General features: G+C 48.3%; 5 protein-coding genes across 5 annotated transcripts; 4 read left to right on the top strand and 1 right to left on the bottom strand.

Moving 5' to 3' along the window:
* Nucleotides 1–8,437: 8,437 nt before the first annotated feature.
* On the top strand, nucleotides 8,438–9,385 carry LOC142831073 (olfactory receptor 52E2-like). Its single transcript, XM_075940193.1, has one exon. The coding sequence runs from the start codon at nucleotides 8,438–8,440 to the stop codon at nucleotides 9,383–9,385; it is 948 nt and encodes a 315-aa protein (XP_075796308.1).
* An 8,289-nt stretch (nucleotides 9,386–17,674) lies between these two features.
* Nucleotides 17,675–26,786, bottom strand: LOC142831051 (olfactory receptor 52N2-like). Its single transcript, XM_075940016.2, has 3 exons — nucleotides 26,193–26,786; nucleotides 22,135–22,227; nucleotides 17,675–17,800 (listed from the first exon to the last, which is right to left on the bottom strand). Exons 1-3 carry the CDS (start codon nucleotides 26,784–26,786, stop codon nucleotides 17,675–17,677), a joined length of 813 nt encoding a protein of 270 aa, XP_075796131.2.
* A 13,902-nt stretch (nucleotides 26,787–40,688) lies between these two features.
* Nucleotides 40,689–41,627, top strand: LOC102454983 (olfactory receptor 52P1-like). The gene has a single exon (XM_006125924.2). It carries the CDS (start codon nucleotides 40,689–40,691, stop codon nucleotides 41,625–41,627), a length of 939 nt encoding a protein of 312 aa, XP_006125986.2.
* Nucleotides 41,628–53,742: 12,115 nt separating this feature from the next.
* LOC102447100 (olfactory receptor 52E2-like) lies at nucleotides 53,743–54,681 on the top strand. The gene has a single exon (XM_006127826.5). It carries the CDS (start codon nucleotides 53,743–53,745, stop codon nucleotides 54,679–54,681), a length of 939 nt encoding a protein of 312 aa, XP_006127888.5.
* Nucleotides 54,682–68,391: 13,710 nt separating this feature from the next.
* LOC102447353 (olfactory receptor 52N2-like) lies at nucleotides 68,392–69,363 on the top strand. Its single transcript, XM_006127827.3, has one exon. It carries the CDS (start codon nucleotides 68,425–68,427, stop codon nucleotides 69,361–69,363), a length of 939 nt encoding a protein of 312 aa, XP_006127889.1. The 5' UTR covers nucleotides 68,392–68,424.
* Nucleotides 69,364–70,671: the final 1,308 nt, after the last annotated feature.

Here is a 70,671-nt window from a genome sequence, read left to right as displayed (position 1 = left end):
GAGGAGACTAAGGAGGGATAGGAAAGAGGTCTATAAAATCATGACTGGTGTGGAAAAAGTGAATAAGGAAAAGTGATTTACTTATTCCCACAATATAAGAACGAGGGGTCACCAAATGAAATGAATAGGCAGCAGGGTCAAATAAAGAAACATTTTTCTTCAATCAGCGCACTGTCAACCTTTGGAACTCCTTGCCAGAGGATGTGGTGAAGACTAGGTCTTCAATAGGGTTCAAAAAAGAGCTAGATAGATTCATGGAAGTTAGGTCCATCAATGGCTATTAGCGCGATGGGTAGGAATGGTGTCCCTAGCCTGTTTGTCTGGAAATGAGTGACAGGAGAGGGATTGTGTGAGGATTACCTGTTGTGTTCCCTCCCTCTGGGGCTGTCAGCTGACAGTCAGGGCAGTGTGTGTGTGTGTGTGTGTGTGTGTTACTGAGAAAAGGTTTAACATCTGTGCCTTTACCGCTAAGACTGGGGTCCCGTCGCAGAGGGCAGCCAACAGACTGACAGACGCCCCAGAGTTTATAGGAAGAGCTTATTACATCTCAGATTTCAGCTGCTAGGATGCAGGATCCCTTCGCAGTGGGCAGTCTAGGGAAGACTGAGAGATGCCCCAATGGATCTGTCACCTGGGAGTGACACGATCCAAAACGCCCAAGCTCTCCCTATACCTGTCCCTTATGACCGGCTGAAGTTCTTTTAAATTGTGCTTGGTTCTGTTACAGCAACTGAAGGAGTCAGGTTAAAGCTTAAACAGTTACAGGTTTATTAAAGAAGCTTATAAATCATATGGTTACAATGGCTATTGCTCTATTTCTTAACTGCTAGCAAATATAGATCTTAAAAATGGTTACAAAGAAAATAAAGATAGAAAATAGAAATAATGGTACCAAGTGACAGCTTAATCTTTAAAGAGCTCTAAGTCTATGTGTACACTTAAGACAAAGGACACATCCAGGTACAATTTTTACCCCCTTCTGTGCCTCTCGACTCCAGCGGGTCAAGCCAGGCCCGGTCCCTCAATTCCTAAGAAAGACGAATACGAGGTGGGCGTCCCCGTGGAACCTCGGGAGGTCAAACACCTAACCCGACCAGCAGATAGATGGTAGATTGACATTCAGAGTAAATGTGCTGCTGGACCCATCTTTATACCCATAGGGACCCGTATCCTCTTTCTTATCTAAGATACCAAATTGTACTGGTCCGTTTCTGTGGTGCCAGTTCTTACAAGGAGTTTCAAGTTAATTTACACTTGCAAGAGAGATAACTAAATTCTGAGTACTGGACATTTTTTTACTGGGCGAGAGATTCCTCCCCCCGCAGACGGCTGTGTGTTCGTATCAATATGGGTTTGAGTCAAGGACACTCCTTGGCAGCCTCTTGGTCAGCAATTGGAGTATCTCTGTTTACAGCCATTCACGGTCACACAGCCTGGGCCTTCTGTTCAAGGCTTTTTACTGCTCTGTGTGCCCTGCATGCTCCAGGCAAGCAAAAATGCATGTTACAGGGGGGTTCCTGTCTGGCTACAGGGGCATCTGCCATTGGCCACTGTTGGTAGACAGGGTACTGGGCTAGATGGACCTTTGGTCTGACCCAGTACGGCCGTTCTTATGTTCTTATGTTCTTCCTTCAGTTGATGTGTCATACAAGGCCAAATTCTGAGCCCCCGGGCTGTGAATCACCCATGTCTCACTGAGGTAGAAAACCCATTGGTGTAAGAACCGAGTAAGGACCTCAGGACATAACTACGTGTTAACGCACAGACCCTGTCACCTCTTCCTCTTTGATTTACCTAAAACTCCATTAAAAACAACTGGTAGTCTTGTGCCGCCTGAGAAACTAACAAAAATATGAAGCATTATGCGCTTGGGTGCGCAAACCCCACTTCCTCAGTAGAAGATGAATAAATGAAACCGATTATTTTCTAACAGGGAATAAAAGTACCTGTCAATTGTAGGACCGGTGCTAGTGAGGCTAATTAAGTGGGTTGGAAAACACTAAACCGCTGCTGTTTGAAATGCCAAGGGGAGTATAAATGGGAGGAGGGTTGGTTGTTTGATCTGCTGAAAGCATGGAGGTTCTAGTACTCTGCAAAGGACCAATTATAAGAATTTTTCAACAAATACCTGACACCTTCTCTCCTCGCTTCTTTCAAGAAGGCATCTGAACGCGTATGCCTCACACTTTGAAAAAAAAAAATAATTCAGCTGGAAACAGACACCCTATGAGAGATTTGTCAGTCCAAACACCTAGGCTGTGTCTTCAGCGCAATGTTAGTTCGTGGTACCAGAGTATCCCGAAATAGCTATCTCGCGTCTTCACAGAAAGCCCGCTATTTCGGGCTTGCTATTCGGACGCTCCTGTAACCCTCATTCTCCGAGGAGTAAGGGACGTTTCGGAATAGCCCTTTATTTTGAAATTTGGTGCTGTGTAGACAGCGTTCAAATGACAAAATAATCTACTTTGAAATAATGTCGAAATAAGACACTCAATTTGCATAGCTCAAATTGTATCTTATTTCTAGTTACAGTGTAGACACCCCCTTGTAGCATGGCTAACTTAAAAGCAACTGAAAATGTGCTCTAATTGATGGTGTCAGACAGCCTTAAGTCAGGGTGGAGACAGTAGCACCAACTAGAAAGGCCAGTTCATTTGTGTATTCCATTCAGCTAACTCTTTGCACCAATAAAGTCAGTGGCAAGGAGTTCCACAGGGTAAATACGTACATGTACACAGTTTACTCTCATTGAGTTATATGTTCAGACTTTAATAAGTATCTGGCTGTTGCTTAATTTGTTTATAGCACAGGCCATATGATTTCATCCAATTATCATGTCCATAAGAATATAAGAACGGGCATAGTGGGTCAGACCAAAGGTCCATCTAGCCAGTATCCTGTCTTCCAACAGTGGCCAATGCCAGGTGCCCCAGAGGGACAGATCAGAATAGGAATCATCATGTGATCCATCCCCTGTCACCCATTCCCAGACCCTGACAAACAGAGGCTGGGGACACCATTCCTGTCCATCCTGGCTAATAGCCAATGATGGACCTAACCTCCAAGAATGTATCTAATTCTTTTTTTAACCTTGTTAGGCTATGTCTACACTGCAGCACTATTTCGGGATACTTCAGTATCCTGAAATAGCTATCCTGTATCTTAACAGCAAGCCCATTATTTCAAAATGTAACGGGCTCACTATTCCAACATCCCTGTAAACCTTATTCCATGAGGAGTAAGGGATGTTTTGGAATAGCGGGTTATTTTGAAATGCGGTGCTTTATAGACAGTGCCAAATTATGAAATAAGCTATTTTGAAATAAGATCAAAATAAGATACGCAATTTGAGTAGCTCCAATTGCATACCTCATTTTGACCTACAATGCAGTGTAGAGGCACCCTTAAAATCCTGGTCTTCAAAACCTCCTCTGGCAAGGAGTTCCACAGGGTGACTGCATATTGTGAGAAAAAATGCTTCCTTTTGTTTGTTTGCAACATGCTGTTTATTAATTTCGTTCGGTGACCCCGAGTTGTTGTGTTTTCCTTATTTACATTGTCCACACCACTCATAATTGTATACACCTCTCTCATGTTCCCCCTTAGTCATCTCTTTTCCAAGATAAAAAATCCCAGTCTTATTAATCTCTCCTCATATGTCGGACATTCCTTATCCCTCGTAATTTTGTTGCCCTTTTCTGAATCATTCCCAATTCCAAGATGTCTTTTTTTGAGATGAGGCAATGGCATCGGCACAGGGTACTGAAGAGATGGGTGTCACATTGATTGATACAGAAACAATAAGGTATTTTCTGTCTTATTATGTGTCACTTTCTTGACGATTCCCAACATTTTGTTTGCTTTTTTGATTGCCCCTGCACAGTAAGCGGATGCTTTCAGAGAACATACCCAAGATCTCTCTCTCTTGAGTTTAACAGTTAACTTAGACCCCGTTATTGTATAGGTAGAGTTGAGATTATTTTTGCCAATGTGCATTGCTTTCTGTTTTTCAACACTGAACTGTACTGAACTCCTCAACATGTGTTTGACTAAGACCTGGTCTGCAGTAGGATTTTATGGAACAGAATCATAGAGCCATAGGGTGAGAAGGGTCGACACGGGGCATCTAGTATAATCCCCCTGCCAACATGGAGGATTTGTTGGGTGTGAGCCATCCCACACATACAGCTCTCCAACCTCCATTGCAAACCTTCCAGCAAGTGAGCTTCCATGACCTTCTGGGCATCTGTTCTATGGTCCTCCTCCTCTTCCAGCTAGGAAGATTTTTCCTGAGATTTCACCTACCTCTGCTCTGTCCTTTTTTGAACCTATTGCCTCCTGACCCACCCACTGTGGCAAGAAGAACTTTGCTCCATCATTTTGATGGCAGCCTTTCTAGTATCCGCAGACCTCCCGCCCCAGACTCTCCTCCAAGCTAGACCTGCTCGGATTCTCCTGCCTTTACTCACACGGCTCATGTTCCATCCCTTGGATTGTCTTCCTGCCGAGAGGGCAGGGGGCTGGACTTGATCATAGAATCCCAGGGCTGGAAGAGACCTCAGGAGTCATCGAGTCCAGCCCCTGCCCAAAGCAGGACCAATCCCAACTCAATCGTCCCAGCCAGGGCTTTGTCAAGCCGAGACTTAAAAATCCGTAGGGATGGAAATTCCACCCCCTCCCTAGGTAACCCATCCCAGGGCTTCCCCAACCTCGTAGGGAAATAGTTTTTCCTAGACCTCCCCACTGCAACTTGAGACCATTGCTCCTTGTTCTGTCGTCTGCCACCACTGAGAACAGCCTCTCTCCATCCTCTTGATGGCTCTTGAGGTCCCTTCCTGTTCTAGTGTTCTATGATTCTATCTTTGTGTCTCACCTTGGGACCCTCTCCACTTTTGGTGCGTCTTTCCTATACATACTTTTGTAACCCACACTGGTCATGGTGCTCCAGCTGAGTCTTAGCCAGTCCCAAATAGATAAATGCTGTCACCTCCTGTGACTTCCATGCGAAGCCTCTGCTAATGCAACCCAACACTGCATTTTCTTTTCTTTTCTTTTCTTTTCTTTTCTTTTCTTTTCTTTTCTTTTCTTTTCTTTTCTTTTCTTTCTCCTTATCCCTAACCCTAACCCTAACCCTAACCCTAACCCTAACCTTCAAAAATCCACATGAAAAACATGAAAAACTTCCTTTTGTTTGTTTTAAACCTGCTACCTGTTAATTTATTTTGGTGACCCCTATTTCTTATGTCATGGGAACAACTACATAACTTTTCCTTATTTACTTTCTCCCCACCAGTCATGATTTTATAGACCTCTATCATATCCCCCCTTAGCCTCCTCTTTTCTAAGCTGGAAAGTCCCAGTCATTTTATTCTCTCTTCATCAGCCCTCAGAACTTCACATTGTATTGCTTGCTATCTATTTTTCCTTTTCCCCACTTCTTATATGTTCCTGTCCCTGAGTTGTGACCTCCAGTTTGCCACTGAACAGAGTTTTTAGCTAAACTTCTCTACTTGTTTTTACTGTGTAATCATGGCTTTTTAGCTATTCAATAAACTCTTCTTAAAACTCTCTCACATTGCTGTCCCGTTTTTATATTTAATTGTTTCTTCCCAATCAATTTTGCCAATAATTTGCCCCAGGGTTTGGGAATTGGCCCTTTTAAAGCATCAGGGGTATGTCGACCCTACGAGATAAGGATAAATTAAGCTACGCAACTTCAGCTACATTAATTGCATAGTTGAAGATGAAGCAGTTTAACTCAGCTTTTGCACTGTCCACACTGGAGGAAGTTGAAGAGACAACTCTCTCCTTTTGACTTCTGTTACCCCTCGTGGAAGCAGAACTAGCAGCGTCAACCGCAGTTTCGATCTTCTTTGTAGTGTAGCTGTACCCTAAAGCTATGTCTACACTGCAGGCTTCTTGCACGAGAACTGTTTTGCCCAAGAGTTCTTGCAAGAGCGCGTCCGCACTGCCATGTGCTTTTGCGCAAGAGCGTCCATGGCAGTGTGGATGCTCTTTTGCTCAAGACAGCTCTGATGGCCATTTTAGCCATACGGGTTTCTTGCGCAAGAAACCCCTGTTGCCTGTCCACACTGCATTCTTGTGCAAGAGCTCTTGGGCAAGAGGGCTTTTACCTCATGGGGAGAGGAATAACTCTTGCACAAAAAGCCCTCTGTTCAGACGCTTTACTGTAAATTTACTTGCGCAAGAATGCACCTGCTGTGTAGATCAGTGGTCCCCAACCTTTTGAGGTTGCCGGGCGCCAGGAGGTGTGGCCGTTCACCCACCGGGGGCCAGGGGGCGGGGCCCCACATAGCCACGTGCCCGGGGGTGGGGCGGGGCCCCCCCATATCCTTGTGTCCGGGGCCGGGGCCACCTCTAAGGGCCGCGTGCCTGGGGCCAGTGTCCCCCCCCAAGCACTGCACGCCCGGGGCCGGCGCCCCCCCCTCCAAGCACTGCACGCCCGGGGCTGGCACCCCCCCTCCAAGCGCCACGCGTCCGGGGCCGGCGCTGCCCCCTCTCCCAAGTGCCACACGCCCGGGGCCGGCACCTCCTCCAAGCGCCGCACGCCAAGAGCGCAGACGGCCAATTCACAGTGCTCCTGGGGCCGGCGCTCACCGTGCACCATGCGCCTGGGGCCAGCTCCGGCACTGTGCATGCGCCACGTGCCCAGGGCCAGGCCAGCCCCGAGCACTTGGCGGGCGCACGCGAATGCCCCCGCGGGCGCCACGGCGCCCAAGGGCACCGTGTTGGGGACCACTGGTATAGATGCTCTACAAGTGTTTGAGCAAGAAAGGCTGTTCTTGCTCAAAAAGCCTGCAGTGTAGATGTAGCCTAAGGCTGTGTCTACACTGGCAAGTTATTCCGGAAAATCAGCCACTTTTCCGGAAAAACTTGCCAGCTGTCTACACTGGCCGCTTGAATTTCTGGAAAAGAACTGACGATGTAATGTAAAATCATCAGTGCTTTTGCGGAAAAACTATTCTGCTCCCATTAGGGCAAAAGTCTTTTTCCAGAAAACTGTTCCGGAAAAGGGCCAGTGTAGACATCACAGTAGTATTTTCTGCAAAAAAGCCCCAATCGTGAAAATGACGATCGGGGCTTTTTTGCGGGAAAGCGCGTCTACATTGGCCATGGACACTTTTCCGGAACAAGTGCTTTTCCGGAAAAGCATCCTGCCAATCTAGACGCGCTTTTCTGAAAATGCTTTTAACGGAAAACTTTTCCGTTAAAAGCATTTCCGGAAAATCATGCCAGTATAGATGGAGCCTAAGTGTTTATAAATGTTACTAGTTGGGACTTGTTCTCTGTCCATCTGAATGTAATCAGTTCCGCCACATCTAGACTACAGAGCGTTTCTGAGATACCGGAGGTATCCCAGAAAAGCCATGCTGCAACTAAGGAACACGTCCGCTTTTTTGGAAAATGTTTCGAAAAAGCAGACGCGCTCTTTCACTATCACTGTAAACCTCATTTTACAAGGAAGGGATGTGTCAAAAGAGCACTTTTTGCCAAAATTTAGTGCCACAGAGACGCGCCAAATTTCAGAAAAGCATCTTTTGACAGTAAAGCGGAGAAAGATAGGCAATTTGCAAATTGTGTTTCTTGTTCCGACTTACTTCTGCAGTGTAGACCTAGCCTTCGATTCTTTATTTTCCTTTCCTATGTCATATGCCCCTTCCTTTGTCTTTTCTCTACACTAACATTCTCCACTTTTCATGCTGCCCTTCTATGGCAGCATCTCCCTTTCTCATAGCATGTCTCAATAATCCTCCTCCTATCTGCCCTAGCCTTTATAAGGACTGGACGACCAAGCCTGAGCAAAGGTCCAGTGCAGGTCATTCTCCATCCCACTCCTTAGAGATCCAAATGTTGACTTTGTGATGGCTACTGCTGTGAAGGAGCAGGTGTTTCCTGGGAGCTGCTCTCTGGGACACCCAGGTCTTTACCTGGAAGTGTGGTATAGTTGGGATGTTTCCCCTGGGGCATATTTTGTGCAACGTTTGTGGGTTGTTGGTTTTTTTGGAGTCTAAGATTGTGGGCAACCAGGTTAAAGGGTTCTCAAACCTGGAGTATTGCATTAAAGAATAATGCTCTAGAACCAGTATCCTCCCTTGAGTTTCCTGCTGGTGCCTATTAAGGTCTCCCAAACCAACAGATATGGAATTAGGGTTAGTAGAGTTAGTTGGTCTTCCTTCCTTTTCTCTGAGCAATGAAAATGTCATTTGTCAGCGTGTGAAGAGCGACCACTTTGCCGCAGTGAGGAGACCAGCTTCCAGTAGAACATGTTGTGTCTCATTCACATTTTCTCTCCATCCAGGCATTTATGCTGCAACCATCACCCTAGACCGAGGGCATCACACTAAGTCGGGGGAACGTACGGTACCTGCTGGAAGTACCGTTTTGCCTCAGAGCTACTCATCTTCTCACTTGCTCCATGTCTGATTCCAACACAACCCACTTCACCAACCCCTCCACCTTCATCCTGCTGGGCATTCCTGGCCTGGAGGTGGCCTATGTCTGGATCTCCATCCCCTTCTGTGCCATGTACATCATAGCCCTCTTGGGGAACATCACCATCCTGTTCATTGTGAAGACAGAGCCGAGCCTCCACGAGCCCATGTACTATTTCCTCTGCATGCTGGCCATCGCCAACCTGGTTCAAGCCACATCCGTCCTACCCAAAACACTGAGCATCTTCTGGTTCAATTCCAGGGAGATAGAATTCAGTGCCTGCCTCACCCAGATGTTCTTCCTTCACGGCTTTTCCATGATAGAATCTGGGCTGTTTGTGGCCATGGCATTTGACCGCTACGTGGCCATCTGCCACCCCCTCAGACATTCCACCATCCTGACATATAGTGTGGTGGCCAAGATTGGCCTGGCCATGATGCTTCAAGGTGGCATGTTCATACTGCCCTATGCCTTGCTGGCCAGGCAGTGGCCATATTGCAGGACCAACATCATCCCCCACACGCACTGTGAGCACATGGCTGTAGTGAAACTGGCCTGCGCTGACACCCGCATCAGCAATTATTACGGGCTCTTTGTGCTTCTCGGTGTGAAGGGGCTGCATATCGTGTTTATTGTTGTGTCCTATATCCAGATCCTCAGGGCCATCTTCCGACTTCCCACAAGGGACGCCCGGCTCAAGACGTTTGGGACCTGCTGGTCCCACCTCTTTTCCATTTTTGTCTTTTTCAGCTCTTCAATCTTCTCCTCTATCACACACCGGTACGGCCAAAATGTGCCCCTATATTTCCACATTATCATTGCCAACGTGTACCTCCTAGTGCCCCCTGTGCTGAACCCCATCATCTACGGGGTGATGACCAGGCAGATCCGGGACAGGCTGTTCCGTCTCCTTATTGTTCAAAAGACCTAATTTTTTCTCTTCTTGTACTCTGGCTGTCAGAGCAATCCCTGCACAGAGCCATGTGGTGTTCTGGTGCTGGGCCCTGTTCCCTAAGTCACTTACTGGGCAGACCAAGACAGTAAAAACTTTCCTGACATTACTGGGCAGTGTCAGTCTGACGGCACGGGGAACCCGCCTAGGTAGAACTCACCGGGTTGCCACTGTTCTAATGCTGATAAATGGGCCCCTAAAACCATAAGAACGGCCGTACTGGGTCAGACCAAACGTCCATCTAGCCCAGTATCCTGTCTTCCATCAGTGGCCAATGACAGGTGCCCCATAAGGTATAAACAGAACAGGGAATCATAGAAACATAGGATCAAAGGACTGGAAGGGACCTCGAGAGGTCATCGAGTCCAGCCCCCCACCCTCAAGGCAGGACCAAGCTCCGTCTACACCATCCCTTACAGATGTCTATCTAACCTGTTCTTAAATATCTCCAGAGAGGGAGATTCCACCACTTCCCTTGGCAATTTATTCCAATATTTGACCACCCTGACAGTTAGGAATTTTTTCCTAATGTCCAATCTAAACCTCCCCTGCTGCACTTTAAGCCCATTACTCCTTGTCCTGTCCTCAGAAACCAAAAGGAACAAATTTTCTCCTTCCTCCTTGTGACACCCTTTTAGATATTTGAAAACCGCTATCATATCCCCCCGTAATCTTCTTTTTTCCAAACTAAACAAGCCCAGTTCATGAAGCCTGGCTTCATAGGCCATGTTCTCTAGACCTTTAATCATTCTTGTCGCTCTTCTCTGTACCCTTTCCAATTTCTCCACATCTTTCTTGAAATGTGGCGCCAAGAACTGGACACAGTACTCCAGCTGTGGCCTAACTAGTAGAGCGGCAGAATGACTTCACGAGTTTTGCTTACAACACACCTGTTGATACAACCTAGAATCATATTTGCTTTTTTTGCAACAGCATCACACTGTTGACTCATATTCAACTTGTGGTCCACTATGACCCCTAGATCCCTTTCCGCCATGCTCCTTCCTAGACAGTCGCTTCTCATCTTGTATGTATGGAACTGATAGTTCCTTCCTAAGTGGAGCACTTTGCATTTCTCTTTATTAAACCTCATCCTGTTTACCTCTGACCATTTCTCTAACTTGCTAAGGTAATTTTGAATTATGTCCCTATCCTCCAAAGAAGTTGCAACCCCACCCAGTTTGGTATCATCTGCAAACTTAATAAGCGTACTCTCTATCCCAATATCTACATCATTGATGAAGATATTGAACAGTACGGGTCCCAAAACAGACCCTTGAGGAACTCCACTTGTTATCCCTTTCCAGCAGGATTTAGCACCATTAACAACAACTCTCTGACTACGGTTATTCAGCCAATTATGCACCCACCTTATCGTGGCCCTATCTAAGTTATATTTGCCTAGTTTATCAATAAGAATAAACAAGTGATCCATCCCAGATTGCCCTTCCCAGCTTCTAGCAGACACAGGCTAAGGACACCTGCGGCAAGCCAGTTTCCAGGGTATGCATCCCCGGGTTGCACTGAAAGGGGACTCAAGATAGCCACAGGAAGAAGAACCCCCAGGAGAAGCCGAAGCGGGGCCCTCCATGACAGACACCCCATGAAGCCCACAAGGATCCTGTGATGCACCCAGGGAGGAGCCTACGATGGCCAGCGTGGCAGACTTTCCCCAAGACCAGCAGAACGACCGGACTCTGTAGGTCGCTTAAGACCAAGTGATCTGTGTTAACAGGGCTGTGACGAACCTCCAGAAACCTGAGCCATGGCCTTACTTTGAGCTGGTGGAAAACTGTCTGTCCTGGGTATCCCAAGATCCGCAGACCCAACATTCTGAGAAAACCAGGAACACTCTACACATTCACTATAGCCCACATAAAATGCATTAAAGCTAGTTTATTCACCTAGCTTAGAAAACAGAAAATCAAGGAGGATATAATTGGCAGACTATGTGGCTCTGGGGAGAAGGACAAAGGAATCTGAGGTGCAAAACATGTTCTTGTCCCTCCCCTCTTCTGAAGGAAAAGGCCCGGGGAGGGACCACTGAACTGTGGCACATTAGAGAGAGGGTTTGGAGTCTTTGACCATGGGATGCTGTTCTGGGCATGTGGATTGCTAGGAGGGGATAGGAGCCACCTAACGAAGAAAGGCATGAGCGTCTTTACAGGCAGGTTTGCTAAAGTAGGTTCTCCAGGGGGATGGTAACTTAAGTTGTGAGGTAGGTGGGAAAAGGGGACACTGGAAGGAAACCCAAAGTGGGTACAATAGGGGAGGCCTTCCAATGAATACTGAGAAACAAAGGCAATTTTCTAGTTGTCATAGGTGACTATACATGAGCACAAGAAGCCAGGGGGAAAATTGGAAGAACTGCAAGCCCTGGAGCAGTCAAGAAACTAGGATGTGGCTGGAAGAGCAGAGAGTTGGTGGGTAACTCCCATGACTGGAGCACTCTCACGGATGGGTGGGTATTAACTGTTCAGGAAGGGCAATGCACAGATAATCTCACAACGTTTTGGAGATAATTGTGGAGAACTTCCTGGTGCGAGTGCTGGAGAAACCAGCCAGGGCCCAGGCTCAGCTCAACCTGCTGCTCACAAACAGGAAGAAATTGGTAGAGAAAGTATCAGAGGGGGAGCCGTGTTAGTCTGAATCTGCAAAAGCGGCCAGGAGTCCTGTGGCACCTTATAGACTAACTGCAGTGTAGGAGCATAAGCTTTCGTGGGCAAAGACCCACTTCGTCAGAGAAACTGCTGAGCTACAGTTCATCTTCAAGTTTGACACAATCAACTCTGGATGAAACAAAGACTGTGAATGGCTCGCTAACTACAAAAGCAGCTTCTGCTCTCTTGGAATTCACACTTCCAGATCAGCTACTAGAAGTGGGCCTCATCCTCCTTGATTGGATCCACCTGGTCATCTCCAGCCTGATCCTGGCCTGCATATTTATACCTGCTTCTGGAAATTTCCACTCCATGCATCTGACGAAGTGGGTCTTTGCCCACAAAAGCTTATGCTCCTACACTTCAGCTCACCGCTTTTGGTAGAGAAAGTAGGTGTGGCTAGCAACCTGGTAGGCAGAGACCGTAAGATGGTTGACTTCAAGATCTTGACAGAAGGAAGAAAGGAAAGCAGCAGATATAGACCATGTGTTTTAAAATTGCAGACATTGGCGCTCGCCTGGGAAGGACAGGGTTGTGGGTTCTAGTCCTGGGTCGGGAGCGATAAAGGGCGCTCTGACAGGAAGGTGGTGGGGCGGTTTCCCTGGTGGCCTAGGGGATAGGGCATTGCAGACATTGGAGTATCCCAAAATAGCTACCCCATGTCTTTTGAAGGCGCCTGCTATTTTGAGATAGGATGCATTCCATGACAGTAAAGGGATGTGTCAAAATAGTGTGTTATTTTGAAATTTGTTGCTGTGTAGACACACCAAATTTTAAAATACACTATTTCAAAATTCAACCGAAATAAGATACACAATTTGCCTAGGGCAATCTGTGTCTCTTATTTCAAGTTTAGGGTGCTGTATAGATGCACACTCAGGGATTGATCTCCTGGGAGGCGAATATGAGGGAGAAAGGAACCCAGAGAATCTAGCTGTATTTTAAAGAAGTTTTACTGACGGGAGTAGAACTGTTCCAATGTGCAGAAAGAACAACAAATCCGGCAAACGGCCAGATTGTCTTTACGTAGAAAACTTAAATCATCTGAAACATAAAAAAGAGGCTTATGAGAGGTGGAACCTCAGACAGATGAATAGGGATGAATAAAACCACATTGCTCAAGCATGCAGGGGAAAACTCAAGAAGGCGAAAGCTTAAGTTAGCTGCAGCAAACAAGGCATGTGAAAGGTAACACGGAGGGTTTCTACAGGCATGTTAGGAAGAAAAAAGATAGGGAAAATATGGGACCCTTCCTGGATGGGGAAGGCAACTCTCTGACAGATGATGTGGAAGAAGCTGAAGTACTCAGCACTTTCTTTGCATTCATCTTCACAGACAAGCTCACTTCCCAGACTGCTGCACTGGGCAGCAGAGTATGGGAAAGAATTGTGGGCATCCCTGGGTAGAGAAAGAATGGGTGAAGAACTATTTAGACATGCTGGACATACCCACATTCATGCAGACGGATCTAATGCATTCGGAGGCACCCAGGGAATTGACTTACGTGATTGCAAAGCCATTGGCCATTATCTTTGAAAAATTATGGCAGTTGCGGGAGACCCAGATGACTGGCAAAAGGCAAATGTTGTAGCCAGAGCTCCATGCACAAAGATGGGACATGCATGTGTTGGTGGCTTACTTTGGGACAATGCCATCCCCCACACAAGGCAGAAACTATAACAGAGGGAAGTGCCATCCCCATGTGGCCTCACCCAACAACTGAACTGAACAGATGTTTTTCTTCTAGCACAGTGAGAAACTGATTCAAATCCCGCCTCGTTTATACAACTCAGATGGCAAGTCTGGTTTACTCTATCGGCAGCACGTCTCCATTTGTTCACTTATGAGTTATAAACACTTCATATCAATCTGTAGTCAGTGTGAGTTCCATGTTTATCCTGAGGCAGCCTGTTCTTTGAAGTGTGAAGGGAAATGATTCCAGGAATAGATACTGGGTGATAAAGTGACACTGGTCTGGCTTCTGAGAAAGGCAAGACAGCAAAGCTCTGGAGTTCTTTCTTCAGGAGTAGGGGAGAATTTGCTGGAATCTCTCTTAGGCTGTGTCTACACTACATGCCTCTGTCGGCAGAGGCATGTAGATTTGTTTGTTCAGCAAAGGTAAATGAAGCCACGATTTAAATGATCGCAGCTTCATTTACATTTACAAGAGCTGTTTGTCGGCTCGCCGCTAGTCTGGACGTTCCCCCTGTCGACATCAAAGCCCTTTGTCGGCAGCCCCGTTATTCCTCGTGGAATGAGGTGACTGTGGCTGTCTGTGTGAGCGCAGGGCCTGGAGGGCTTTGCAGCTTGTCCCAGGCTCAGTGTGAGGGGGGTGCAGAGGGTTTGACAGCACCTCAGTTCCAATCTCTGGAGAAATTGGAGAGGGTCCAGAGAAGAGCAACGAGAATGCTGAAAGGTCTAGAGAACATGAGCTAGGAGGGAAGGCTGAAAGAATTGGGCTTGTTTAGTTTGGAAAAAAGAAGACCGAGGGGGGACATGGTAGTGGTTTTTAGGGTTTCTAAAAGGGGGTCACAAGAAGGAGAGAGAATAATTGTTCTCCTTGGCCTCTGAGGACAGGAGAAGAAGCAGTGGGCTTACACTGCAGCAAGCCATCCACAGCTCCCCAGGAGCAGTCTGTCAGCTCCCAGGAGCCTGCCATGGCCTGGTGGAGATCATGGACCCTATTGAGGTTTGGGGAAGATGTCCACAATGTCCACGATCTCCACACTAGACGGAGGAACACAGCCACCTAGGGCAGGATAGCTGCCAGCCTGGCCACCAAAGGCCACATGCGAACTCAGGAGCAGGTTTGCATGACAATCAAGTTGGTCCGGCGAGACCCCCCCCAACCCTGAGCCCTGAGCTTCCCCTCCCCTTTCTTCCCCTGGCTTCCCCCTTCCAGCTCCCTCCTCCCAGGTTTCCCCCTCCCCTCTCCCACCACCCTTCCCTGGTCTCCCCAGAGGTTCATCCCTCCCCCAACCCCCAGTTTTGTTAAATAAACAGAGTTTATGTTTTTGGAAAGAAGTGTATTTTATTTGACATCAGGAAGGGGGGCTAGGGAGGGGTACATGGAAGGATGTGAGGGAGGAATGAGGCTAAAGCCCCCAGTGGAGCAGACCAGGGAGGCTCTCGGTTCTCCTTGGTGTGGACGCTCTCCACCAGGGCCTCCCGGATCCTGACAGCTCCTTGATGGACCTCCCGGATGCCTGCATAATTCGAAATAACACTGTAGTGTAGACATACCCAGGGTGGTTAAACACTGGAATAAATTGCCCAGGGAGGTTGTGGAATCTCCATCCCTGGAGATATTTAAGAGCAAGTTAGATAAATGTCTGTAAGAGATGGTCTAGATGGTGCTTGGTCCTGCCATGAGGGCAGGGGACTGGACTCGATGACCTCTCAAGGCTCCTTCCAGTTCTAGTGTTCTATGATTCTATTAATCTCTCTGGGTATGTCTATACTACCACCCTAGTTCGAACTAGGGTGGTTAATGTAGTCAATCGAAGTTGCAAATGAAGCCCGGGATTTAAATATCCCGGGCTTCATTTGCATATTGCTGGGCGCCACCATTTTTAAATTCCAGGTAGTTCGGACTCGAGGAGTAACGGTAGTTTGAATTAGAAAGCCTAATTCGAACTACCTACTCCATGCTGCGTGTAGCCGCGGGCACAGAGTCTGAACTACCGGGGATTTAAAAATGGTGGCGCCCGGCAAGATGCAAATGAAGCCCGGGAAATTCAAATCCTGAGCTTCATTTGCAACTTCGATTGACTACATTAACCACCCTAGTTCAAACTAGGGTGGCAGTGTAGACATACCCTCTCTTTTCATGCATTGCCAAGTGACAGTGGCTACAGCAGGATCATCAGGACTCCTATGTTGTCTCTGTCATCTCCCTGGGCCTCACTTTACCCATCTGTACAACATGGAGACATCGCTAGAGACTTTCATTTGCTGGGTGGTTTTGGTTTCTCCAATGAAACTGTGATGCGGTAGGATGGCCATTCCTGTTGAGAATGTTCTGATCTCTGCTCCCATCATCAGGCCCATATGCCTGCAGAAAGTGTCCGTGTTTCCCTTCAGTCATCATTCTCCACAACGGTCTGTCTGCTCTCTGCCCATCCCTCCTGGGACTTTACAGGCCCACTGGAGTACTAACCATTATCTGCCCCAGTTTCTCCTGACTCCTCCGGTTGCTGTGGTTTGGCAGAGCTGGAACAAACCCTCCTCCCTCTGGTCCCTCTTCTGGGGAGGTTCCATCCCTCCCATGCCCACCGCACTACAGAGATTGTATCCTTAGTCTTTAATGACCAATCTACTGATACACCAGTGACTCCATCCCAGCCTCTTCCATCCAAACTCAAGGGCTTTGTCTACACTGGCATGAATTTCCGGAAATGCTTAAAATGGAATACTATTCCGTTTTCAGTTTTTCCGGAAAAGGAGCGTCTACATTGGCAGGCTGCTTTTCCGGAAAAGCCCTTTTTCCGGAAAAGTGTCTGTGGCCAATGTAGACGCGCTTTTCTGGAAAAGAGCCCCGATCGCCATTTTCGTGATCAGGGCTTTTTTTTCTAGAAAAGACTACTGGGCTGTCCACACTGGCCCTTTTCTGGAGCAGTGTTCCGGAATAAGGACTTATGCCTGAGCGGGAGCAGAATAGTTTTTCCGGAATAGCGGCTGATTTTGTACAGTAGAGCGTCGTTGCTTTTCCGGAAATTCAAGGGCCAGTGTAGACAGCTTGCAGCTTATTCCGGAAAAGCGGCTGATTTTCCGGAATAAGTGGCCCAGTGTAGGCACAGCCATTGAGAGTGAATGAAGAGAACAGGCAAAGCCCCAAAAGACAAGGATGCGGCTGGTTTACAGAAGAACACGTGACCCACGGTCCCCATATCTAAATGTGGGGAGGGAAGTGGAGACAACTCAGGGATTAGTACAGGTAAGGAAGGCGAGGAGTGAGCAACAGGGGCAGGGATGTGGGGGGAGACGTGGAAATGTGGCCTGGGCATAGACAGATTAGAGGGTCATGGGGAGAGGCTTTGATGGAAGGGTTGGCTCCGGAGAGTGGGGGACACAGAAGTCCAGATATTAGTAATAAGAATGGGGGCAAACCTGTGAATAGTAGATAGATGGAAAACCCAGGATGTTTCATTAACACCACATTTTATAGTCAGGAAGGAAATTTTGCCCCTTTCATTGGTCAGTCAGTGATTCAGGGAGCAGAGTCGAACACTGTGTTAGCAGCCAGCTCTGCACAGAGCTCAGTCCGAGAGTCAGAGAACCGGGAGAAACGATCAGTCTGCAGGAGTCACATGCCTAAGCAGCCTGTGCCAGATCTGCTTGGTCCTCAGCCCATAGATGATGGGGTTTAGCATGGAGGGCACGAGAAGATATATGCTGGCAATGAGAACATCAAAATACAGGGGCACATTCTGGCCAAATCGGTAGCTGAGAAAGGAGAAGAGAGCTGGGGTGTAGGAGACTAAAATGACACAGAGGTGGGAGCTGCAGGTCCCGAAAGTTTTGAGTCAGGCGTCCTTGGTGGGGAGGTGGAAGATGGCCCTGAGAATCTTGATGTAGGACACAGTGATACAACAGAGATCCAGACTGGTCACAAGGTTGCCACAATGAGTCCATAGTAGTTTTTTACGTGGATGTCGGCGCAGGCCAGCTTCACCTGGCGATGTGCTCGCAGTATGCATGGGAGATGATGTTGGTTCTGCAATATGGCCACTGCCTGGCCAGCAGGAGATAGGGGAGTGAGAGTACACCACCACGTCCCACCACGGCCAGGCCAATCTTGGCCACCACCACATTTGTCAGGATGGTGGAACGTCTCAGGGGATGGCAGATGGCCACATAGTGATCCAAAGCCATGGCCACGAAGATCTCAGTCTCTATCGTTAACAAGCTGTGAATTAAGTACATCTGGGTGAGGCAGGCACTGAAATCAATTTCCCTGGAATTGAACCAGAAGATGCTCAGCATTTTGGGCAGGGTGGAGGTAGACAGGACCAGGTCACTGACGGCCAGCATGCAGAGGAAATAGTACATGGGCTCGTGGATACTTGGCTCCCTCTTCACAATGTACAGGATAGCTAAGTTCCCCAAGATGTCTATGGCATAAGAAATGCAGAAGGGGATGGAGATCCAGACATGGGCAGCCTCCAGGCCAGGAATACCCAGCAGGATGAAGGTGGAGGAGTTGGTGAAGTGGGTTGTGTTGGAATCTGACATGGAACAGGGGAGAAGGCATCCAACTCTGAGGCAGAGTCGGGTCTCCTGCAAATATTTTACATTCCTAAGACTTCCTGGATATGCCCAGAGTCTAGGGTGATGGTCACAGTACAAATGCCTGGAAGGAAAGACGATGTCCACAGTCAGGAAAGCAGAGAATTTTGGACAACCCCTGCCCCCACCACAGTTCAATAGCAAGGAGCAGTTATTAATAAGTGGAGAAAACAGCCATACATAATGAATGAGAACAAAAAAGAAATAGAGACCAGGACACAATATGGAAGTCATGAAAAGTAGTACACAGGACACTGCAGCACTTTAAAGACTAACAAGATGGTTTATTAGGTGATGAGCTTTCGTGGGCCAGACCCACTTCCTCAGATCAAATTGTGGAAGAAAATTGGCATGACCATATATACCAAAGGGATACAATTAAAAAAAAGTGAACACAGTATATAGAACAGACAAATCAGATTTTAGAACAGAGTGAGGAATGGGGGGGGGGGGAGGTAAATGTCTATGAGATAATGATATTAGAGGTGATAATTGGGGAAGCTATCTTTGTAATGGGTGAGGAAATTAGCATCTTTGTTGAGACCAATTTGTAAAGTGTCAAATTGAAGCATGAATGACAGTTCTGACGTTTCTCTTTGAAGTGCTGTGTTAAAATCCCTTTGAAGAAGGATGCAGGTAGTCAGGTCATTGGGACAATTCCCAGGCTGGTTGAAATGGCAAGAAACTGTTTTTTCTTTGTGAAACTGTCTGATGTCTGTTTCGTGGGCATTGATCCTTTGGCGAAGTGTCTGAGATGTTTGTCCAATATACATAACAGATGGACACTGTTGGCACATGATGGCATAAATTATATTTCTGGATGAGCAGGAATATGTGTTCTTGATCTTATAAATGAAATGGTTATGTCCAGTGATGGTGTCAGCAGAGTAAATATGTGGACAAAGCTGGCAACAGGGTATGTTACAAGGGAAAGTTCCAGAGTTGGTATTAGTGTGGTATGTCCTGTGGTTGTTGGTAAGAATCATCCTGAGGTTAGGTGGTTGTCTAGGAGAGACTATGGGTCTGTCTCCCAGAGCCTCTCAGAATGTAGTATCCTGTTCCAGTATAGGCTGTAGTTTATTGATAATGTGTTGGACGGGTTTAAGTTGGGGGCTATAGGTGATGACAAGTGGTGTTCTATTGTTGGTTTTCTTGGGTCTGTCTTGAAGTAGATGGTTTCTAGGTATTCGTCTGGCTCTTTCAATTTGTTTTTTTATTTCTCCGGGTGGGTAATTGAGGTTTATAAATGCTTGGTAGAGATCCTGAAGGTTCTGATCTCTGTCAGTGGGATTAGAGCAGATGCTCAAGAAAAGGTGAGCCCCCTACAGTGACCTTGACCAAACCTGTCCCTTGGGCCTCAGTTTACCTCCCTGTGTAATGGATTTCTATTGATGGTGATTTGAAAAACATTTGATGGAAGGGGCTGGGCAGTGTGATGACAGTTACTGAGGAGAATGACTAATCTGTGTTCCCTTAGGCCTTAGAGCAAACTCACTCGCTCTCTCTGCAAGAGGTCCAAGTGCCACTCCATGGGACAGTGCCCCACACCCAGGAGCTGTGTGGGTTACATCGGCATTATCTCTCATTTGCTTCCCAATCAGCTATCATTGTTAAATACACGCAAATACCCAGAGCAGCCGATTTTCCCTGCCTTAGACCAGAGCCCCAGAGGCCTCATCTCCCTTGGGGAAGGGCCTTTAATTGCTGCTTACTCCTAAAGCTAGAGAAAGAACAGAGAAGTGCAAACAGGCTTCTCCTGTTGACATTCAGATGCTGCCTCTTCTCCCAAGGCAGAGCAAACCCCACTGGGACCCCACAGAACTGTAGGATATTATAACAATTCTCAGCCCTGTGTCGGCTTTCCGCGTGGGATGTTGCTGTAGATGCTGGGCTGAGAGAGTTTGTTTTTGTAGCAAACGAAGAGTTTTGACGATAATTTGCCTCCCCTTTGGGAACTTAGCCCTTTTCTGGCACTGTCAACAGATAGTCCTAGTTAGGAAACCTTTGCTGTTTCTCCTTTTGTGTAGAATCAGCTCCGTTATTTTCCTCTCCTTTATCAAGTGCACCCTTGCGTGTTTCGTCTTTGAACTAACCAGTTCCAGACTTTCCTCTCAGTCCTCTTAGAACAGCCTTCACACCCCCCGCCCAGACTCCCAGCCTGTCTTAGAAACGCCTTTTCTATCTGCTGTATCCTGCACAGTGATTGGGCAACCAGACTGGAATGCATGGCCAGAGCCTCCATCTCATTCCATATGTGTCCAAACATTGTCTGTGCTTTGGCCGTGGGTGCAAAGAGGAGCAGGTGACCTCCTGGTGTTGCTCTCAGTGAGGGCCAGGCCTTTGCTTGGGGTGTATTTCCTGCTGGTGTCTATTAAGGTGTCGCACAAAATGATATATGGAAATGATAGACGCAGGGACACCGCTAGCATTCAGAGGGTTGGTTCTTCATGATTCATTTCTCTGCATAATGAAAATGCCATTTGTGTGAAGAGTGACCAGTCTGCTTTGCCCCTGAGAACAGACTCTGGGGCTACGTCTACACTGGCATGATTTTCCAGAAATGCTTATAACGGAAAACTTTTCCGTTATAAGCATTTTCGGAAAAAGTGCGTCTACATTGGCAGGATGCTTTTCCGGAAAAGCACTTATTGCAGAAAAGCGTCCGTGGCCAATCTAGACGCGCTTTTCTGCAAAAAAGCCCCGATCGTCATTTTCGCGATCGGGGCTTTTTTGCGGAAAAGAAATCTGGTCTGTCTATACTGGCCCTTTTCCAGAACAGTTTTCTGGAAAAGGACTTTTGCCCAAACGGGAGCAGCATAGTTTTTCCGGAAAAGCACTGATGATTTTACAGTAGATCGTCAGTGCTTTTCCGGAAATTCAAGGGGCCAGTGTAGAAGAGCTGGCAAGTTATTCCGGAAAAGCGGCTGATTTTCCGGAATAGGTGGCCAGTGTAGACACAGCCTAGCAGTGCACAGTCATATTGCTATAAGTCCACGTTTTTAGGAACATATCTTAGACTTATAGAGAGGACGGCCTGTAGATGAATTCAAGAAAACATTTTGTTTTGTGTTTGGGAAGACGCAGTAGGAGGTTCTGTTATCAAGTGAGGCATTGAAATAGTTTCCAGTCACAGTGGAACAGTAGAGTCACGAGCTCAAGTGTTCCAGATGAAGCGTAGTTCACAACTGGAATGGAAACTACACAATGAAGCACCAAAAATGCATTCACAGGGGAAAACAAATGAAGTTATAAAAGATTTTAAACAGTGGAAATGCTGGCATAAGATTCATTTTAAAAATCTAGAAATATTAATGCCAGTCAACAGCATGGATTTTGGACCCCAGGGCTTGTCAGATAAACCCAATTTCATTCTTTAGGGTACATCTACACTCCTACCCCATAGTACACAAGCCACCCGTTATATTGAAATATTTTTCAAAATAACGGGTGCACTATTTTGCCATATCAATAAACCTCATTGCATAGAGGATAAGGGATGGCTCAAAATAGCGCAGAATTTCGAAATTTGGTGCTGTGTAGACGTGCCAAATTTCAAAATAAGCTATTTTGAAATTGATTCTGAATAAGATACCCAGTTTGCATAGCGGAAATTGCATCTCTTATTTTGAGTTTAGGGTGCTGTGTAGATGCATCCTTAATGAGTTTGGACATACAGTTGATCAGAGGAACCACAGAGAGTCTGAGCACTGGGAGTGAATATTAGGCCCTTTTCTGAGTAACTAACCCCAGCAGCCTGTCCCGGATTTGCTTTGTCCTCACCCCATAGATGATGGGGTGTGGCGTAGGGGGCACCAGGAGGTACACATTGGCCATGAGGATGAGCACAGGCAGGGGCACAGAAGAACCAACCCTCTGAATGAGGGAGACAAAGAGATCTGGGATGTACAAGGCTGAGAGAGGGCAGAGATGAGACCCACAGGTCCCAAATGCCTTAATCCGAGCATCCTTTGTGGGCAGTTGGAAGATGGCTCTGAGGATCTGGGTGTAGGACACGGCTATTAAAACCCCATCCACACTGGGCACAATGAATGTCACACAGACGCTGTAGTAACTACTGGGGGTACGTCTACACTACAGCGCTAGTTCGAACTAACTTAGTTCGAATTAGTTAATTCGAACTAAGCTAGTTCGAACTAGCGCATCTAGAACTAAAAACTAGTTCGAACTAGCGTTTTGCTAGTTCGAACTAGCGCGTCCACACTGATTGGACGCAGGGGGGCATTTAAGGGCAGCTGAAACCGGTTCTGGCAGGGCATCAGGTCAGCAGTTGCTTTGTGTGGCTGCTGTCTGAGGCTATCTGAGGCTCGTGCTTAAAGGGACCCCCCTGGACAGCCGGTTCTCAGCTTTTCCTGCTTGCTTGCCAACCTCGCCGAGGGACAGCAAAGCGTCGGTCTCTGTGCCCGTCTGTGTCGGTGCTTCCCTTCGGGGGGGACCGCCGCAGGTGGCAACATGGAGCCACGGCTCGCCCTGCACCTTCTGGTGCACTTTCTGGACTTGCTGCTGCAAGCCTGCCAGCAATGGCTCGAGGCTGCCTGGCACCACCTGGGGAACGTCAGCCCCCTGCCTCTCCGCCTGGCCGCCCTGGGGGCCGTGGAGGAGCCGCGGCGGCGCCCCGGCACCGGCGTGCCCCGCCGCATCTGCCGTCTGGACACCAGCAGCGACTGGTGGGACCGCATCATCCTGGAGCGCTGGGACGACCGACAGTGGACCCAGAACTTTAGGATGATGAGGGACACCTTCCTGGAGCTCTGCGAGTGGCTCGCCCCTGCCCTACAAAGAAGGGACACTCGCATGAGGCCCGCCATCCCCCTCCAGAAGCGGGTGGCCATCGCCCTCTGGAAGCTCTCCACGCCGGACAGCTACCGATCCGTCGGGAACCAGTTCGGCGTGGGGAGATCCACTGTCGGAGCAGTGCTCATGCAGGTACGGCGCTCGTCGGCCACCGAGCCGGGGGGGAGGGGGGCTGCGAGGAGGGGATGGGCCGCCCCAGGGACAAAGGGGGGGGCGGGAGGAGGCGAAGGCGCCCCGCACCGGAGGGGTCTGGCTGTCCCGGCCGTACTACACGCCGCCAGGGGGGTTGCTTCCGGGAGTGGGGCGCGGGGCACTGCCAGGGCACGAACGCTCCCAGCCACCCGGGCGCCCCACTGATTGACGCTTTGCTGTGTCTCTCTCCGCAGGTGGTCAAGGCCATCAACCGGGTGCTGCTCCGCAGGGTGATCCGCCTCGCCGACCCGGACGCCGTCATCCGGGGATTCGGCGCCCTCGGCTTCCCCAACTGCGGGGAGGCCATCGACGGGACGCACATCCCCATCCGTGCCCCGGAACACCAGGCGTCCCGGTACGTGAACCGCAAGGGGTACTTCTCCGTCATCCTGCAGGCCGTGTGTGACCACCGGGGACAGTTCACGGACATAATTGTGGGCTGGTCCGGCAAAGCACACGACGCACGGGTGTACCGCAACTCCTCCGTGTGCCAGCGGCTGCAGGACGGGACCTTCTTCCCCGACCGCCACATCAGGGTCGGGGACGTGGACATGCCCGTCTGCCTGGTGGGGGATGCCGCCTACCCACTGCAGCCGTGGCTCATGAAGCCCTACACGGGGCACCTCAATCCCTCCCGCCAGGCCTTCAATAACAGGCTGAGCAGGGCCCGCATCGTGGTGGAGGGGGCCTTCGGGCGACTGAAAGCCCGCTTTCGATGCCTCCTCACCCGTCCGGACCTGGCCGAGCACAACATCCCTCCCGTGGTGGCGGCATGTTGTGTGCTCCACAATTTGTGTGAGCGGAAGGGGGAGGCTTTCTTGCCAGCCTGGATGGCTGAGGCTGACCGCATGGCTGGACACTACGGTCAGCCCCGCACCGCCGCCGTCCGGGAAGCCCAGCGGGGGGCCATCCGGATCCGGGAAGCCCTGCGGGAGAGCTTCCAGGTGGAGGAGGAGGAGGACTGACCTCTCCCTGCATGCCCCACCGGGGCCTTCTTCCACCCTACCCCCCCCTTCCCCTTTCCCCTCCCTACCTACTGTCAAATAAAGACACCTGTTTTTCAATCAAAAACGTCTGTTTATTTCAGAGAACTGGGGTGGGGGAGGGAGGAATGAAGGTGGGAGAAGGGAGGGGGAAACCTGGGACGAGGGAGCTGGAAGGGGAGGGGAGGGAAGGGAGGAAGGGAAAGGAAAGCTCAGGGGTGGGAGTCCGGCTGCCTCTCCCGTCTCGCCACACTGCGGGTCCGGGGGCGTCGGTGGGGACTGGTTGTGGAGGGGGGGGCAGAGAGGACAGGGGGTGTGGAGGAAGCAGGAGCGGAAGCAGGAGGAGCAGGGGGAGCAGGGGGAGCAAGAGGGGGAGAAAGAGGGGGAGCAGGGGGAGCAAGAGGGGGAGAAAGAGGGGGAGCAGGGGGAGCAAGAGGGGGAGAAAGAGGGGGAGCAGGGGGAGGAGGAAATGGAAAGCGGTCCAGCAGGCTCTGGAGGTGGCCTCGCAGGGCACGGCCCTGCTCCTCCAGGGCCTCCAGACTCCTCTGGCGCAGCCTGAGGTCCTCCTGGACCCAGTGGTCCTGGAGACGGAGCTGTCGGTCCAGGAACCGGAGATGCCGCCTCTGGTAGTCCTCCTGGTTCCTGGCTGTCCTGCTTGCCCGGGCGCGGGCGGCTGCTGCAGGCGGTGTGGTGCGCCCTGCAGGCCCAGGTGCTGCAGCTGTGGTGCAAGAAGACCAGCGGTCAATGACCCCAGGGGCCCAGGTGTGTGAAACCCATCTCCCCTCTGCAAGGCCAGGGCCCCTGCAGGATCCCCAGCTGCTGCTCCGTGGTGGGCAAGGCCCAGGCGCACGGTCCCGGGGCTCCCTCTCGCCCCAGCCCCCCGTACACATAAGGGGAACACGAGGGTACTCACAGGTGGACGCCTCCCCGGCCTCTGATGATGCAGGCGAGCGGCTCTGTGGGGTGCCTCGGGGGTCCCGGGTCCTGGGAAGGCTGGCGGCAGGCTCCTGGCTCTCAGAGCCCTCCTCCTCCTCCTCCGTCTCCAGGAGCGGTCCCTCTGCCCCGGGGTCAATCACGTCCCGGGGGGCAGGGACGGCATGAGGCCCCAGGATGCGGTCCAGGGCATGGAAGTGGGGGCAGGCCTCCGGGTCAGCCCCTGGCAGGCAGGCCCGGGAGTAGGACTGCCGCAAGTCCTTAATTTTGCAGCGCACCTGCTCCCGGCTGCGCTGGTGGCCCCTGGCGGCCAGACTGGCAGCCATGCGTCCATAGACGGCCGCGTTCCGGTGGCTAGTGCGGAGATCGTGGACATTGGAGGCTTCCCCCCAAACCTCGATGAGGTCCACGATCTCCGCACTTGACCAGGCGGGCGCCCGCCTTTTGCGCCCCCGGGCAGGCTCCCGGGAGCCGCCAGGCTGGTCGTGGGGAGCAGTGGAGGGCTGGGAACCCTCGGATGGCTGGCTCATGGTGTGGCAGGTGCAGGCTGTGCAGGCACGGGTGCTTGCAGCCTTGCAACTGGCACAAAGTGAGTAGCCAGCCCGTGGCCCTTTAAGGGCTCCGGGGCCGGGAGGGGGGCAATAGAGTTTCCCTGGTGTTGGCCAGAGTGGCCACCAGGGAAACCTGGGAAGCCTTAGCCTCCCACTAGTTCGAACTAAAGGGCTACACAGCCCTTAGTTCGAACTAGCTAGTTCGAACTAGGCGTTAGTCCTCGTAAAATGAGGTTTACCTAGTTCGAACTAAGCGCTCCGTTAGTTCGAATTAAGTTCGAACTAACGGAGCGCTAGTGTAGCGCCTAGGAAAGTTAGTTCGAACTAACGTCCGTTAGTTCGAACTAACTTTCTAGTGTAGACATACCCTGGGGCAGATGTCGGCACAGGCCAGAGACACCACAGAAAATTGCTTGCAGTACGAGTGGGGGATGATGTTGGTTCTGCAGTATGGCCACCTACTCCCCATGATGGGAATGGGAAGTATGATCATGAAGCTGCGCAGCACCACGGCCAGACAGATCTTGGCAACAGTGGAATTTGTGAGGATGGTGGAATGTCTCAGGGGATCGCAGATGGCCATGTAGCCATCTAAAGTCATGGCCACAAAGGTCCCAGACTCTATCACTAAAAAGCACTGAATAAGGTACAGCTGGGTGAAGCAAGCACCAAAATCAATCTGTCTAGAATTGAAGCAGAAGATGCTCAATGTTTTGGGTATAATGGTCGAGGACAGGAGCAGGTCAGTGAGAAGCAGAATGCAGAGGAAATAGTACATGGGCTCATGGAGGCTCAGCTCCCTCTTCACAATGTAAAGGATGGTGAGGTTCCCCAAGAGGGCTACAATGTACATGATACAGAAGGGGATGGAGATCCAGACATGGGCCGCCTCCAGGCCAGGGATGCCCAGCAGGATGAAGGTGGAGGGGTTGGTGAAGTTGGTTGTGTTAGAATCTGACATGGGTCCAGGAGCTGGCTTCCAATGCTGAGCCTCTAGCTATCATCTTTGGAAAATCAGGGGAGACAAGAAGACTGGAAAAGGGCAAATCTAGTGTCTAGCAAAATCTAACAAAAAAACTAACAAAATCATCTAGTGCCCATCTATAAAAAGGGAAATAAGAACAACCCAGGAAACTACAGACCAGTTAGTTTAACATCTGTGCCAGGGAAAATAATGGAGCAGGTAATTACGGAAATCAGCTGCAAACACTTGCAGGTGGTAAGGTGATAGGGAACAGCCAGCATGGATTTGTAAAGAACAATTCATGTCAAACCAATCTGATAGCTTTCTTTGATAGGATAATGAGTCTTGTGGATAAGGGAGAAGCAGTGGTTGTGGTATACATAGACTTTAGTAAGGCATTTGATACGGTCTCGCATGATATTCTTATCAATCAACTAGGCCAATACAACTTAGATTGGGCTACTATAAGGTGGGTGTATAACTGGCTGGATAACCGTACTCAGAGAGTAGTTATTAATGGTTCCAATCCTGCTGGAAAGGTATAACTAGTGGGGTTCTGCAGGGGTCTGTTTTGGGACTGGCTCTGTTCAATATCTTCATCAACGATTTAGATATTGGTATAGAAACTACGCTTATTAAGTTTGCAGATGATACCAAGCTGGGAGAGGTTGCTCCTGCTCTGGAGGATATTGGCAGAGTGTTCACCTCAGGATCCTGGGCTGGCCTCGTAAAGAGCCCTCGTTTGAGGTGGGACCTGCCACCCTGTTTTTGGGACAATAATGATGAACTTTACTCTATGAAAACATTGCCTTGGCATGAGCCCTGCTCCCCAAATCCTTTTACCTCTGCACATGGCACTGGAGGAACGGACGAAGTCCAGCATCCAGGCCCGGGCGCCACATTTCACAAAGGATATGGAAATATTGGGGTGGCTGCAGAAAAGAGCCACAAAACCAATCAGAGGTGGAAGACAATGGCAGGCTGAGAGAGACTTAACTGGTGACCAAGCCGAGAATTTCAATGGGAGAGACCCAGGGGCCCTCACGGGCTCTGTGATGCACAGAGAATACCTGAGTGAGGGCTGTGGACTGAAAGCTGAAGTCGGACACATTCCTGAGGGAAATAAGGGCCGAAGGTTTAGCCCTGAAGGTGAGTAGCCACTGGGACACACAACCAATGGGGGATGCTTCAGCTCCCCATCTCTACAAGCCGAGACAGGATGTGTCTGCCTGAGGCCTCGACTAGACGTGTGAGGTGCAGCGGCTCGGCTTTAGCCCTTCAGTGGAAATACAACCCACACTGACTGCAGGGCTCCCCTCAGTGTGGGTAGACTCACCCCACCCCCCCGGGATGATGGCTAAGTGGGTTAAAGGATTCTTCCATTAACTTCGTGTTGCCTGTCCAGGGGGTAGCCAGTACTGCTGCACCTCTCGAGGGGCGGGGCGGCGTGGATTTTTAGCTGATGGCCAGAAAAAGAAAATGCAGTTTGGGTTGAATTTATAGCTGCCAGCCATGCAGGTCACAGCTGGGGACACCACTGCTCAGAGTCACACTGGGTAGGCCTCGGCTGAAGCGCTGTGTCCAATCACGCAGCTCATTTTTACAGGGGTACCTGGCTAAAATCAATGGTGAGTGTTCTGAAGGGGGTCTGACTGGATGGTCTCCTTTTCCCCTTCAATCCCATGAATCAATCAATAAAGAAAATAGAATCCGGTTTTTATATTTCCTGTGTCTCACCACACGCCAACAAGGGAATGTTCTTCCGTTAGGTGGAAGGTCAGAAAAAAAATAACACGGTGAAAAGACAATTGTTGGCCTAATCCCTCATTGGCCGGTGAAACTCCTTGCCACAGATATAATAAGAGCAAAGAGCTAAGGGGAATGAGATTAACAAATGGATTGGTCGTTGAGGGGTTGCTGGAGGAACAGAATTTACTGAAGGCCGCCTCACGCCTTTGTAAGGACACTCGTTTACAATTGCTTATAGGTTTGCCACACTTTAAATATTTAGACTGCAATTTTCCATTCCCTCGTCTCTGTCTCTGGCTGACCTGCTTGTTGACAGATTCCTCCATAACATTTCAGCCAAACAATCGACAAGTAGGAAACAAGACGTCTTGCCCATTTTTGTTTTAAGTGATAACTGTTCAGTGAGGATCCCTACCGCCTCCATACATCAGAACACATAGATGGGGGGTAACAGCACCTAGGGGCCTCACATGCAAGAGGAGGAGGTGCCAGGCTCTGTGAATTATTCCACAGTTGGCTTATGAGGTCCTTTTCCTCAGTTCTTGCTCCAAGGGGAGTTTTCCCTCAGTAGGGCCTAAGGAAAGTCTGGGTCACAGACTCTGAATTTCCCTTGTATTGTGCCTCTCTTAACATGTTTTGTCCCGAAGGATCCCCTGTGGCGCTGAAATGGAGCCACATGAGGGCTGGAGGCAGCCAGCCAGCCAGAGGGCCCTGCCAAAAGGGACTCTCTGGTAATGCAGCCAACTCCGAGCAGAGATTCTGACTGAGCTTTGAGGCTGGGTTTCGTGAGAAAGAAGTTTGAGCCTGGAAGCAGCTGGGTTTGGTGAGGGAGATGGTTAGAAAATTGCTGTCTTAAACTGTGCAGGACTGGAGGCTGTGGCTGGCTTTCCCAGCATGCAGTGCAGATTTTGTCTGCACCTCCCTTTTGTCAACAAAATGTTGCCTGTTAGGGTGTGGAAAACCCACCCCCAGGACAAGCAAAGGGCCTGTGCGGGCTGAGCAATGGAAGCAGGAGAGGCGGGTTGGCGGTGTGATATTAGGACAGCAGGAGAGCTCTCTCCCACCCGTGAGGCTCGTGGGGGCATGGGACGGACAAAGCCTCAGTCAGGCCCAGGGGGCAGGCAGTCGCACGGTGGAGAGCTTTCCTTGGGCATACGGGAGCCTGATGGATCTGGCTCTCCAAAGGGTCAGAGACCTCACTCCCCCTCCATTTACCCAGCAGCCTGGATGGCCTTAAGGGCTCCCCTTCCTGTGTTTTGCATGGCAGGGTCCACATTCCCCCAACCAGGCTGGGCCCAGGGTTCCTGTGGGACTCAACCCTGATCCTGGTCAATTAGGACAAGGGCATCGCGACTCTGGATCCCTCTCCCCCACTGCCCCTCCCATGCAGGGCATAGCAAATTCACTGGAAGAAAGAGGAAGACGAAAGTGAAGGAAAAACAGGAAAAGGAAAAGGAGAACACGTCACCCTGCCCTATGGTTACAGGGTATCCATACAGCCTGCTTGAGACACCGACAAACCACAGCCACAGTCCTGCTGCTGCTCTGCCTCCAGCTCCCTGGATGCTTCTCTGGCCCCTCTGGTTTGGCCTGTCCCCAGAGTCCCTTCACACCCCACTGGATAAAATTCTGCAGCCAGCACATCCGGGCCCCATATTACTGTCCTAATGCAACAGCATGGGCCATAAAAATAAGGAATTGGTAAAAACACATTCTACATTTAGTATCTCATCCCGTTCTCTTTAGAATCCACGACAATATGAATGAAAGCACAACCAATCGCAATGCCATCTCCAAGGCTAGAGGGCAGTGCCCCCCGATAGATCTCGGGGATGTTCTCCATCTGGTGTCTTAGCGTTACCCCTGTGTTCTATTTCCCTGTCCCTGCTTAACTCCAGGCCAATGGGAGAGGTCTGTCCCCTTTCATATGGGTTCGGATTTGAACATAAGAACGACCGTACTGGGTCAGACCAAAGGTCCATCTAGCCCAGTATCCTGTCTACCGACAGTGGCCAGCACCAGGTGCCCCAGAGAGGGTGGACTGAAGACAATGATCAAGCAATTTGTCTCCTGCCATCCCTCTTCAGCCTCTGACAAACAGAGGCCAAGGACACCATTTTATCCCCTGGCTAATAGCCTTTTATGGACCTAACCTCCATGAATTTATCCAGCTTCTCTTTAAACTCTATTATAGTCCTAGCCTTCACCGCCTCCTCTGGCAAGGAGTTCCACAGGTTGACTACACACTGTGTGAAGAAGAACTTTCTTTTATTAGTTTTAAACCTGCTCCCCATTAATTTCATTTGGTGTCCTCTAGTTCTTCTATTATGGGAACTAATAAATAACTTTTCTTTATCAGCCCTCTCCACACCACTCATGATTTTATTTGTCCAACGATTTTGGTCTGCTCAGGACATGCTGCTCTGTGCTGCCTATGAGCCTTGGTCTAAAGAAAAGTCCAATGTTGTAGCAGGGCCCTGTGTGTTGTTGAAGTTGGGGAGCAGAAAACGATAATGCAGGGTGTTGTGAGAGACCACAGTGTGCGGATTGGACTCCCACCTTCTCTGTTCTTTATCACATCGCTGGTGTCTATTGTAGGATGAAAATTACTGAGGCAGGCTATGATATTCTGTTAAGAACCCCAAACTAAATAGTCTGGGACTGGCACATAAACACAACACACGAGGGGATTCTCCCTCCCCACCAGTCTAGCCCATCGAAGGAAAACCATCACCCAGGATGGGAGACAGGACAAGACACATTCAGTGTGGTGTAAGGACAACAGCCATTTTCAAGTACTCTTAATGTCTCTACTTCAATCCCCAGATAGACCACGTCCTGGACAGATATCTTCTTGAAGCTGATCTCTGCTTTGTTTAAATGGAAACACTATGTAACTTTATACTATTAGGGTATGTCTACACTACCGCCCTAGTTCGAACTAGGGTGGTTAATGTAGGCAACCGGAGTTGCAAATGAAGCCCGGGATTTGAATTTCCTGGGCTTCATTTGCATCTTGCTGGGTGCCGCCATTTTTAAATGTCCGCTAGTGAAACGAGGAGTAACGGTAGTTCGGAATAGGAAGCCTAGTCCGAACTACCTAGTCCATGTCGCGTGTAGCCGCGGGCACGGAGTCCGCACTAGTGGACATTTAAAAATGGCAGTGCCTGGCAGGATGCAAATGAAGCCCGGGAAATTTAAATCCCGGGCTTCATTTGCAACTTCGATTGGCTACATTAACCACCCTAGTTCGAACTAGGATGGTAGTGTAGACATACCCTTCCTCTTATTAGCACCTATCCAGGGGTACAGGATCTTACTCCTCCCCCTTTCACTTTGATCTGCCCATTGAGCATCTTATATAATGAGTTGTAAGCTATTGTGTGGCAGTGTTCACTGACACTCCACCCAGCGCTGTGTGTAATAAACTTCCGCTTTCTTCACATACAATGTCCAGATTCTGTTCTTTCACTATGGATACAGAGAGGTACGGGGTATCAGTCTCACAAGAGCCCCTCTGCCGTGCTCCCATCAGCCCTTTTCCTACTTTGGGCTGTGGCTTTCATTTGCTGAGAGCAGCTGCCCTGGCCTGTCACGGACACCTTTGTCCCACTCATGGAAATTGATCCCCTCGTCCTTAGAAATGTTTTCTTCATGTTTCACTGGCAGCACCCTTAAGTTGCTCACCTCTGCAGGAACTTGCCTTTGTAGCGACATGGGCCATGACCTCCGGCTCCTCCCCCGCACTACACGTACGTCTGTCTAGATGTCTCAAGAGAACTGCAGCCCTCCCACCCTGCAGGCAAGTCACCCTACAGTTCTCCCAGCCATTGCAAACTGAGCTATTCATGTTTGTAATGAGCAGATCCCCTGTACGTATCCTCGGTACGAGAGGGTATCATGACATCATCTGGAAGGAGGGACCCAACTACTCTCATTTGATGTTCTCTTTTCCTGAAACTTTCATTCTCTGGAACAACACAGAGGCCGTCAGGCCACAGATGGGACCATTCTACTCCGTCTTGAATCTCTCCAGCTCCTTAGCTTCTCTAGGCTCCAAATCCTGAATATTTTCAATAAACCGCTAACTCCCATGGATTGGGACCTCTAGGGTACTGGCTGATGGGCTGGAGAGAGGTGCCTCTTTCCACTTACAATTGCCAGCTGTGAGCCCTCTCCTGGAGTGAGGTGCCTTGCACAGGGCAGCGTATTCTCCTGACAGTTCCAAGAGGGACGTGGGAGAACCAGATCCAAACTCTCTGCTTTACCTGATTGGGAGAATGGGCATAGGGCATACACACAGGTCTCCCACAGGAGTGGTGTGTCTGGCTGGGACTATTCTATCTTAAACAAATAAACCCTCAGTAGAACAGGGATTTGAATGTGTGCCTCTCCCACTCTAGGTAAAGTCAGTAACCATACACAGACACCTGGACACACAAACACCCTGACCTCTGCACAGGAAGGTAGAGGAATGCAGAGACGCGCACACATTTCTGAGCAGGAAGGTTCTATCCATGGGCCGTGGTCTGAGAGTGTTCTACAGGAGGAATCTAAACCAACGCACTATGCTAGGGTGCACACACATGGATGCTCATGGACACACACACACAGTCCCAACGTGGAAGGTCCCATCTAGAGGGTGCTGGTAATCTGAGAATCCCTAGCAAATGGGAGCTGCTGAGTTAATGAGTGGGGTGGGGGCACCTCAACTGAAAACCCCCCAGAACTGAGACCTGAGCAGAGACTTAGAGCAGCTCGTTAGCTGTGGAGCAGCATTGGCTCTCGTGGCTCTTTGTGTAAGCTACTGGGGGAACATTGGGCTTCTTCCAGGTTAGGCAGCACAAGAGACAGCATCCCAGACAGGCAGTGATTCCTAACTTCAGTATTTGCCTAAGTACCTTTGGGGTCTATCCCTGGAGGCCTTTCTGCAAGATGCTTCAGTTCAACCCAATGTAGGGTTGTCCAAAGCCAACAGAGCTGGCTGTCAGCACTTGGAGAACCAGCCCAATTCATGGAGATCCACCTCCCTCTTTTAAAGAGCTTGTTGCTCCTTTCTTTACACAAAGAGCAGGATCCCTGCAGGAATGCTGGTTTTTATTGGCTCTTCCCATTCTCCAGGAGCTGGAGGGTCCCGGCTGCTTGTGCGGCTAGAATCTGGCCAATGCCCCTTCTTTAGGTGACTAGCAACTGTCACCCCATCATGGGGAGAGAAGATGGGGGATGCTGTGTGACTGAATAGGGCCATTTTTATCATTGTTGCTATCACTGTTATAAAACTGCAACAAATCTTATATGGAGCATGTCCTGTTGGGTGTCAAAGGGAATGTTATGATTTTCTATAGTGGACTGATGATGCATCTTAGGTGGTGCCAATCCACATCTGATGAGCTCCTCTGTGAACGTTCAGCCCACCATGGGAGCGTTGACTGCTACCGGAAAAGTTCTAAGTCATGCATGGACAGGGGACTTGCTCATGTAGCAAACTCAATCTTGTAGCTGTATTTTTTCTCTAAAGAGAACAATGGGAGTTCCGCCACATGGCCAAGGATATAAGTAAAGGTTCCTGGAGGTTCCATCATTTTTCCTTCAATCCCGCTTTTCATTTTTGGAGGATCTTTTGGATATTCTGAAATTGGAAATGTCTGATCACCCATCCTAACAGTGAATATATTCCAGCTTCTTTCTTTCTTTCTTTCTTTCTTTCTTTCTTTCTTTCTTTCTTTCTTTCTTTCTTTCTTTCTTTCTTTCTTTCTTTCTTTCTTTCTTTCTTTCTTTCTTTCTTTCTTTCTTTCTTTCTTTCTTTCTTTCTTTCTTTCTTTCTTTCTTTCTTTCTTTCTTTCTTTCTTCCCATTCCTACTGGGCATTTGCAAGGGAGAACACACCATGGAGATCACAGGATTATCCCTACTTGGTTTCCTAATCAACTACAGTTACACAAATATAATGAGCAGGGAATTCCTCCCTGACTTAACACTATGGCCAAGTGTTCTCATTTCCCTTTGGGAAGGTCCCTTAATTGCTGTTTACAGCAAAAGATGGATAAATAGCACAAAAGTGCAGGCTGACTTGTCTCCTGCCTGCTTACATTCATATGCCCTGCTCTCTAGAGGCTGAGCGAGCCCCACAGAGTGGTGTTATAAACAGTGCACAGCCCTGTGTCGGCTCTCGGCGTGGGATGCTGGTGGGAGAGAGACACACAATACGACTACCGGAGAAGTCTCATTGAAGACACCTTTGACTCTGAATTCACAGGTACCCTTTTCTCGATAATTCCAGGGCCACCTGGGCACCATGGGGTAGACAGTAAGTCCTTGGTCCTTTGTGCTCTGCACAGCCATTTCACATCCCATGGCCCTGACCAAATGGGATGAGTTGGCTCCAGGGTCCATGGCCAAAAGTCCCTCTCTTCTGCAAACCCCCATCTATAGGGGCTGATGACCTCCAAACCAGAGACCCCTGTTTTCCTTATCACGTTGGATCCTTCAGAATGAAAAGTGTTGGTAGATCACAGAACCATAGCTGTTTAGTGTGGTAAGAGAACTTAGGAGGTCTTCTAGTCCAATTCCCTGCTCAAAGAAGGAGCAGCCTCAAGTAAACCATCCCAGCCAAGCCTTAAAAACATCTAGGGATGGAGATTCCACCATTTGCCAAGGCAACCCATCCCAGTGCTTCCCCATCTGTCTAGTGATATAATTTTTTTCTGAATATCCAACCTAGACCTCCCCCACTGCAGCTTGAGACTATTGTTCCTCGTTCTGCCACCTGCCACCACTGAGACCAACCTCTCTCCATCCTCTTTGGAACCTCCCTTCAGGAAGTTGAAGGCTGCTCTCAAATCCCCCCTCACTCTTGGCTTCTGCAGACTAAATAACACAAATCCCTCCGTCTCTCCAGACTTGTTGATTTCTCCCCCTAAGATGCAGAATGCAAAGAGCAATTCATAAGAACATAAGAACATAAGAACGGCCGTATTGGGTCAGACCAAAGGTCCATCTAGCCCAGTATCCTGTCTCATGACAGTGGCCAGAACCAGGTTCCCCAGAGAGGGTGGACCGAAGACAATGATCAAGCGATTTGTCTCCTGCCATCCCTCTTCAGCCTCTGACAAACAGAGGCCAAGGACACCATTTTATCCCCTGGCTAATAGCCTTTTATGGACCTAACCTCCATGAATTTATCCAGCTTCTCTTTAAACTCTATTATAGTCCTAGCCTTCACAGCCTCCTCTGGCAAGGAGTTCCACAGGTTGACTACACGCTGTGTGAAGAAGAACTTTCTTTTATTAGTTTTAAATCTGCTACCCATTAATTTCATTCGGTGTCCTCTAGTTCTTCTATTTAGGGAACTAATAAATAACTTTTTATTATCTGAGGCTATGGCCAGTGCTTTGCCCAGGCCCCACAGAGGCAAAACGTCTCTTAGAATAAGAACTGAGAAAATAGCTGAGGCGCCAGCTGTGTGTTAATGTACAGACACTGCTGCCTTCTCTTGCATCCCGTGTCTAGTTGTTAGCGGCAGGAAGAGGCTGTTACCTGGCACTTACCTGCTGGAGGTACTAAGACTGCTCCCTGGAATACGAGTTTTTCTGCCTGGACACGATGCCCTGTCTCCTTTCTTCATTTGAGAGAGGGATTGAACTGTCCTGCCTGACACTTTTGAAGAAACAATTCATCCAGAAGCAATCAGCCACCACAGGTCATTTCAGTCAAATGCTTAAAGGCTGACAAATTTACAAAAAGCCGGTCTTCTTTTTGAAGGTGTCAAACAGTCTACGCCAAGTAGGGTGCCACCAGGGCCTGCTGTTCAAGCCAACCCATCTTTCAATGCCATTCAGGTACGCTCTTCTGCGCAATGATGTCAGTGACAAGGAGTTCCACAGGCCAAATATGAAAAAGACATCTGTACAAATTTCCTTCACCCGTGGTATAAGTCTCAAAGTTCAATGCAATTACATCGTTTCTGGCGCAGAGTAAATATAAAGGCCTGTAGCCCATACGGTTAATATTTGCCATCCACAAGGTTTCTTAATAGCTTGCATAATATACCTGCTATATTTCACAGAAGGCTTTCTCTGTTGATGTGATTGTTTGTGTTGTTATCTTCAGGGAGTTTGCTTTCTACCGGATCTCGTTATATATTACTCATAACAGTTGGTTGTAGCTCCAAGGAACCTAAACACCTCTATCACTTAAGGATAGTTAGAGTCACTTAATGGTCACAACATTTGACAGAGATAAATGTCCTATGGGTGAACTCCTTTGTCCTTTGTCTCTTGGAGAATTCAATATGGAATTGAGTGTATGTCAACACTAGCCCCCTAGATCGATCTAGGGAGGCTAATTAGGGTGACCAGAATTGCAAATCAAGCCCGGGATTTAAATATCCCGCGCTTGATTTGCATGTTCCCGGCCAGTTGCCATTTTAGAAATTGACTAGCCCGAAGTAACTGCTTGCATCTACACGTGGCAGTGAAACGGGATTTCGATTTAAAGCCCTAACTCGAATTAGCTGATATTCCTCCTTAATGAGGTTTACCAGCTAATTCGAATTAGGGGCTTTAAATTGGAATCCCATTTCAATACCGCATGTAGACGGGGGCAGTTACTTCGGGGTAGTCAATTTCTAAAATGGCAACCGGCTGGGAACTTTGAAATCTGCCTCCCCCTCATTCCCCTGTCCTCCCCCCGGCCAGGTCTGTTCATGGCCAGGAGGCGGAGCCTAGCCATGTACGTCACCGCCCCACCCCATCTTCCCTTCCTGCCATGGTGCTCAGTTGACTTCTGCACCTGGTGGCCTGGCTGAGTGGTACAGAAGTCAGACGAGTGCCACTGTGGGAGGCAACAGCACCTCTGAGAGGTAACATGTAGCACTACAGTGTTACAGAGTCACAGATATTGGGCTACGATATGTATGATGACAGGGGAGAAGAAAGCAAAATAAAGTATTTCAGGTACATGTTCCGAAGTAATACAGAAAAAAAACAGGTGTCTTCAAATGCCAGGACTTTACCCCAGAACACTCAAGCTGACCGAGGAGATAGGTGAGGATTTTGTGACAGTCTTCCATGACCTTCTCATTAATAAACACGGAAAAAATACAACTTTGATGGAGCTACTATTAGGTGGCAACACAACGGATTGGACAGCTCTTCCTGAGAGTGGTTATCAATGGTTGACAGTCATGTTGGAAGGACATGACAAATGAGTTCCATGGGGCACAGTTTGGGAGTTAATTATATCCAGTGTGTTCGTCTATGATTTAGACAAGGCATAGCGAGCACGCTTATAAAATGTGAAGCTCATTCCAAGCTGGGAGGGGTTGCAAGTGCTTTGGAAGCTAGGGTCATAGTTCAAAATGATCTGGAGAAAAGGAGAAATGGTCTGGGGAAACAGGATTTAATAAGCAAACTCCCAGGTACTCCAAATAGGAGGGAAAAGATCTATTACACACGTACAAAATGGGAAGCGACTGTCTAGGGAGGAGGACTGCAGGAAGGGATCCGGGGGTCATTGTGGCCCCCAAACTTCCTATGAGTGAACAGAGTGACACTGTTACAAAAGAATGACACATCATTCCAGGATAGATTAACTGGAAAGTTGTGAGCAAGACATCCTAAGTCCTTCTTCTACTCCTCTCTGCACGGATCAGGCTTCAGCTAGAGGATTGTGTCCAGTCCTGGGCGCCACACCTGGACACATGGGAGAAAGTAAAGAAAAGAACAATGAAAAATGATTAACGGTGTAGAAAACATGACCTATAAGGGAAGATTGAAACAATCTGTTTTGGTTAGTGTGGAAAAGAGGAGAATGAGAAGGGACACGATGTACGTTTTTAAGTATCTTTGGGTATGTCTACACTACAGCATTAATTCGAACTAACTTAATTCGAATTAGTTAATTCGAACTAAGCTAATTGGAACTAGTGCATCTAGACCTAAAAACTAGTTCAAATTAGCATTTTGCTAATTTGAACTAGCATGTCCTCATTGAGTGGACCCTGAACCGAGGTTAAGGCTGGCCGGAAGCAGTGCCGGCAGGGCATCAGGCTAGGACTTAGAGCGTGGAGCTGCTGTCTCAGGCTAGCCGAGGGCTGTGCTTAAAGGGACCCGACCCCCACCCCGGACAGACAGTTCTCAGAGGTTCCCCGCTCGCTTGTCTAACTCGATGAGGGACAGCAAAGCAGTCCTGTTTTGGAGTGCCCTGAATGCCCACACTCGGCACATCACAGCACTCGGCCATCAGCCCGGCTGCACTTGCCGCAGGCTGCCATCTGGGAGGATCAATTGGGGGGCTGCAGGAGAGTTTCCGCCCAAAGGAGCCCGCAGAGCTACCCCAGTCCTCCCCATCGGTAGCTCGTACCCCATTGCTCCCTCACCTCCTTCCACTTACCCCTCTCTAGCCCCCCTTCCTGATGTAGAAAATAAAGGACACGTGTGTTCAAAAAAATAAACTCTCTTTATTGAACAAAACTCAGGGAGACTGGGAAAAGGAGGTGGGAGAGGGGAGGGAAACTAAAATGATCAGGGGTTTGGAACAGGTCCCATATGAAGAGAGGCTAAAGGAGACTGGGACTTTTCAGCTTAGAAAAGAGGAGACTGAGGGGGGATAGGATAGAGGTCTATAAAAGCATAAGTGGTGTGGAGAGGGTGCATAAAGAAAAGTTCTTCATTAGTTCCCATAATAGAAGGACTAGAGGATACCAAATGAAATGACTAGGTAGCAGGCTTCAAATTAATTACAGAAAGTTCTTCTTCACAAAGCAAATATTCAACCTGTGGAACTCCTTGCCGCAGGAGTCTGTGAAGGTTAGAACTATAACAGAGATTAAAGAGAAGTTAGATAAATTCATGGAGGTAGGGTCCATGGAGTGGTGTTAGCCAGGGGGTAGAAATGGTGTCCCTGGCCTCTGTTTGTGGAAGGCTGGAGACAGATGGCACGAGACAAATGGCTTTGTCATTGTCTTCGGTCCATCCCCTCCAGGGTACCTAGTGTTGGCCGCTGTCGGCAGACAGGCTACTGGGCTAGATGGACCTTTGGTCTGACCCAGTACGGCCATTCTAAGCTCAGGGCTCAGGGTCGGGGGTCTCAGTGGACCACCTTGATTTTCATGCACACCTGCTCCTGGGTGGCCAGGATGGCAGCTCTCCTGCCCTAGACGGCCACTTTCCTGTGCCTAGTGCGGCGGTCGTGGATGAGGTCCACTATTTCTGCACTAGACCAGGCGGGCGCCCACCTTTTGCAGACCCGGGCAGGCTCCTGGGAGCCGCCAGCCTTGTCCTGGGAAGAGGCGGAGGTTTGGGTGGTAGCGGGTGGCTGGCTCGTGCCGTGTCAGGTGCAGGGTCTGCTGGCTGGGTGCTGGCAGGCTTGCACCTGGCATGGGCACCGTAGCCAGCCTGTGCCCCTTTAAGGGCTCCGGGGCCAGGAGGGGGATAGAAGAGTTTCCCTGGTGGTGCCCAGAGTGGCCACCAGGGCAAGCTGGGAAGGGCTAGCCTCCCACTAATTCGAATTAAGTGGCTACACACCCCTTAATTCGAACTACTTAATTCCAACTAGGTGTTAGTCCTCGTAGAATGAGGATTACCTAGTTCGAATTAAGTTGAAACTAGCGGTTTGCATGTTTAGCGCCTATCAAAGTTAATTTGAACTAACGTCTGTTAGTTCGAATTAACTTTGTAGTGTAGACATACCCTTATATATTGTTACAAGAAAAAGATTATTCTCCGTAACTTCCGAGGCTATGCTAAGAAACAATGTGATTAAATAGTAGTTAGGGAGGGTTCAGTTGAATATTACACAAAACTTCCAACCATCAGGGTGGTTAGGCACTGGAATAAATTGTCTGGAGAAGTTGTGAAATCTCCATCGCTGGAGATTTTCAAGGGCTTGTTGGGCAAACTCCTGTGAGGAATAGTCTAGATGGTCCTTGGTCCTGCCATGAGCACAGGAGAGTGGACTTGATGACCTCTCGAGGTTCCTTCCAAACCTATGATTCTCTGCATTTTCCGTAATTAACATTGTCTCTCCATCCTGGCTTTTCTACAGTGACCATCTCCTGAGATCATGGCCACATAAAGGAAGACGGGGTAACACACAGTACGTGCAGGAGTCATCGCTCTGCCTCAGAGTTGGACACCCTTTCCATAATTCCATGTCAGATTCAAACTCAACCGAATTCAACAACCCCTCCATTTTCCTCCTGCTGGGCATTCCTGGCCTGGAGATGGCCCATGTCTGGATCTCCATCCCCTTGTGTGCTATGTACACTATAGCCCTCTTAGGGAACGTCACAATCCTGTGTATTGTGAAGAAGGAGCCGAGCCTCCATGAGCCCATGTACTATTTCCTCTGCATGCTGGCTGTCATCGATGTGGTCATGTCTACCTCCATTGTGCCCAAAATGTTGAGCATCTTCTGGTTCAATTCCAGGGAGATCGAGTTCACTTCCTGCCTGACACAGCTGTACTTCATTCACTGCTTCTCAATGATGGAATCCGGGACATTCGTGGCCATGGCGTTGGATCGCTACGTGGCCATTTGCTATCCCCTGCGACATTCCGCCGTCCTGACAAACCTCGTTGTGGCCAAGATTGGGCTGGTCGTGTTGCTGCGTGGTAGCATTCTCGTCCTGCCCTATCCTTTGCTAGCGAGGCAGTGGCCATATTGCAGAACCAACATCCTCCCTCACTCCTACTGTGAGCACATCGCCGTGGTGAAGCTGGCCTGTGCTGACATCCGCATCAGTAGTTACTACGGCCTCTTTGTGGCTCTTCTCATGACTGGTGTGGATGTGTTTTTTATTGCAGTGTCCTATACCCAGATCCTCAGGGCCATCTTCAAGCTCCCCACAAAGGCTGCCCGGCTCAAGACCTTTGGGACCTGCGGATCCCACCTCTGTGCCATCTCAATCTTTTACATCCCAGGTCTCTTCTCCTTCCTTACGCACCGCTTTGGCCACAATGTGCCCCTGCATTTCCACATTCTCATTGCCAATGTGTATCTCCTACTACCCCCTGTACTGAATCCCATCATTTATGGTTTAAGGACCAAACAGATCCGGGACAGGATCCTGCAGCTCTTTACTCATTAAGAATGTGTCTACACGGCACCCTAAACTCGAAGTAAGATATGCAATTTCTGCTACACAAATTGCATATCTTAGTTTGATTTTATTTTGAAATAGGGGATGTTGAAATTTGGTGCATCTACACATTGCCAAATTTCGAAAGAACGCACTATTCCAAGACATCTTTTTATCCTCGAGGAATAAGGCATAAAGAAATGCTAAAATAGCACACCCATTAATTCAAAAAAAAATAAAATAATGGGCAGTTATTTAAGATGTTGGGTAAATATTTTGGGATGCCTCCAGTATCCCGAATTAGCCATGCATTGTAGACCCACCCTAAGGGAAATAAAACTTTCTTTCTGGTGCTCAGACTTTGAGATCCAGTTCAAGGCAGAGTTGGATGGTGGCATGTTGCTGGGTCTTCTTCCCAGAATCACTGAGGGTATGTCTACACTACCCTCCTAGTTCGCACTAGGAGGGTAATGTAGGCATACCGCACTTGCAAATGAAGCCCAGGATTTGAATTTCCCTGGCTTCATTTGCATACGCAGGGAGCCGCCATTTTTAAAACCCCGCTTGTTCGAGCCCCGTGCAGCGCGGCTACACGGGGCTCGAACTAGGTAGTTCGGACTAGGATTCCTATTCACGAGGTGTGCCAGTAGTTCGGAATAGGAATCCTAGTCCGAACTACCTAGTTCGCGCCCCGCTGCACGGGGCTCGAACAAGCGGGGTTTTAAAAATGGCGGCTCCCCGCTTATGCAAATGAAGCCCAGGAAATTCAAATCCCGGGCTTCATTTGCAAGTGCGGTATGCCTACATTACCCTCCTAGTGCGAACTAGAAGGGTAGTGTAGACATACCCTGACTGAGCACTCAAAGACAACATCCACACTGGACCTCTTTTCTGGGATACAAGAAAAAAAATTCGGAAAAGCGGATTCACTCTTCGCCATCCCAGGAAACCTCATTGTACAAGGGAGAAGGGATGTGTGTTGAAAGATGAGGTTTTCCCGAAATTTGGTGCTGGGTAGATGGGCCAAATTTCAGAAAATCCTTTTTCGAAAGAAAAGCAGAAAAAGACACACAAATTGTGCTTCGCAATTTGCGTGTCTTTCCACAACTTTCCTTTGTAGAGTAAACATAACCAGAAACATTAAATCCTTTCCTGACCTCACTCAGTTGTTCCCATATGTCCAACCAGGAAGTCAGTCTGTGATAGGTCTGTAATCGATCATAGTTTGACCTCTGAGAAGCTTCTACCTATCCAACCTCTTCCTCCTTCCCCATCTCTGCCTCACCTAGTCTATGAGGGCCCTGTCCCCTTAATGACCTGTTCCCCCATGTTCCTGGCACATCACACACTCCTCTTCTCTCGTTCTATGCCCCCCCCCCCCCCACCAGCATCATTTGCTGGATTGTCTACACCTCTCTTCCTGCCTCAGCTGGGCTCCCTTTGTTTCGGCCTCTTGGTAGGATGAGGTCCCAACTGAATATGGGCCTTTGCTGGTGGATGTCCTGACTCCTTCTCTTGCCCTACAGTACCTGGGTCCTCCCCGGTCTCCCTTTCAACTACAATTTCTTGTCAAAAACCAGCACCCTTAATTGGCATCCTGACCCAGACATCAGGAAATGGAGTGTGTGAGTGAAACACAGATGGTTTGGAACCCTAGGAGCCATATCTAATTGTATGAAACATCTCTATCCATGTGTCTTTGTCCTAATGCTCCAACCACACCAAAAGCTAAAATAAAACCCCAACTTCCACCCTCTTCCTATTGCTAAATTCCATTCTCTGTGTCATTTTTCCTTCAATCCCGCTTTTCATCGAGTGTAACATGTATGATTACCTGCCCTGTGGGCGGGTGGCGTATGTGTGCACCCGTTGCAAGGAGCTCCTGACCCTCAGAGACCGAGTTCGGGCTTTGGAGGCCAGGGTGGCTGAACTGGAGGAGCTAAGGAAGGTAGAGAGCTATGTTGATGAGACTTTCCGGGACACTGTAGTAATGTCCCACCTCCAGTCTGAGAGCCCCAGTGGTCTTAAGGAGGATGAAAATCTCAAGGGAACAGAGCATTTAATGGGAGCAGAGGGAACCCATCCCGTAGTTGGGACCCTCCTCCAGGAGGATGTTGCGGTATCCTCTCACACTGAGGATACCTCTGATGGGGAGGGAATGCCAGTTAGGAAGAGGCAGGTGTTAGTAGTGGGTGATTCGATCATTAGAAACATAGATAGTTGGGTTTGTGATGACCGGGAGAACCGTGTGGTCACTTGCCTGCCTGGTGCAAAGGTTGCGGATCTCTCGAGGCATCTAGATAGACTTATGTGTAGTGCTGGGGAGGAGCCGGTGGTCGTGGTACATGTAGGTACCAATGATGTAGGGAAGGGTAGGAGAGATGTCCTGGAGGCCAAATTTAGGCTGCTAGGAAAGAGACTGAAATCCAGGACCTCTATGGTGGCATTCTTGGAAATGCTTCCAGTTCCACGCGCAGGGCCAGATAGGCAGGCAGAGCTTCAGAGTCTCAATGCGTGGATGAGACGATGGTGTAGGGAAGAGGGGTTTAGATTTATTAGGAACTGGGGACACTTTTGGGAGAGGGGGAGCCTATACAGGAAGGATGGGCTCCACCTAAGCCAGGGTGGAACCAGACTGCTGGCATTAAACATTAAAAAGGCCGTAGAGCAGTTTTTAAACTAAGAGATGGGGAAAAGCCGATTGGTGCGGAGATGCACGTAAATCGGATGGAGACTTCTCTTAGAGGAGAATCCGTTGATAGAGATTCTCTAAGCTGTAGTCGGAAAGAGAGGAGGGGAGAGGGCAAACCATGGGCCAGAGCTGACAAACAACCGCATAGAAAGGAATCCAATGCATCAGGGAAGGGCAGACAAATAACCAGTGGCAACTTTTTAAAGTGCTTGTACACAAATGCTAGGAGTCTGACTAATAAGATGGGTGAACTAGAGTACCTCATATTAAATGAGGAGATAGACATAATAGGCATCACTGAAACCTGGTGGAATGAGGAAAATCTGTGGGACACAATCATACCGGGATATAAAATATATAGAAAGTATAGAGCAGGCCGGGTGGGTGGCGGAGTGGCACTGTATGTGAAAGATAATGTAGAATCAAATGAAATAAAAATATTAAGTGAATCAACATGTTCCATAGAATCGCTATAGATAGAAATTCCATGCTCCAATAATAAGAAATTAGCAGTAGGGATATATTACCGACCACCTGACCAAGACAGCGATACTGACATAGAAATGCTGAGGGAGATTAGAGAGGCTACCAAAATAGAGAACTCTATAATAATGGGGGATTTTAATTACCCCCATATTGACTGGATACATGTCACCTCAGGAAGAGAAGCAGAGATAACATTTCTCAATGGCTTAAATGACTGCTTCTTGGAGCAGCTAGTGCAGGAACCCACAAGGGGAGAGGCAATTCTCGATTTAGTCCTGAGTGGAGTGCAGGATCAGGTCCAGGATATAACCGTTACAGGGCCGCTTGGGAATAGTGACAATAATATAATAACATTCAACATTCCTGTGGTGGGAAGAACACCTCAGCAGTCCAGCACCCTGGCATTTAATTTCAAAAAGGGGAATTACACAAAAATGAGGAGGTTTGTTAAACAGAAATTAAAAGGCACAGTGACTAGAGCCAAATCCCTGAAAGCTGCATGGAAACTTTTTAAAGACACCATAATAGAGGCCCAACTTAAATGTATACCCCAAATTAAAAAACATAGCAAGAGACCTAAAAAAGAGTCACCGTGGCTTAACCACCATGTAAAAGAAGCAGTGAGGGACAAAAAGGTATCTTTTAAGAAGTGGAAGTCCAATCCTAGTGAGATAAATAGAAAGGAACATAAACACTGTCAAATCAAGTGTAAACATGTAATAAGAAAAGCAAAAAAAGATTTTGAGGAACAGCTAGCCAAAAACTCAAAAAGAAATAACACAATGTTTTTTAAGTACATTAGAAGCAGGAAGCCTGATAAAAAGCCTGTGGGTCCCCTAGATGATCGAGCTATAAAAGGAGCAATCAAGGACGATAAAGCCATTGCGGAGAAACTAAATGATTTCTTTGCTTCAGTCTTCACGGCTGAGGATGTTGGGGAGATTCCTGAATCTGCACCGTCCTTTGTGGGTGATGAATCTGAGGAGCTGTCCTGGATTGAAGTGTCATTAGAGGAGGTTTTGGAACAAATAGAAAAACTTAATGTTAACAAATCTCCGGGACCGGATGGCATTCATCCAGGGTTCTAAAAGAACTTAAATGGGAAATTGCTGAGCTATTATCTGTGGTTTGTAACCTATCCTTTAAATCGGCTTCCATACCTAATGACTGGAAGGTAGACAACGTGACACCAATATTTAAAAAGGGCTCTAGAGGCGATCCTGGCAATTACAGACCGGTAAGTCTAACTTCAATACCGGGCAAATTAGTCGAAACAATAGTAAAGAATAAAATTGTGAAGCATGTAGAAGAACATAATTTGTTGGACAAAAGTCAACATGGTTTCTGTAAAGGGAAATCCTGTCTTACTAATCTATTAGAGTTCTTTGAAGGGGTTAACAAACATGCAGACAAGGGGGATCCAGTAGATATAGTATACTTGGATTTTCAGAAAGCCTTTGACAAGGTCCCTCACCAAAGGCTCTTGTGTACATTACATGGCCATGGGATAAGAGGGATGGTCCTTTCTTGGATTGAGAACTGGCTAAAAGACAGGAAACAAAGGGTAGGAATAAATGGTAAATTTTCAGATTGGAGAGGGGTAACTAGTGGTGTCCCCCAAGGGTCCGTCCTGGGACCAATCCTTTTCAACTTATTCATAAATGATCTGGAGAAAGGGGTAAGCAGTGACGTAGTAAAGTTTGCAGATGATACCAAACTGTTTAGGATAATCAAGACAGAAGCAGACTGTGAGGGACTCCAAGAAGATCTCACCAAACTGAGTGATTGGGCAACAAAATGGCAAATGAAATTTAATGTGGATAAGTGTAAAGTAATGCACATCGGGAAAAATAACCCCAACTATTGGTACAGTATGATGGGGGCAAATTTGGCTACGACAAATCAGGAAAGAGATCTTGGAGTTATCGTGGACAGTTCTCTGAAAACTTCCACACAGTGTGCTGCGGCGGTCAAAAAGGCAAATAGGATGCTAGGAATTATTAAGAAAGGGATAGAAAATAAGACCCAGAACATCTTACTGCCCCTGTATAAAACTATGGTACGCCCACATCTTGAATACTGTGTACAGATGTGGTCTCCTCACCACAAAAAAGATATTTTGGCCTTGGAAAGGGTTCAGAAAAGGGCAACTAACATGATTAGGGGTTTGGAACGGGTCCCATATGCGGAGAGGCTAAAGAGACTGGGACTTTTCAGTTTAGAAAAGAGGAGACTGAGGGGGGGATATGATAGAGGTCTATAAAATCATGAGTGGTGTGGAGAGGGCTGATAAAGAAAAGTTATTTATTAGTTCCCATAATAGAAGAACTAGAGGACACCAAATGAAATTAATGGGTAGCAGGTTTAAAACTAATAAAAGGAAGTTCTTCTTCACACAGCGTGTTGTCAACCTGTGGAACTCCTTGCCAGAGGAGGCGGTGAAGGCTAGGACTATAATAGAGTTTAAAGAGAAGCTGTATAAATTCATGGAGGTTAGGTCCATAAAAGGCTATTAGCCAGGGGATAAAATGGTGTCCTTGGCCTCTGTTTGTCAGAGGCTGGAGAGGGATGGCAGGAGACAAATCGCTTGATCATTGTCTTCGGTCCACCCTCTCTGGGGTACCTGGTGCTGGCCACTGTCGGTAGACAGGATACTGGGCTAGATGGACCTTTGGTCTGACCCAGTACGGCCGTTCTTATGTTCTTATGTTCATTTTTGGAGGATCTTTTGGATATTCTGAAATTGGAAATGGCTGATCACCCATCCTAAAAGTGAATATATTCCAGCCTTTCTTTCTTTCTTTCTTTCTTTCTTTCTTTCTTTCTTTCTTTCTTTCTTTCTTTCTTTCTTTCTTTCTTTCTTTCTTTCTTTCTTTCCATTCCTGCTGGGCATTTGCAAGGGAGAAAACACCATGGAGATCACAGGATTATCCCTACTTGGTTTCCTAATCAACTACAGTTACACAAATATAATGAGCAGGGAATTCCTCCCTGACTTAACACTAAGGCCAAGTGTTCTCATTTCCCTTTGGGAAGGTCCCTTAATTGCTGTTTACAGCAAAAGATGGATAAATAGCACAAAAGTGCAGGCTGACTTGTCTCCTGCCTGCTTACATTCATATGCCCTGCTCTCTAGAGGCTGAGCGAGCCCCACAGAGTGGTGTTATAAACAGTGCACAGCCCTGTGTCGGCTCTCGGCGTGGGATACTGGTGGGAGAGAGACACACAATACGACTACCGGAGAAGTCTCATTGAAGACACCTTTGACTCTGAATTCACAGGTACCCTTTTCTCGATAATTCCAGGGCCACCTGGGCACCATGGGGTAGACAGTAAGTCCTTGGTCCTTTGTGCTCTGCAGAGCCATTTCAAATCCCATGGCCCTGACCAAATGGGATGAGTTGGCTCCAAGGTCCATTGCCAAAATGCCCCCCTCTTCTGCAAACCCCCATCCATAGGGGCTGATGGCCTCCAAACCAGAGACCCCTGTTTTCCTTATCACGTTAGATCCTTCAGAATGAAAAGTGTTGGTTGATCACAGAACCATAGCTGTTTAGTGCGGTAAGAGAACTTAGGAGGTCTTCTAGTCCAATTCCCTGCTCAAAGAAGGAGCAGCCTCAAGTAAACCATCCCAGCCAAGCCTTAAAAACATCTTGGGATGGAGATTCCACCATTTGCCAAGGCAACCCATCCCAGTGCTTCCCCATCTGTCTAGTGATATTGTTTTTCTGAATATCCAACCTAGACCTCCCCCACTGCAGCTTGAGACTATTGCTCCTCGTTCTGCCACCTGCCACCACTGAGACCAACCTCTCTCCATCCTCTTTGGAACCTCCCTTCAGGAAGTTGAAGGCTGCTCTCAAATCCCCCCTCACTCTTGGCTTCTGCAGACTAAATAACACAAATCCCTCCGTCTCTCCAGACTTGTCGATTTCTCCCCCTAAGATGCAGAATACAAAGAGCAATTCATAAGAACATAAGAATTTAAGCCCATTACTCCTTGTCCTGTCCTCAGAAACCAAGAGGAGCAAATTTTCTCCTCCCTCCTTGTGACACCCTTTTAGATATTTGAAAACCGCTATCATGTCCCCCCTTAATCTTCTTTTTTCCAAACTAAACAAGCCCAGTTCATGAAGCCTGGCTTCATAGGTCATGTTCTCTAAACCTTTAATTATTCTTGTCGCTCTTCTCTGTACCCTTTCCAATTTCTCCACCTCTTTCTTGAAATGTGGCGCCCAGAACTGGACACAGTACTCCAGCTGAGGCCTAACTAGTGCAGAGTAGAGCGGCAGAATGACTTCACGAGTTTTGCTTACAACACACCTGTTGATACAACCTAGAATCATATTTGCTTTTTTTGCAACAGCATCACACTGTTGACTCATATTCAACTTGTGGTCCACTATGACCCCTAGATCCCTTTCCGCCATGCTCCTTCCTAGACAGTCGCTTCCCATCTTGTATATATGGAACTGATTGTTCCTTCCTAAGTGGAGCACTTTGCATTTCTCTTTATTAAACTTCATCCTGTTTACCTCTGACCATTTCTCTAACTTGCTAAGGTCATTCTGAATGATGTCCCTATCCTCCAAAGAAGTTGCAACCCCACCCAGTTTGGTATCATCTGCAAACTTAATAAGCGTACTCTCTATCCTCTATAAATATTAGAATAGTGGGGACTGACTATAGACCACTTAACCTCCCAAAAAAGTGGATGAGGCTTTCTTTAAACAATTAGCAGAATCCTCCAATGCAGAGGAGTTGGGGGGAAAGGGAAACTTCCAGTCCTCAGACATATGGTGGGAAAATAACACAGCAGAGCACAGATCATCCAACAAGTTCTTGGAATGCACTGGGGACATCTTTTTTGTTACAGAAGGTGGAGAAACCTACTAAGCGGATGCTGTTCTGGAATTAATTTTGCCAAATAGGGAGGAACTGGTAGTGAATATGAACAGGGAAGGCAGTTTGGTAAAAATGACCCTGAAATGATCATGTTCATGCGTCTAAGAAACTTGCCAATTAGCCCATCATAAAATGGGATGTTCAGGTCTTTCCTCCATGTCCTATTCCCTTTCTATCTCGGTCTTCTCTCCTGAGCCTCCGGTCTCTCGCTCTGTCTCTCTCTTCCCTCTTCCTACTGCCTCGCCCCCTTCTCTCTCAGCTCTCCTCTATATCCTGCTTCTCTCTCAATCTCTCTTTTTCTCCTCCCCTTCCTGCCTCCCATTCTCTCTTCTCCTCCCTCTCCTGCATAGAGAGTGTGGAGCCCAAACGGTTGTTTGTGCCACTTGCTCCCGCACGGTAGCCCAGCTGAGCAGCTGCCTATAAGCTCCAGCTGCCCCCCTGCACCATTTCCCTTCACCCCAGCACTGATCCTGCAGCCTCCCAATTGTCCTCTGCCTCCCCCTCATTCCCCTGTCCTCCCCCCGGCCAGGTCTGTTCATGGCCAGGAGGCGGAGCCTAGCCATGTACATCACCGCCCCACCCCACCTTCCCTTCCTGCCATGGTGCTCAGTTGACTTCTGCACCTGGTGGCCTGGCTGAGTGGTACAGAAGTCAGACGAGTGCCACTGTGGGAGACAAGAGCACCTCTGAGAGGTAACATGTAACACTACAGTGTTACAGAGTCACAGATATTGGGCTACTATATGTATGATGACAGGGGAGAAGAAAGCAAAATAAAGTATTTCAGGTGCAGGTTCCGAAGTAATATAGAAAAAAGAAGAGGCTAAAGATTATTTAGACATATTAGATGTCTTCAAATGCCAGGACTTGATGAAATTTACTCTAGAACACTCAATGTGACCAAGGAGATAGGCGAGGTTTTTGTGACAGTCTTCCATGACCTTCTCATTAATAAACAAGGAAAAAATACAACTTTGATGGAGCTACTATTAGGGGGCAACACAACGGATTGGACAGCTCTTCCTGAGAGTGGTTATCAATGGTTGACAGTCATGCTGGAAGGACATGACAAATGAGTTCCATGGGGCACAGTTTGGGAGTTAATTATATCCAGTGGGTTCGTCAATGATTTAGACAAGGCATAGCGAGCACACTTATAAAATGTGAAGCTCATTCCAAGCTGGGAGAAGTTGCAAGTGCTTTGGAAGCTAGGTTCATAGTTCAAAATGATCTGGAGAAAAGGAGAAATGGTCTGGGGAAACAGGATTTAATAAGCAAAATCCCAGGTACTCCAAATAGGAGGGAAAAGATCTATTACACACGTACAAAATGGGAAGCGACTGTCTAGGGAGGAGGACTGCAGGAAGGGATCCGGGGGTCATTGTGGCTCCCAAACTTCCTATGAGTGAACAGAGTGACACTGTTACAAAAGAATGACACGTCATTCCAGGATGGATTAACTGGAAAGTTGTGAGCAAGACATCCTAAGTCCTTCTTCTACTCCTCTCTGCGCAGATCAGGCCTCAGCTAGACGATTGTTTCCAGTCCTGGGTGCCACACTGGACACATGGGAGAAAGTAAAGAAAAGAACAATGAAAAATGATTAACGGTGTAGAAAACATGACCTATAAGGGAAGATTGAAACAATCTGTTTTGGTTAGTGTGGAAAAGAGGAGAATGAGAAGGGACACAATGTAAGTTTTTAAGTATCTTTGGGTATGTCTACACAACAGCATTAATTCGAACTAACGTATTTCGAATTAGTTAATTCAAACTAAGCTAATTCGAACTAGTGCATCTAGACCTAAAAACTAATTCGAACTAGTGCATTTTGCTAATTTGAACTGGCATGTCCTCATTGAGTGGACCCTGAACCTAGGTTAAGGCTGGCCGGAAGCAGTGCCGGCAGGGCATCAGGCCAGGACTTAGAGCGTGGAGCTGCTGTCTCAGGCTAGCCGAGGGCTGTGCTTAAAGGGACCCGACCCCCACCCCGGACAGACAGTTCTCAGAGGTTCTCCGCTCGCTTGTCTAACTCGATGAGGGACAGCAAAGCAGTCCTGTCTTGGAGTGCCCTGAATGCCCACACTCGGCACATCACAGCACTCGGCCATCAGCCCGGCTGCACTTGCCGCAGGCTGCCATCTGGGAGGATCAATTGGGGGGCTGCAGGAGAGTTTCCTCCCAAAGGAGCCCGCAGAGCTACCCCAGTCCTCTCCATCGGTAGCTCGTGCCCCATTCCTCCCTCACCTACTTCCACTTACCCCTCCCTAGCCCCCCTTTCTGATTTACAAAATAAAGGACACGAGTGTTCAAAAATATAAACTCTCTTTATTGAACAAAACTCAGGGAGACTGGGAAAAGGAGGTGGGAGAGGGGAAGAGAGAGGGTGGGAGAGGGGAGGGCAACTAAAATGATGAGTGGTTTGGAACAGGTCCCATATGAAGAGAGGCTAAAGAGACTGGGACTTTTCAGCTTAGAAAAGAGGAGACTGAGGGGGGATATGATAGAGGTCTATAAAAGCATAAGTGGTGTGGAGAGGGTGCATAAAGAAAAGTTCTTCATTAGTTCCCATAATAGAAGGACTAGAGGACACCAAATGAAATGACTAGGTAGCAGGCTTCAAATTAATAACAGAAAGTTCTTCTTCACAAAGCAAAGAGTCAACCTGTGGAACTCCTTGCCGCAGGAGGCTGTGAAGGTTAGAACTATAACAGAGTTTAAAGAGAAATTAGATAAATTCATGGAGGTTGGGTCCATGGAGTGGTATTAGCCAGGGGGTAGAAATGGTGTCCCTGGCCTCTGTTTGTGGAAGGCTGGAGATGGATGGCACGAGACAAATGGCTTTGTCATTGTCTTCGGTCCATCCCCTCCAGGGTACCAAGTGTTGGCCGCTGTCGGCAGACAGGCTACTGGGCTAAATGGACCTTTGGTCTGACCCAGTACGGCCATTCTAAGCTCAGGGCTCAGGGTCGGGGGTCTCAGTGGACCACCTTGATTTTCATGCACACCTGCTCCTGGGTGGCCAGGCTGGCAGCTCTCCTGCCGTAGACGGCCACTTTCCTGTGCCTAGTGCGGCGGTCGTGGATGAGGTCCACGATTTCTGCACTAGACCAGGCGGGCGCCCGCCTTTTGCAGACCCGGGCAGGCTCCTGGGAGCCGCCAGCCTTGTCCTGGGAAGAGGCGGAGGTTTGGGTGGTAGCGGGTGGCTGGCTCGTGCCGTGTCAGGTGCAGGGTCTGCTGGCTGGGTGCTGGCAGGCTTGCACCTGGCATGGGCACCGTAGCCAGCCTGTGCCCCTTTAAGGGCTCTGGGGCCAGGAGGGGGATAGAAGAGTTTCCCTGGTGGTGCCCAGAGTGGCCACCAGGGCAAGCTGGGGAGGGCTAGCCTCCCTCTAGTTCGAATTAAGTGGCTACACACCCCTTAATTCGAACTACTTAATTCCAACTAGGCGTTAGTCCTCGTAGAATGAGGATTACCTAGTTCGAATTAAGTTGAAACTAGCGGTTTGCATGTTTAGCGCCTATCAAAGTTAATTTGAACTAACGTCTGTTAGTTCGAATTAACTTTGTAGTGTAGACATACCCTTATATATTGTTACAAGAAAAAGATTATTCTCCGTAACTTCCGAGGCTATGCTAAGAAACAATGTGATTAAATAGTAGTTAGGGAGGGTTCAGTTGAATATTACACAAAACTTCCAACCATCAGGGTGGTTAGGCACTGGAATAAATTGTCTGGAGAAGTTGTGAAATCTCCATCGCTGGAGATTTTCAAGGGCTTGTTGGGCAAACTCCTGTCCGGAATAGTCTAGATGGTCCTTGGTCCTGCCATGAGCACAGGAGAGTGGACTTGATGACCTCTCGAGGTTCCTTCCAAACCTATGATTCTCTGCATTTTCCGTAATTAACATTGTCTCTCCATCCTGGCTTTTCTACAGTGACCATCTCCTGAGATCATGGCCACATAAAGGAAGACGGGGTAACACACAGTACGTGCAGGAGTCATCGCTCTGCCTCAGAGTTGGACACCCTTTCCATAATTCCATGTCAGATTCAAACTCAACCAAATTCAACAACCCCTCCATTTTCCTCCTGCTGGGTATTCCTGGCCTGGAGATGGTCCATGTCTGGATCTCCATCCCCTTGTGTGCTATGTACACTATAGCCCTCTTAGGGAACGTCACAATCCTGTGTATTGTGAAGAGGGAGCCGAGCCTCCATGAGCCCATGTACTATTTCCTCTGCATGCTGGCTGCCACCGATGTGGTCCTGTCTACCTCCATTGTGCCCAAAATGCTGAGCATCTTCTGGTTCAATTCCAGGGAGATCGAGTTCACTGCCTGCCTGACACAGCTGTACTTCATTCACTGCTTCTCAGTGATGGAATCCGGGACATTCGTGGCCATGGCGTTGGATCGCTACGTGGCCATTTGCAATCCCCTGCGACATTCCGCCATCCTGACAAATCTCATTGTGGCGAAGGTTGGGCTGGTCGTGTTGCTGCGTGGTAGCATTCTCGTTCTGCCCTATCCTTTGCTAGCGAGGCAGTGGCCATATTGCAGAACCAACATCCTCCCTCACTCCTACTGTGAGCACATCGCCGTGGTGAAGCTGGCCTGTGCTGACATCCGCATCAGTAGTTACTACGGCCTGTTTGTGGCTCTTCTCGTGACTGGTGTGGATGTGTTTTTTATTGCAGTGTCCTATACCCAGATCCTCAGGGCCATCTTCAAGCTCCCCACAAAGGCTGCCCGGCTCAAGACTTTTGGAACCTGCAGCTCCCATCTTTGTGTCATCTCAGCCTTTTACTTCCCATCTCTCTTCTCCTTCCTTACGCACCGCTTTGGCCACAATGTGCCCCTGCATTTCCACATTCTCATTGCCAATGTGTATCTACTAGTACCCCCTGTGCTGAATCCCGTCATCTATGGTTTAAGGACCAAACAGATCCGGGACAGGATCCTGCAGCTCTTTACTCATTAAGAATGTGTCTACACGGCACCCTAAACTCGAAGTAAGATATGCAATTTCTGCTACACAAATTGCATATCTTAGTTTGATTTTATTTTGAAATAGGGGATGTTGAAATTTGGTGCATCTGCACATTGCCAAATTTCAAAAGAACGCACTATTCCAAGACATCCTTTAATCCTTGAGGAATAAGGCATAAAGAAATGCTAAAATAGCACACCCATTAATTAAAAAAAAATAAAAATAATGGACAGTTATTTAAGATGTTGGGTAGATATTTTGGGATGCCTCCAGTATCCCGAATTAGCCATGCATTGTAGACCCATCCTAAGGGAATTAAAACTTTCTTTCTGGTGCTCAGACTTTGAGATCCAGTTCAAGGCAGAGTTGGATGGTGGCATGTTGCTGGATCTTCTTCCCAGAATCACTGACTGAGTACTCAAAGACAACATCCACACTGGACCTCTTTTCTGGGATACAAGAAAAAAAAATTCGGAAAAGCGGATTCACTCTTCGCCATCCCAGGAAACCTCATTGTACAAGGGCGAAGGGATGTGTGTTGAAAGAGGAGGTTTTCCTGAAATTTGGTGCTTGGTAGATGGGCCAAATTTCAGAAAATCCTTTTTCAAAAGAAAAGCAGAAAAAGACACACAAATTGTGCTTCACAATTTGCGTATCTTTCCCCAACTTTCCTTTGTAGAGTAAACATAACGATAAACATTAGATCCTTTCCTGACCTCACTCAGTTGTTCCCATATGTCCAACCAGGGAATCAGTCTGTGATAGGTCTGTAATTGATCATAGTTTGACCTCTGAGAAACTTCTACCTATCTAACCTCTTCCTCCTTCCCCATCTCTGCCTCACCTAGTCTATGAGGGCCCTGTCCCCTTAACGATCTGTTCCCCCATGTTCCTGCCACATCACACACTCCTCTTCTCTCGTTCTTTGCCCCCGCCAGCATCATTTGCTGGATTGTCTACACCTCTCTTCCTGCCTCAGCTGGGCTCCCTTTGTTTCGGCCTCTTGGTAGGATGAGGTCCCAACTGAATATGGGCCATTGCTGGTGGATGTCCTGACTCCTTCTCTTGCCCTACAGTACCTGGGTCCTCCCCGGTCTCCCTTTCAACTACAATTTCTTGTCAAAAACCAGCACCCTTAATTGGCATCCTGACCCAGACATCAGGAAATGGAGTGTGTGAGTGAAACACAGATGGTTTGGAACCCTAGGAGCCATATCTAATTGTATGAAACATCTCTATCCATGTGTCTTTGTCCTAATGCTCCAACCACACCAAAAGCTAAAATAAAACCCCAACTTCCACCCTCTTCCTATTGCTAAATTCCATTCTCTGTGTCCCGGGGCCCTCAGAAGTAGTTTCCAGACAATCTTTTTGTGGGTGCAATCATGTATCACATCCTCAGCCTGTGGTGTTTTGAATCCCAGCGCACACACCTGGTGTTGCTCAGGTTCTTAACGGTGATAAGGGGTTTTTTTTAATAAAAATGTATAAGCTTTATTTACATGATTGTGTAGGGCAGGGGGTTGGGTGGTGAGGGGGGCTGAGGACAGGAAGTGGGGCACTGAGGGCAGGGGGTGGTGTGCAGGCATCAGGACAGTGGTTTGGGGGTGTCAGACTAGGGAGTGGTAGGAGCCGGAGTCAGGACAGTGTGGGAAGATGTGGGAGGTCCCAGCGGAGGGGATGGGGTGAAGAAGACAGAGCAGGGGGTCGGAGTGCAGGAATTAGGGCAGCAGTTTGGAGGTTCAGGGCAGAATGTGGGGGTGTAGGACTCAAATCAGGGGGTTGGGAGGGGCGGAGGATACAGGGCTCAGGGGATGGGATTGTGGGGGAATCAGTGAAGGGATGAGGGCTGCACAACTGAAGGTTTGGGGGGAGCAGAACTCAACGCAGGCGGCTGGGAGGCGAGCGTGATTCAGGGCTCACGTCAGAGGATTGTGGGGAGTTTAGGACAGGCATGAAGGGTTCAGGACTGAGGGAAGGTTTGGGGGTGTAGGACACAGGGCAGGTGCTGGGGATGCAGGTATCAGGTGTTGTGGGTTCAGTATGTGGGGGCTCACGGGATGGGATGGGGGTGCAAGAGTCATGGCAGGGGTAGGATGTGGGTGGGGCTCAGGGCAGGGGGCTGAGGTGCAGAGCTCAGGGCAGGGGGGGCTGGTAAGTGTGGAGGGGGTCAGGGCATGGAGTTGGGGGGAGGGCTGTGGCGAGGTGGGTTTTCAGCCACAGGAGGTCGAGCAAAGTTGTGACAGCAAACCAGGAGTTATTCTGTAGACTCTGTAGAACTTTGAGTGGTGGGGGAACAAGACGTTCTTTTGACCCAAATGGGCCCCCTTTGCTCTGTGTTTCTCTGACCGCTCTCCGAATGGGAATGGCCCAGCTAGGACAACCCAACCATCCTGTACCACGCACACTTGTCAAATTCGCTCCCTCCCTCAATGTGGAGAGGAAAATGAAACCGCTGTTAGTCTTACTTCTGAGGCTGGGCCAGCCAGACTCGCTTTCAGGTTCGGAGGGTAACCCTGAAGACACAAATCACTGACTGTGAATACATGCAAGGTGTATTAGATATTCCAGGTGATATAAAAAGAGAAGGCTTACAACTTCCTTTTGGCTTGCTGTGGACTCTGACTCAGCAAAGGATGAACTCCTGGGGCCAGATCCGAAAGGCACCTCTGTACAGTTCCAGGTCCTTTGGGAAGTCCAAAGGGCATTGGCACAGAAAACAATATAGAGCCTGAGCACATAATCCTAGAAGTGGCACCTAACTTCGTGCAAAGGGAAAAACCCAAAACAACCACCTGCCTGTGAGAAGGTTCCCACAGACAGGTTGTTTACTTCGGAGTTTATCTATAGTATTCGGTGAGCTCAGCCATGCTAGGGCATGGCCTATCTCTCTAATAAGTGAGCTAGCTGGGAATTTTCCTTGCTAACAGCAGGCCAAAGCCTGTTTTCTAGTTGGCAGACATGAGAACTGGAACGATTCACTAACTCCTCGAAACACAATGGTCTTCTGGTTGTCCAACCACAACACCGTTGCCTCGAGTTATGATCCCAACACACCTTGCCCCAACTCACTGGCTTAAACAGAGCAACCACAAGTTCAGTCACATCAAAAGATCAAGCAGAAGCTCCTTATGGGACAAGTGCACTTTATTTTGTAGCCTGAGTCCAGCGATTCCCCTGAGGGTAGTCTTGTTCTTCAGGTCCTGACTTGACAAAGCCCTGGGTAGGATGATTGAGTTGGGGGGTTGGTCCTGCTTTGGCCAGTGGGTTGGACTCAGATGACTCCTGATGTCTCTGCCAAATCTAGGAGTGAATAAACTAGTTGTGTTACTCTTGCTAACACAGCACACAAAGACCAGGAAAGGATTTAATGTTTTTTTTCCCAGTATCCAGAAAATAATTCCAGGCAGAGGGCCCAGCTCCACGTTACCAGCCAGCTCTGCACAGAGCTCGGTCTTAGAGCCAGAGCACCAGGTGAAAAGTTTAATTCCCTTTATGAATAAACAACTGCAGCAACCTGTTCCAGATCTGCCTGTTCCTCACCCCGTAGATGACGGGGTGTAGCGTGAAGGCTCTAAGAATGGCTGGTTTCTTTGATTGCAGGTGGTTCCATGAGTCTTCTCGTGTGGCGTGTGAAGAACCATGGACAAGGCCACTCCCTGTCTTGTACAGCTTTGGCATGTGGTGGGAACACTTTGTTTCAAAGCTTGGTTCCCACTGTAGTAAGTTGAGGTCAGTAACATGGAGTCAGCAGGCACAAATAGAGGCCTATAACATTAAAACAGCAACAGACCTGCAATCTAGTGATCAAGACTTTGGTTCAGTAACAAAAGCCAAGAAAGAGGCCCTATTGATAAATTGTGCGATTGTGTAAGTTAGGTCGAACATGGAAGGACACAGGGAGGCACTGGGTACAGACTGTAAGCCAAAGGGGAGTATTGGAACATCTTAATAAGAAATGTCTTGGTACAAAAACTCCCTAAAAACTAATGCACAGACCAACCTAGGTTCAGGACCGGGTCGAGATTGACAGCATGAAGGATAGTAAGTAAGTCTCCCTTCCGTAAGGTGAGGGGTGGTAACTAGGCAACAGAGGGTGGTAACCTGGTACGTAAAGAAATGATGTAAGTTGTTTGTACCTGTCTATAAAAGGACACCGCAGAAGGTGCTCTCCGGCCGACCTGGGGGGGTGCACTAGGCGCCTGAACGGCAGGTGTCATTGCCTAAACTTACAGAATGCACAGTAGCTTAACTTTGACTAACTGCTGTTAGTATCTGATATATGGCAATAGGCCTGCCCGGTGTTGGCACCTTGTCAACGCGGGCCATAGTGCTCAGTGGTGTAACATTGTACTGATCTCTGTTACCAACTGGTAGAGCTTTGCATTTGACAATAAACCTGCTTGATTGATTTCAAACCTTGCCTGCATCTGTCGTTTCCGGGGCCTCTCAGAGATCTCCTGTGTTGACCCAAGTGCACAGGATGTAACACTCTAGATAAAGGGAGTACCGATTGTTACACACGCAGCCGACAGTTTATCAACGGAGTAGAGGTCCTGTCAGGAGCGCGCCAGGACGACCCTGACCAGACGACGCTGACATTGACAGTCCAGACCACCGAAGGTACCGAGGTACGAGAATACCGAGGTACGACACCCACGTCAGTCGGTAGGAAAACACTGAGATTCCAGAGATGTTGGATAAAACTGGCTTTTATCTAGGATTCAATTGTGGACAAAAAACTCCTCTCCTTGCTGCCTCTTTTGGCGAATTTCCATTTGTTTCATTCCCACCCCTCTGCAGAGACACTGGGAAAAATGTGCTTGTATGTATATAACATCACAAAAAACAGCTGGTACAACAGCGTTTTTTTTATTCAAGTGCTTCCTCATGCCGGTTCCAGCACAGCTGACTCACAAGTGGTATCTGCAAAGACGGGCTGAGAGTTCATGGTCGTCCTGGGTGCAACACTGTTCTGCCTTAGCAAGCATCACCTTGGGCACTCTGGGGAAGCGGGTAACGAAACTTACAGGTGCGAATGGGTGACAACTAGAGCCCCTTAGACATTGTGGCTGTGTCTACACTAGCCACTTATTCTGGAAAATCATCAGTGCTTTTCCGGAAAAACTATGCTGCTCCCGTTCGGGCAAAAGTCCTTTTCCGGAAAACTGTTCCAGAAAAGGGCCAGTGTAGACAGACCAGATTTCTTTTCCGCAAAAAAGCCCCGATCGCGAAAATGACGATTGGGGCTTTTTTGTGGAAAAGTGCGTCTACATTGGCACGGACACTTTTCCACAAAAAGTGCTTTTCTGGAAAAGCATCCTGCCAATGTAGACGCGCTTTTTCTGAAAATGCTTATAACGGAAAACTTTTCTGTTTTAAGCATTTCCAGAAAATCATGCCAGTGTAGACGTGAATTGGCGCATGAGCCACCAGGAAGACCTGCTCCCTTGTGGGGCGCACAGTTACCGTGGAGGATCTTTCGCCGGATCATACCACTAACAGAGAAGATGCAAGGTGTGAGCCCAGATGAACCCCTCTGAGCAGACACTGGGCCATCTATCATGGCCACAAGCAACCATGTTAACTTGCAAATCATCCTAGTCCCATAGGAATTTGTTATTGTTCATGTACAGTGTGAAATTATGGTTATGTTATAGCATAAACGTTCACTGTGTGGCCATTAGAGTTAAGTTGTAGGATTATAAAAGTACAAGACAGTTCATCTCAACTATGTTGGAGACATGAGTCACGGAAGCTGAAACTCAAGAATGGGGGGGTTAAGGCCTGCACAATTTCAGCCGAGCTATTTTAGGCACTGGAGGCAGGACGCGATGACATGTGTGACCGGGATGTATCCCGATGCCCTAAGATTGTGGAAAAGAGGCACTAAGTGACAGTACTGCACAATTTTACCTCAAAGTATTAATATTAGATCTTAAAAAACCCAGACAGGCCCAAATGCCGCAGACACGTGGAGCGTGGCCTACTGGCTCTGTGTTGATGGTAGTGAGAATAAAGGGAACTTACCCAGCCTAGATACAATTGGCTTCTCCTAAATGTCTGTGGCTCACAGACCAGCCAGTGGCAAGAGGCTCCAATGGGCCTGTGGAGAGGAGGCCGGGGAGACGCCTCAGGACTCAGCAGGGCACGTAGGCCGATGTGCATGGGCTGAACTCTAAGGCTCCCAGACCATTGGCTGGGCAGCTTGTGGGTGGGATAGGTGTGTGTCCAGAGTAGGCGGATGCGTTCGTGCTCTAAGCCGGGATCCTGGGGGGGCATCTGTGTCCCATCCTGTCCTGTTGCCTCGCTCACCACAGGCTGGTTGGGGCTGGGCCGCTCAGGCACATGCTGTTCCTGTGGGGCTAGTTGCTGTGGGGAAGAGGCAGGGAGCAGCAGGCCAGGGACTCTACGTGCTACCACCTCCCATTTCCCTGCATGCTGGGGATGCCCTCACAAAGCCACAGCTCCCTTGGCAAAAACAGTGTAGGATGGGGGCTAAAATGTAACCAGCTACCAGGGCAGCCCTGAGCACCCCCTGACTGGACTGCCCCAGCATCGCACTGAGCTTCTCCCCTTCCCCCAACTCCCCGGCCTGACCCCCCCCAACACAGCTCAACCCCCTGCCCTGGGCCCCCCACTTCCCATATCTCAAGCCCCTGCCCTGAGACTTCCACCCCCCACACCTAAGTCCCCTTCCCGAGGCCTCCCACCCCCACACACTTCAATCCCCTGCCTGCCCCCCATCTCCCATATCTCAACCCCTTGCATTCCACCCCATACTTACACTTCTGACAGCTACTGTCCTATTGCGCCCCCTCCAACCTGAGCCACCCCCCACCTCCGGCCAGGCTGCGATACGACCTGTCAGAAATGTGAGTCCCTGAGAGCAAGCCCCACACCCCGACTTGCCGTGGTGCCTCCAGATGCTCTGTTCCCTTTCTCTCCGAAGTCGTGCACTGGGGCACCCCATCCTGTCTCTCTCATGCTGCCTCACAGGCATGCGGCTGGCCACTGCATGTGTGCAGTTACCCACTCAAAACGGCCTGAAGAATCTGAGCTATTGTGAGGAGATTTACCAACACGTTGTGGAAAAGAGGCGACTCGGGGGGGATATGATAGAAGTCGCTAAAATCATGACTGGTGTGGAAAAAGTGAATAAGGAAAAGTTATTTACTTGTTCCCATATCGTAAGAACAAGGGGACCCCCAATGAAATTAACAGGTGGCAGGTTTAAAACAAACACGAGGACGTTTTTCTTCATGCAGTGCACTGTCAATCTGTGGAACTCCTTGCCAGAGGATGTTGTGAAGACCAGGTCTTTAGCAGGGTTCAAAAAAGAACTAGATACATTCATGGAGGTTAGCTCCATCGATGGTTATTAGCCAGGAAGAGTAGGGATGGTGCCCCTCGTTTCCGTTTGTCAGGAGAGGGATCATTTGATGAGTCCCTGTTCTGTTCCCTCCCTCTGGGGCATCTGGCATTGGCTGCTCTCAGCAGACAGGATATTGGGATAGATTAACCCTTGGTCTGACCCAGTATGGCCATTTTTAGGTCCTTATGTTCCTCAGTATGGAGAAGACCACAGACCAGCTCTGTTCTGTTTCCTCCCTCTGGGGCATCTGGCATTGGCTGCTGTCAGCAGACAGGATATTGGGATAGATTAACCCTTGGTCTGACCCAGTATGGCCATTTTTAGGTCCTTATGTTCCTCAGTATGGAGAAGACCACGGACCAGCTCTTCTTCATGAGAAAATACCTCTTTCAATTGCAAACAACATGCTTTTGGTTAAAAATGGGTAACTTTAATGAAGTACCGAAAGACAGATTTTAATTGATTATCAGTAATAAATACACAGATCAAAGTACATGTAGGTTGAGCCTCTCCTATGAAGTCTCTCAAAGTTTCCATGGAGCTTGTAGGGATTTAACTTTTCTCATTGTCTCTTTTAATAGCTGTTTAACTCAATTTCTCCTCTTTGCCTAGTTTCTCTTTGTGCAATTAAATGTGTCATAGTCCATTGCAGTGAAGTTTTCCCCACTACACGGGTGCTAAAGTTAATTATGTTAGGGTCATAATTACCAAGCAGTTCTACTGTGTTCACCCTGCGCTGGTCTACACTAGGACTTTTGTTTCAAAATAAGCCCCTCCCCACGAGGTCGAATTTATAAGCGGAGCATCCAGACTTAGCCTGTTATTTCGAAATAACGAGCCATGGGATTCTAAATCTGTACTCCTGCTTTCATCAGGAGTCATGCTAATACCGAAATAGTTATTTCGAAATAGCGTTAGTGTGGACATGCCGGTGCCGCTATTTCGAAATAACTCCCCAGATTTATTCAAACTAATTAGTCCCCAGTGCTTCCTGGGGCTCTAAGACAAGGTCGTGCGTCCACATTAACGGAGCCTGCATTGGACTCATTTCAAGGCTCCCCCATTGTGTGGACACGCTGTTTGGAATTTGTTAAATCGGGAGTTCTTACGTTGAATTTAGTATTTCGAAATATTTTCCTAGTGTAAACATGGCTCGATGGGATGAGAACATGTTTTCCACTTAGGACCAGATGAAAAATTGTGTCTCCCCTGGTGAACTCCAGGACTAGCTGCTCCAAGAAGCAGTCGTTTAACGGGTCGAGAAACCACCTCCGCATTCCATCCTGAGGTGACGGGGAATCAGGAAGTGTGGGGAATGTTGAAACCCCCCATTATTGAGGTTTTACATTTTTTTACCCCTAGGATTCCTGATCGGCTCAGACCGGAGAATCTGTTCCATCCCATCCCAGTACTTAAACGTTGTGTTTTCTGCACCACTGAAATGCACTTGATGAGCCAGAGGGGCAGGCAGAGAGTCCGGCCTTGGGGATCCAAGGGCCTCCAGCCGGGGCAGGGCTGGACAGTGTGACTCAGCCTGGCACATCCCATTCCAATTCCCTGGGAGACGCTGGGAGGGAACGGACCGAGAGGGACAGAAGCAACCCAACACCAACGCTCATCCGGCCTCTGTCCTTGTTCCAGGTAAGTTTGAAGGGGGGAGCATGAACCCTCTTTCCCAAATGCATCCCCCCCCACTTCCCAGCTGCCCTCTATTCACAGGAACAGTCTGTTAGTGCTGCTTCTCCAACGTCTGTTCCTAGGACGGGACCCCAGTGATTGTGTTGGGTCACCAGGTCTCCGGGCGGGAGGGGAAGAGGGGTCCCTGAGTTCTCCTCTCCCAGGAATGGGGAACTCCCACACTCCAGCTAGCTGGCAAACATCACACTCACCTTCAGAGAATGGTGTACACTCAATCTCCCCCTTCCAGCCATTCCTTTGCCTCCCACCCAACAGTCGCTGGCAGAGCGGGGGCCAGTTCCCTCTTGTCCTGGTGGAGATACCATGGTCCAGACTCCTGGGCTGTGTCTACATTGGCACCCTTATCTGGAAAAGGGTACCAAAGTAGACACAGCCTTGGGGTCTCTCTGCCATGCTGCCACTCAATCTTCTCATAACCTTGCGCAACTCATCTCTCCCTGTGCCTCAGTTTGCCAGTCTGCACAATGGCGAGAGGTGCACCGTGACTTTCCTTGAACAGGTGTTTTGAAGTCCTTCAATGAAAGGTGATGCACAGGATGATGGTGGTTGCTGGTGAGAATCACTGACCTCTGGTCCCTTCGCAGGAGCCTCGTGTTCCTGCCCGAAAACGTTCCCTCAGGCATCTTTCTCCACATCGGTCTGTCTACAATCCACCCATTCCTCCTGGGCATTTGCAGGGAGATCTCAGCATTATCCCTAGTTGATTTTTTTCCCATAATCCACTTTAATTTTCAAATATACGCAAACACACAGAGCAGCCAATTCCTCCCTGACTCCTCCCAGAGCCCAGGAGTTCTCTTCTCCCTTGGGAAGGGCCTTTAATTGCTGTTTACTCCTAAGGCTGGATAAATAGCCCACTAGTGGAGACAGGCTGGTCTTCCAATTGTTTGCATCCAGTGGCTGCTTCTCCCGCACAGGTTGAGAGAGGTGCGGGACGCGGCTGCCGGAGGGAAAATCCAGGGAAGACACGTCCCTCTCAGCACTCACAGGTACCGTCTCTCTGAGGAGCTCCCCTTCTCCACAAACCCAGAGCAACGCGTGGAAGGTGAGACAGAGAGTCACTCTGGGGTCCTTTTTGCTTTGCACAGATATTAAACATCCCAGGACTCGTGCCACATGGGATGAGTTTGCTCTGGGCAAAATATGATCTTTTTCTGGAGCTGGAAGAGACCTCAGGAGGTCATCTACTCCAATTCCCTGCCCAAAGCAGGACCGACCCCAGCTAAATCTTCCCAGCCAGGGCTTTCCAAAGCCAGGACTCTTCATGGTTTGTGAGACAAAGGAAAAAGAAATCCCTAACTTACTTTATCTGTAGTCCATAAAGTTAATATACGTACCTATATATGGTAGCTTGCTATCATGCATGGAGGCCTTTCTGCATTGGTTTGAACGTTTGTAGTGTTATCTTTGGGGAGTTTGGTTCCGACTGGATCGCAATGGCTACGTCTACACTGGCATGATTTTCCGGAAATGCTTTTAATGGAAAAGTTTTCCGTTAAAAGCATTTTCGGAAAAGCGCGTCTAGATTGGCAGGATGCTTTTCCGTAAAAGAACTTTTTGCGGAAAAGCGTCCGTGGCCATTCTAGACACGCTTTTCCATAAAAAAGCCCCGATCGCCATTTTCGTGATCAGGACTTTTTTGCAGAAAACAGTACTGTGCTGTCTACACTGGCCCTTTTGCGCAAAAGTCTTTCGGAAAAAGTCTTTTGCCCAAATGGGAGCAGCATAGTATTTCCGGAAAAGCACTGATGATCTTACATGAGATCGTCAGTGGTTTTCCGGAAATTCAAGCGGCCAGTGTAGACAGCTGGCAAGTTTTTCTGCAAAAGCAGATGATTTTGAGGAAAAACTTGCCAGTCTAGACACAGCCTACATGTATTACTCATAACTGTTGGCTGTAATCATGGAATCATAGAACACTAAGACTGGAAGGGAACTCGAGAGGTCATCGAGTCCAGTCATCTGCCTCCTGCCACGACCCAGTACCGTCTAGACCAGTGTTTCTCAATCTTTTTTTTTTTTGTAAAGTATCCCTTTTAAAAAAATATACATATAAGCAGGGCTTGATAATCTATTGAATCCACTCGCCTGTGGCGAGTAGATTTCAGCCCGGTGCCACGTTTACCGGCAGCGTGTGCATCGCAGTGCGGGGCCGGTGAATGGCTTTTGCCACAGTTTGTCAAGCCCAGGATATAATTACTCCCAGTATCTACAGTTTTCAGCCACACAACATTTTTTTCCACCATTGCAACATATTTGTTTAAACAATTTAATCATAGCCGGGCATGTGATGAAATTTTGGGGGTGTTAAAAGTACAAAAATAATAGAGCACTGTAAAACTTTTAAAAATATCAGTTTTCTCCAAATTTCAGTTGTGCTGACATATCCCCCAGGCTTCTCTTGAATACTCCTAAGCATACTCATGCCACTGGTTGAGATACGCTGGTCTAGACCATCTCTAATGCAAAGGAACTGACAAGCCAGTATTGTGGAAGAGGAATCTTAGCTTGCGTTAGTTTGTGGATGCAACTTTGCCGAAGTGTCTACAGATCACGCTGGTTGGGAACAGTTCCTTGCGCATTTGAACATATCCAGTTCCATTCTTTATTTTGCTCTCTTCTAACATCCTCTATGATATGCCCCGTTCTGCATCTCCTCTCTAAATCGAACAGTCCCAGACTGTTCAATAAAAGTTGAGGCTTTTATTGAACAACCAACAAAATCATCCAGATTGTATCTACACTGCCCTGTAGGTCGAAATATTCTGATATTATTTCAAAATAGCTTATTTCAAAATTTCCCAATGTCTACACAGCACGTATTTTGAAATAAAGTGCTATTCCCAAAAGTCCCTCACTACTCCAGGAATGAGGTTTATAGGAACATGGGAATAGTGAACCCATTCAATTTTGAAATAATGGGCTTGCTGTTAGATTCGGAACAGCAATTTAGAGATACTCCAGTATCCCAAAATAGCGCTGCAGTGTAGATGTAGCCCTACAGACCACTTAACAGGAAAGAAAAGCTGGAATGAGGCTTTTTTGGAACTACTAACAAAATCATCCAAAGCGCAGGCTTTGGTGGTGATGGGGGACTTCAACTATCCAGACATATATTGGGAAAATAACACAGCAGAGTACAAATTATCCAACAAGCTCTTGGAATACATTGGAGACATTTTTTTTAATTTATTTCAGAAGTTGGAGATAGCTACGGAGGAGAAAAGGCTGGTTGGGAATTTAAAAGTGGGAGTCAACTTTGGGGAAAGTGAGCAGGAAACGATCAAGTTCATGATGCTAAGGAATGGTAGGAGGGAGAAGAGAAAATAAAGACAATGGATTTCAAGAAAGCAGTCTGTGGCAAATTTAGGGATTTGGAAGGTTAGGTCTCATGGGAAAGAAGTCAAAGAAGAAAACGACTACAAGACAGTTACCAGTTCTTCAAAGAAGCATTATTAAGGGTGCAAGAGCAAACTATTCCGTTCTTCAGTAATGAGACAACCTTGGTATAACCAGGAGAATTTGTTTGAACTTAAAAAAATGTGGAAAATAAATACAAGTTACAAAGTAGGGGTACGACTATACAGCACCGCATAGCTCAAAATAAGCTGAGCACTTCGAGCTACACAAATTGCATAGCTTATTTCAAGATAGTCCATTTCAAAAGTTGGTTCTGTCTACACAGTGCCAAATTTCAAAACTGAGTGCTATTCTGATGAATCTTTTAATCCTTATGGAATGAGGTTTACCGGGACATCGAAATAGCAGGCCGGTTATTTCAAATATATTTTGAAATAACAGGCTTGCTGCTAAGATATAGAAAACACTATTTCAGGATACCAGAAATACCCTGAAATAGTGCCGCTGTCTGGACATACCGTAGGAGTACAAACAAATAACATAGGTACACTGGAGCAAAATTAGAAAAGTGAAAGCACAAAAAGACTTAGTCTAGCAGGGTATGTCTACACTACCCCGCTAGTTCGAACTAGCGGGGTAATGTATGCATACCGAACGTGCAAATGAAGCGGGATTTGAATTTCCCGGGCTTTATTTGCATAAGCCGGCTGGCGCCATTTTTAAAAGCCGGCTTGTTCGAACCTCGTGCCGCGCGGCTACACGTGGCACGGGCTAGATAGTTCGAACTAGCTAGCAATTCCGAACTATCTGTACACCTCGTTCCACGATAACAGATAATGCCAAAGTTGCCATGGTGCTTAATGATTAATGACTTCGTTGTTTACGTTTTCGTCAGGAAGGTAGGTGGCAACTAAGAGAAACCATAATGAATTCTGGGGAAAATGATGTAGGTTCAGAAGCAAAAATAGGAAAAAAATATGCTAAAGATTACTTAGCCAAATCAGAACCCTTCAAATCACCAGAGCCTGGTGGAATGCATCCTATATAATCAAGTAACAGATAGAGCAGGTATCCTGGCAGGAAACAGGAAGTTCTCTCAACATGCCGTAGTTTGTAGTCCACAACTTGTAGTACCCGTGACATGCGATGCACCTCGGGCCCTCTGTGTCGTGGCTCATGTTAGCATTGTCTCTCCATCCAGGCATTTCAACAGTGGCCATCTCCTGAGAGTGCAGGCACACAAAGGAAGTCAGGGGAATACACGGTACATGGAGGAGACACCGTTTTGACTCCCATATTGCATGTCAGAGTCCAACACAACCGACTTCACCAGCCCTTCCACCTTTATCCTGCTGGGCATCCCTGGCCTGGAGGTGGTCCATGTCTGGATCTCCATCCCATCCTGCATCATGTTTGCAATAGCTGTTTTGGGGAATATCACCATCCTGTTCATTGTGAAGAGGGAGCCGAGCCTCCATGGGCCCATGTACTATTTCCTCTGCATGCTGGCCGCCACTGACCTGGTCCTGTCCACTTCCATCCAGCCCAAAATGCTGAGCATCTTCTGGTTCAATTCCAGGGAGATCGATTTCAGTGCCTGCCTCACCCAGATGTTCTTCCTTCACAGCTTTTCAGTGATGGAGTCTGGGACCTTCGTGGCCATGGCATTGGATCGCTACGTGGCCATCTGCCATCCTTTGAGACATTCCACTATCCTGACCAAACCAGTGGTGGCAAAAATTGGCCTGGCCATACTGCTGCGTGGCTGCATCCTCATATTGCCCTTTCCCTTGCTGGCCAGGCAGTGGCCATATTGCAGAACCAACATCCTGCCCCACTCATACTGTGAGCACATCGCCGTGGTGAAGCTGGCCTGTGCTGACACCCGCCTCAGTAGTTACTACGGCCTCTTTGTGGCTCTCTATGTAATTGGGCTGGATGTGTTTTTCATCACTCTGTCCTATACCCAGATCCTCAGGGCCATCTTCAGCCTCCCCACACAGGACGCCCGGCTGAAGACCTTTGGGACCTGCGGATCCCACCTCTGTGCCATCTCAACCTTCTACATCCCATCTCTCTTCTCCTTCCTCACGCACCGCTTTGTCCACAATGTGCCTCTGCATTTCCACATTCTCATTGCCAACGTGTATCTCCTAGTACCCCCTGTGCTGAATCCCGTCATCTATGGTTTAAGGACCAAACAGACCCGGGACAGGCTATTCCAATTCTTTACTCATTAAGGCTGTGTCTACACAGCATCCTAATCTTGAAGTAAGATATGTAATTTGCGCCTCACATCTTGGCTACGTCTAGACTGGCATGATTTTCCGTAAATGCTTTCAACGGAAAAGTTTTCCGTTAAAAGCATTTTTGGAAAAGAGCATCTAGATTGGCACGGACGCTTTTCCGCAAAAGCACTTTTTGCGGAAAAGCGTCCGCGGCCAATCTAGAAGCGCTTTTCCGCAAAAAAGCCTCGATTGCCATTTTTGTGATGGGGCTTTTTTGTGGAAAACAAATCTGAGCTGTCTACACTGGCCCTTTCGCGCAAAAGTTTTGCACAAAAGGAACTTTTGCCCAAATGGGAGCAGCATAGTATTTCCGCAAGAACATTGACAATCTTACATGAGATTGTCAGTGCTTTTGTGGAAATTCAAGTAGCCAGTGTAGATAGCTGGCAAGTTTTTCCGGAAAAGCGGCTTATTTTCCGGAAAAACCTGCCAGTCTAGACACAGCCCTTATGTATCTTATTTTAAAATAAGTGATGTTGAAATTTGGCTCATCTGCACATCACCAAATGTCAAAATAATGCACCATTCCAAGACATAACTTAACCATCAAGGAATGAGGCCTACAGGCATGCTGAAATAGCATACCTATTATTGCAAAAAATATTTTGAAATAATGGGCAGCTATTTAAGATGCTGGGTAGCTATTTCGGGATGCCTCCCCTAAGGGAATTAAAAGTTTCTGGAGCTCAGATTTTGAGACCCAGTTCTGGGCAGAGATGGCTGATGGCATGTTATCATAGAATCATATGACCATAGACCTGGAAGAGAACTTAGAAGGCCATCAAATCCAGCCCCCTGTCCAAGGCAGAACCAATCCCCATTAAATCAACCTAGCAAGGGGTTTGTCAAGCTGAAACTTAAACACCTCTAGGGATGGAGACTCCACTACTTCCCTAGGGAACCCATTCCAGTGCTTCACCACCCTCCTAGAGAAATAGTTTTTTCTAATATCCAACCTGGACTTCTCCCACCGCAACTTGAGACCATTGCTCCTTGTTCTGCCATCTGTCACTACTGAGAACAGCCTCTCTCCATCCTCTTTGGAACCTCCCTTCAGGAAGTTGAAGGCTGCTCTCAAATCCCCCCTCACTCCTCTCTTCTGCAGACTGAACAAACCCAACTCCCTCAGCCTCTCCTCATAGGTCATGTGCTCCAGCTCCCTAATCAATTTGGTTGTCCCATGCTGGACCCTCTCCAAAGCATCCACATCCTTCCTATAATTGGGGGCCCAGTACTGGACACAATACCCCAGATGTGGCC

This window comes from Pelodiscus sinensis, chromosome 1 (genome assembly GCF_052426305.1).
Source record: "Pelodiscus sinensis isolate ZL-2025 chromosome 1, ASM5242630v1, whole genome shotgun sequence".
Lineage (NCBI taxonomy): Eukaryota > Metazoa > Chordata > Testudines > Trionychidae > Pelodiscus > Pelodiscus sinensis.
This window is presented reverse-complemented; position numbering and strand designations above follow the sequence as displayed.

Excerpts from the sequence above, each read along its gene's own strand:
- LOC142831073 (XM_075940193.1), top strand. The coding sequence starts at position 8,438 with ATGTCTGATTCCAACACAACCCACTTCACCAACCCCTCCACCTTCATC.
- LOC142831051 (XM_075940016.2), bottom strand. The coding sequence starts at position 26,786 with ATGTCAGATTCTAACACAACCAACTTCACCAACCCCTCCACCTTCATC. Across the intron at positions 22,228-26,192 it reads GTGCCGACATCTGCCCCAGG|AGGGTTGGTTCTTCTGTGCC; the intron begins GTATGTCTACAC and ends TCCCTCATTCAG. Across the intron at positions 17,801-22,134 it reads CACACCCCATCATCTATGGG|GCAGTGGCCATATTGCAGAA; the intron begins GTGAGGACAAAG and ends CCTGCTGGCCAG.
- LOC102454983 (XM_006125924.2), top strand. The coding sequence starts at position 40,689 with ATGTCAGATTCAAACTCAACCGAATTCAACAACCCCTCCATTTTCCTC.
- LOC102447100 (XM_006127826.5), top strand. The coding sequence starts at position 53,743 with ATGTCAGATTCAAACTCAACCAAATTCAACAACCCCTCCATTTTCCTC.
- LOC102447353 (XM_006127827.3), top strand. The coding sequence starts at position 68,425 with ATGTCAGAGTCCAACACAACCGACTTCACCAGCCCTTCCACCTTTATC.